At 40.0% G+C, this 65128-nt stretch overlaps 2 protein-coding genes and 1 long non-coding RNA gene across 3 annotated transcripts; 2 read left to right on the top strand and 1 right to left on the bottom strand.

The window, feature by feature from the left end:
- The first annotated feature begins 3500 nt into the window (after positions 1–3500).
- Positions 3501–13126, top strand: LOC122752924. Its single transcript, XR_006356226.1, has 3 exons — positions 3501–3629; positions 8120–8238; positions 13067–13126. It is a non-coding gene; the product is annotated as an uncharacterized LOC122752924 (long non-coding RNA).
- A 16288-nt stretch (positions 13127–29414) lies between these two features.
- On the top strand, positions 29415–56428 carry BTNL2 (butyrophilin like 2). The gene is made up of 8 exons (XM_043999923.1): positions 29415–29633; positions 30826–30946; positions 39134–39154; positions 41161–41505; positions 43288–43566; positions 46871–46978; positions 50385–50432; positions 55631–56428. The coding sequence occupies exons 1-8, from the start codon at positions 29559–29561 to the stop codon at positions 56158–56160; spliced, it is 1527 nt and encodes a 508-aa protein (XP_043855858.1). The 5' UTR covers positions 29415–29558; the 3' UTR covers positions 56161–56428.
- Positions 56429–62909: 6481 nt separating this feature from the next.
- On the bottom strand, positions 62910–63527 carry LOC122725966 (60S ribosomal protein L34-like). The gene has a single exon (XM_043963340.1). The coding sequence runs from the start codon at positions 63262–63264 to the stop codon at positions 62911–62913; it is 354 nt and encodes a 117-aa protein (XP_043819275.1). The 5' UTR covers positions 63265–63527; the 3' UTR covers position 62910.
- Between the last annotated feature and the right edge of the window lie 1601 nt (positions 63528–65128).

Raw genomic sequence — 65128 nt, forward strand, 5'->3', positions numbered from 1 at the left:
TGGGTTTGCGGAACAGTCACAGCCAGTAATGCATAAAGCAAAAGAAGTTTTTAATGTCCTGTTCAGCTCCAACCAATGAAGGTATAACACCTAAGTGACTAAGGTGTGTGTGAGTTTGCTCACTGCCTTTCAATATTCCCTCCTGGAATGTTGCAATAGTTTTCTAATTAGTCTCCATTCATCCAGCTTCTCTTCTTCTCTAATTCATCCTTCACAGAGCTACTAAATTTATATTATAATCTGTATAATTTTTACCATGCTCCTCCCCTCTTCAAGAAGCTTCCGTGGCTCCCTATTACCTTTAGGGTAAAACATGAACTCCTTTGTTTGGTATTTAAGGCCCTGAACAGGCTGGCTCCAACACTTCTTTCCATGCTGAATACACATTACCTTACTTTTACATACCAGCCAAACTGACCATATTCAGCATTCTATCTTCCATCTCTGTGACTTTGACCCATGCCTAAAATGTTTGTTCTCCTCACCTCCCTCTCCTGCAATTATTAGAAACTCTGAAGCCTCAGCCCAACAGGACTGGCTCAAGTCAATGTTTAGTGCTTACCAGTACCTGAAGTTGCTTTTGGTTTATCTTGTATAACCTTGCATTTGTTTATTTATGTACATGAATATGTAATGAAAGAGAGATTAAGAAAAGCAGATGAAACAGTAAGCACTATTCTTCACCTCACCTCTACCCTAGAAGAAGCTACATCCCAGCACCCCTCACCCAAGAGCCTTATGAGTAGCAGTGCCCCTCAGGCCACCAGTCCTTCCTCCAGCTGAACCCTGGGGTGGGAAGGGGAGGATATCCAATTCACACATCCCAGCAGCTGCCTCTTCCCCCAAAGTAGCCCTTTATCTCCCTAGCAATCATCACCATTGAAGTCCTAGAAAAGAAGGATCTTGCCACAACCAACCTTAACACAGAAATGATTCCATATCAACAACTGAAGGTTACTGAATACTGGAGTGCTTTGCCATTCCCTTCTCCAGCTCATTTTACAGAGGAGGAAACTGAGGCAAACAGAGTTAAGTGACTTGCCCAGAGTGAATGTTTTCCCCTCAAAGATACAACCACTTGGGTACCACAACCTGCTCATCTGTTCTGTGACCAGTTTCTTTCCTGGTGAGATCAAGGTCAGCTGATTCAAGAATGCAAAAGAAGAAGAGGCTGGAGTCCTGTCCACAGGCCAAATCCAGAATGGTGACTGGACCTTCCAGACCCTTGTGATGCTGGAAATAACCCCCCAAAGTGAATATGTCTTTACTTGTCATGTGGACCACATCAACTTGCAGAGCCCTGTCACCGTAGATTGGAGTAAGAGTCAATTCCCCAAGTCCTGGTCCCCACGCTCCTTAGTTATGGAAGACTATAGACCTTTAGAGTGAATATTCTGTCCCTATTTCCGGAAAACTCACACATCCACTCCCCTCTCTCCAACATAAACCCTGAGCTCCTGGGAGATCTCTATTCCAGGGCAGAGCTCCTGAAGAATCCTGGTCCTCTCCTTTTCTTTTCTTTTTTTTATTTTAACAATTGGTTTTTGTTTTGTTTTTGTTTTTTAGTGAGGCAATTGGGGTTAAGTAACTTGCCCAGGGTCACACAGCTAGTAAGTGTTAAGTGTCTGAGGCCAGATTTGAACTCAGGTCCTCCTGACTCCAGGGCCGGTGTTCTATCCACTGTGCCACCTAGCTGCCCCTTTTTTTATTTTAAAATTATTTTTTTTTGGTCCTTTCCTTTTCAAGAGATGTAAAAGAGTCCAGTTATTTTCTTGATTAGCCTTCAATCACAGGAACTGATCCCTTTTCAGGGGTTCTGGATTGAACCTTTAGAGTCCCTGTGCAGAGAAGCTAGTATCTGAAATCAGCAGGTTAAAAATCCTCCCCTAATTCCTGATTCTAAAAAGGGTCCTTTCTATATCCCTACTTCCCTCCCAGAAGCTCCCTCAATCCTTTCCAAACCTCCTGCCACAGGACAGGCTCCAAGACTGTTAGCAGAGACCCTAAGGTAGAGTAGATGGATGTGGACTGACCTCAAGCTCTTTCCCCAGGAGCACAGTCTGAATCTGCCTGGACTAAGATGTCGACTGGAGTTGGGGATTTGGTGCTTGGACTGATTTTACCTAGAGTGGGATTTGTCATCTGCCTCATAAATTTGAAAGTTAAAGGAAGGGGGCTACAGCTCACCATTTGGGAGAAGCAATTATTTTATTATTATTATTATTTTTTTTTTAGTGAGGCATTTGGGGTTAAGTGTCTTGCCCAGGGTCACACAGCTAGTAAGTGTTAAGTGTCTGAGGCCGGATTTGAACTCAGGTACTCCTGAATCCAGGGCCGGTGCTTTATCCACTGCGCCACCTAGCTGCCCCAGAGAAGAGATTCTTAAATAAGGTTCTAGACTCTGGGCTCTGATTGTAGCTTCCTTCTGTGTTGATCCCAGGGAGGGAACTAAACCGATGAAGTCAAACTTCAGGCCTTAAGGAACTATTAAAACCTGACCTCCCAGAACCACCCCAGAAGAACCAGGCACCTGAGAAAGAAAGAGAGAAGAGGCTCTTCCTATCTCTTTTCAAGCTCCTTGCAGCCATCAATGGCCTCCTTTCCAAGAGTTCTGTGGAGCCACAGAATCCAGACACTCCTAGATCTCTCCTAATGCCAAATCCAGTCTTTTCTCCCCACTAGATTACATTACACTTCTGGTATAGATGTATTCCTGTCTGACCTTAGAAAAAGAAATGAACAATTTCCAGCTCCTCCCCTTTTCACTGAGGCCTCCTAGAGAAGTTTCTCTTGATCCACGGCCTAATGTCTCTTCCTTTTCTTTCCCCCTATTTTCTTGCCCTCCTTCTTTCCTTTCTAGCATTTCAATAATAATGAAGATGAGGATGAAGCTGATGCCTTAGTTTCTCCATCATGATTTATATTTACAGGGATGCTGAAAACCTGGGAAGCTTGCTGCTACCCACATATACATAAAGGCAAGAATTTGAGATAAAGGTTTTAGACAGAGGGCAAGGAATTAAAGGTGACTTTTGTGGTTCCTGTTGTTCTTGTCTCCCCCAACATTATTTTTCATGGGAGACCCAAAGGACTTTGGAGTGGCTGAGGGAAAATACTGGAAAATACAGACAGCTTCTATTGGGTTTCTTTTTCCTGGACTAAAAATAGTTTTGGGGCCATGGGGGTCAAATAGAAGTTACTAGGTCTTTTTAACCCTAAATAAGATGAATGCATGTGAAAAGAATTCAGATCCCATTAGCAGAAGGAAGTAGGAGAGGATTCTGGGAAGATGGAGTAGGTCAGAAAAATTTCAGCTCATCAAATTTCCTCCACAAAAAAAGACAGAACATCACTTCAGAGTACCAGAAATAAACTAGGGGTAAAGCAGATGTCCTCCTAAGACAATCTGAGAAGACCCCAGGAAAGAACCGACCTCCTGAGGCCAAGGTTCAGTCTGAATGAAGTGCAAACACCTGGAGGCTGACTGCAAAATCAACAAACAACAAACCCTGGAGGCAGCTGGGTAGAGAGGCAGCCTCAGCCTTAAAAACTTTCATCTCGCTGACAGTATTGGGGTCTGAAGGTTGAGTAGAAGAAGATTCATTTGATCCTTACAACAACCTTATGTGGTAGGTGCTATTATTCTTATTTTGTAGTTGAGGAAACTGAGAAAGACAAAAGCACCGAGGAAAAAGTTGGAATGCCAAAGTAGGTAACAAGTAAACTTGTCTGTCTAGAATAGAGAAGATAGCAAGGGAAGCAATGTGAAATAAGTTTGGGTAGACTGGAACGAGGTTGTAAAGGATTTTAAATACTTAGCTGAGTAATTTGGATTTTGCTTTAGAGACAATGGAGAATGCTTTCAGAAGCTTAACAAATGGCAGGAAAGAATCCAATTAGGAGATTGTTCTAATAGGTGAGCAGTGTTGGCACAGTGGATAAAGCACTGGATTCAGGAGGACCTGAGTTCAAATTTCACCTCAGACACTTGACACTTACTAGCTGTGTGACCTTGGACAAGTCACTTAACCCTCATTGCCCAGCAAAAAATAAAAACAAAAACAAAAAAACACACACACACAAATAGGTGAGGATCTGAACTAATGTTATTGTGACTGTCATGTGAGTGGAAAGCAGAAAATAGACCGAAGAGATATTTTGTGTGTAGAACTGACAAAATGTGGCAACCTGTTAGATATGGAATGGAGGTGAGAAAGAGGAAGAATTAAAATTGACCCCAAAGTTTCAAAGTAAGCAAGTAAGTGAGTAAGAAGGAAATGAGAAATTTTAGAGGCAATACAGGCTTAGGAGAAAAGATTTAGTCTTATTTTGAACATGTTGAATTTAAGTTGTATATGACATATCCCATTAGGTAGTTAAATAATATTGGATGGAGCACAAGAAAGAGATGAGGGCTGAATATATAAATTTGGGGTTCATCTGCTTTGTTGTTGCTGTTGTGTCATTCGGTTATATCTGACTTTAAGTCCATGGGGTTTTCTTGGCAAAGTTACTGGAGTAGTTTTCCATTTCCTCCCTTAGCGTGTTCCCATACTACAGATGAAGAACTAAAAAGAACAGAAGTAAGGTGATTTGCCCAGGGTCACATAGCTAGTAAGTGTCTGAGGCTGGATTTGAACTCATATATTCCTGACTTTAGACATATCTGCTTAAAAGTAATAATTAAACTTCTGGGAAACTTAAGAGATCTTTAAGAGAGATCAGGCATAGATGAAGAACATAGAACATAGAACCTAGAACATAGTGTTAAGGGCTAAAATTCTAGCTAGTCTGTCTAAAATATCTAATGAATGGTCGCCAATAAATTATAAGTTTTAGCAAGAGTTAGACGTTAAGCATTTATTAAGGAGAATAAGAATTTGGCAAAGAGAGAGAGAAAGGCCTATATTCATCTATCATCTATCTATCTATTAAAGGGAGAGCAAATTTCTCGCTCCCTTCTCCACCAAGCGTCCTCAGTCAGAGTGCCAGGTTCTTCCTTCTTCCTCCCACTAGCAAATGTCACTTCCTGACGCCAAAGAAAAGACGCATGTTTTTGCCCTCAAAGACCTTCACCTCATGGGTGGAGCTCTTCTACAGTAAGTCTCCAGCAGGTGGCATCATTCCAATCGTTACAGTAGCCTCAAAGTATATCCATAATTAGGAAATGGGATATGGATGATGATCTAGGAAAAGAAATTGAGAAGGAGCTTTGACTGATCTGACTGATGGGAGACAAACCTAGAAAGAAAAGTTTCATGAAAACCCAGGTAGGAGAGAATATTTAGGAGGAAAGAGTGGTCAACAATACCAAAAGCTTCAGAGATGTAAACTGAGCCATTAGACTTGCCAATTAAGAGACCCTTAGTAATCTTGGAGAGAACAGTTTTGATTTGAAACAATAAGTGGGAAATAAGGAAGCATATATAAATGTGTTGTTCAGTCATTCTCAGTCATTCCAACTCTGTGACTCCATTTGGGGTTTTCTTGCCAAAGATACTGGAGTGATTTGCCATTTCCTTCTCCAGCTCATTTTATAGACAAGGAAACTTAGACAAACAGGATTGAGTGACTTACCCAGGGTCACACAGTTAACAAGTGTCTGAAACCACATTTGAATTCAGATCTTAATGACTCCAGACATAGGCAACACTATATAGAAATTTGACTGTGAAATAGAAGATATATAGATGAAAATATATGTATAGGTATATAGACACACACACACACACACACACATATATATATATATATACATACATATACACACACAAATGAAACAACATCTTTGGCAGCTGCAGGGTCATAAAAGGTGTGGAGGTAGGGTTTGTTTGTTTGTTTGTTTTTTAAGAATGAGGGAGATATGAGTATATTTGTAGACAGCATGGAAAGGGCCACCAAATTAGGAGACATTGAATATGAGCTAGGGATGAGGATGATTGTGAAGGCAAGCTCCTGAAGGGAAGTGAGCAAAGAGTAGAGTCAAGGGCAAAAGTACATAAGGTGATCTTCATAAGGAGGAAGCCTTCTTGAGAGACTGACACAAGGAAGGAGAGAATGAGACACAATGATGGAAAATAGGGAAGAATATGGAACTCATAACTATGGTATCCATATATTCAGTAGCTTTGAGGTGAATTTTTCCACAGAGAAGGAAAGCAGGGAAAGGTGTCTGAAGGTTATGAGAGAAGAGAAGGGTTAGAATAGCAGATGTGAGGCATGAGCTAGAAAGTCAGTCATGGGATAAAATAGAAAGATTGCCTTGTGGTATTGAGGGGTCAAAATTAGAGAACAAGTTTACATTTGTTCTTGACCCAGTCAGCACATTTGTGTCGTCTTCAGTGGCATTCAGCTACCATGGAATAGGAGCAGGGAAAGTATAGGATAAGGTTTTGTCTGGGCATGAGTGCTGCTAGGACAGGGGGCAAGAGGTTGAAGAGCAGGTGGCAGCATGTTGTTGAGTTAGTTAACTATAGGGTTAGGAAAGTGGAGGAAAATGAGGACAGGGCAAGGGTTGCAAGTTGCATTCCTATTGCCTCATTCAACCAACTGCATTTCTCGTGTCAGACAAGAGATCTCTGGGTTTTAAAAATGTGGAGCTACAGAGATTGGCAGGGAAGGCAAAAAGAGAAGGTATTTTTAGCCCTAGATAATTGTACTGGGAACTAGTTGAAGTTCCCATCCAAATAGCCCTTGCATGGCTTGGGCCACCAGGAGCAGAAAAGGAGATCCTACAAGATATTCCTGAAAGTCATAGTAATTGGCTGTCAGAGCAGCCTCCACACTACCACAAGCTACCCATATACAGCAAGGATGCTATTATTATAGGAAGAAAGGACAGAAGATTACCAGTAGCAGCAAGACCACTCTGGAACTCAAACAGAAGACCTGAGTTTGAACAGAAGCTGTCATTCATTTAAAAAACATTTATTAAGAATTTACAGTGGGGCAGCTAGGTGGCGCAGTGGATAGAGCACTGGCCCTGGAGTCAGGAGTACCTGGGTTCAAATCCGGCCTCAGACACTTAACACTTACTAGCTGTGTGACCCTAGGCAAGTCACTTAACCCCAATTGCCTCACCAAAAAACAAAACCAAAAAAAAGAATTTACCATGTAAAAGTCACATGAGAAAGACAACTAAGAAGCAGGGCCTGACCCATGGAGCTTAGATTCTACTGGAAGGAAGCATGAGAGAGAGAGAGAGAGAGAGAGAAAGTAATATACACACAGAAAAAGAGAGATAAATCAATTCAAAACATAGATGAAGTAAATAGGAAGTGATTTGAGGTAAGAGAATATTAACAGCTAGAGAGTGGGGGACATAGACCTCTTTTGAGCTAAGCCTTGATCCCAGGCAGCAGAGATAAGGAGGGAGTATGTTCCAGGACCTGGGCAAAGGCATGGAAGAAGGAAATAAAATATTCTCTATAGGGAATAGCAATATTAGTCAAGCGTGGCTTAAACATAGAGTGCATGGGGATGATTTATATGGAATTAGTCTGTACAGATAGGTTGAAGGCAGATTTTGAAGGGCTTTAAATATCAGGGTAGTTTGTACTTTATCCTAGAAGCATTAACAGTGTTCATGAGGAGGAGAGTGACCCTAAACCTGTGCTTTAGGAATATCTATTTGACACCTGTGTGGATTGGAGAAGAGAGAGAAATATGGGTTGGAGAAGGAAGAAACTGAATTTCTGGGAGACATTAGGTGGGAGATATTGTTTCTGAACCAAGGTGGCAACCACGTGAACAGAGAGAAGGGAATTGATGCAAAAGATATGGCACTTAACTGGGTATAGGAAGTTTTGCTCTATCACTTACTAGGTGTATAACCTTGAGGAGACATTCCAACTTTATGAGACTCCATTTCCAACAAACTCAATGAGTTGTCGTGAGATTATAACAGGTCTGAAATTGCTTTGGAAGCCATATATCATGATATAAATGTGAACTTGTATCTCATAATCATCATCATCATAGTCTGTGCTGTCAAGGTTATTGTTGGGGGCTCTTAGGTTTGTGCTATGGGAAGTCCATTTCTGTACCAACATCTGTCATCTGGAACTGTCCATATGAAAGGAACCACCTGACCAGAGGCCATCTTCTCCTCTCTCTTCAGGGTCAGAAGTACCCACTTTGGACCAGTTCTGGCTTCCTTAAATCTTGATCCAGGGAAAATGTTAAATAAAGCTGATATCATCATGGTCTCTCTTCTACTGCTGATCACACAGCCCAAAGGTAGGAGCTTCTTTCCCACTTTTTATTCTTCCATTTATTCTTTGTGGACATACAAGTCCTGAATTGTGTATTTTAAACTTTACAAAGTAACTTGACACACCTTCCTTCCTCATACTAAGAGAGTACTTAGTCCAACTTTAGAAGACAAGAAAAATAAATTGTGAAGTTGCTGCCAAAGTAACTCCTGGCAAGGAATGAAAGAGCAAAGATTGAAAAGAGATCCTAAGAGATGAACTTGGAGGTTTCAGTAGCTGCCTTGCATTGAAGATAATGTCCACTCTTCAAAGAGTGGGCTAATTCAATAATAATAATAATAAATAATGATAACATTTATATAATGCTTACTATGTGCCAGGCACTGTGATGAGGGCTTTATAATTATTGTGTCATTTGATCTTCATAACAACCCTGAAGTTAAGTGTTACTATTATCCCCATTTTACAGATGAGGAAACTGAGACAAACAGAGGTTAAGTGACTTACCCAGCATCACACAGCTAGTGCTGAAATCAGATTTAAATTCAGTTCTTCCTGACTCCAAGTCTGGAGCTCTATCTACTGTGCCACTTGGCTGCCACCTTTACACAGTTATGAAAAGGAAACAATATTACTTATATCACCAATCTCACAAGGTTATTTGGAAGAAAAATGCCTTTATAAACATGAAAGCACTATGTGAATATGAGTATAAGAAGGAGTATCCCATGAGATTCTCCCTAAAGCTTGCTCAGTGTCACCCTTCTTGGTTCTGACCAACAACGTGAGAGCTTTAGGGTCAGCTTCATAGGGTTGCTCTCATTATTTAAATTATTATCCCTCTTACCCAAGGGACTTGGGGTTCGTGGATAGCTTTCAGGGCATCTGAAATTGAATCTTTGTTTCAATATATTTGATAATTTATAATCTTATATATTTTATTTTTTTTTATTTAAAAATATCATTTTGAGAAAAGGTCCAGAGCCTTCTGATTACACTGACTACCAAGGAGATCTATGACGCAGAAAAGGTTTAGAATCCCTGCTCTAACATACTTACCAGTGACCTCAACATCAGATCACTCTTTTATCTCCCTTGGTGCCTTCTGGAACTAGGTTTGTGTACTTCAAAAAGAACTTTACTAGAAACTAGGGGACATAAAGTAATCAATCAATCAATTAACAAGCATTTATTAAGAAATGCCTACTGGGTACCAGGCAATTATCTAGGTGCTGAGAATACAGAGACAATAAATAAGACAATTTCTACTTGCATGGAGCTCACATTCTTAGTGGGGTTAAAGAAAAATAAACCTACCAATTTTATTTTTTTAATTTTAATTATTTTATTTTCCTCAATTACATGTAAAAACAATTGTTGACATCCATTTTTTAAACTTTGAGTTCCAAATTTTCTCCTGTTCTCTCCCCCTCCCTTTGAGAAGGCAATCAATTCAGTATAGGTTATACATGTGTAGTCAAGTAAAACATTTCCATATTAGTCTTGTTGTGAAAGAAAACAGAAAAAAAAAAACCTCAATAAAATAAAGCTTAAAAAATTCTTCAATCTGTATTCAGACACCATCAGATTTTTTTTTTGGAGATAGCTAGCATTTTTCATCATAAGTCCTTCAGAGTTGTCTGGGATCATTGTATTGCTGAAAATAGCTAAGTCATTTTTAGGAGGTTATCGATTTCTGTTTTACCCTCTGGTTCTAGAATATCAGGGAAATTTTCCTCAATAATTTCTTGAAAGATGACATCTAGGCTCTTTTTTTTTAATCATGTCTTTCAGGTGGTCCAATAATTTTTTTTTTTTTTTGGCAAGGCAATTGGGGCTAAGTGACTTGCCCAGGGTCACACAGGCAGTAAGTGTCAAGTGTCTGAGGCCAGATCTGAACTCAGGTACTCCTGAATCCAGGGCTGGTGCTTTATCCACTGTGCCACCTAGCTACCCCAGTCCAATAATTTTTAAATGACCTCTCCTGGCTCTATTTTCTAGGTCAGTTATTTTTCCAGTGAGATATTTCACGTTGTCTTCTATTTTTTCATTCTTTTGGTTTTGTTTTATTTTTTCTTGATTTCTCATAAGTTCATTAGCTTTCATTTGCTCAATTCTAATTTTTATGGAATTATTTTCTTCAGTTAGCTTTTGTACTTTCTTTTCCATTTGGGCAATTCTACTCTTTAAGGAGTATTTTTTTTCTTCAGTGGATTTTTGTGCCTCTTTTTTCATTTGGCCCAATCCTGATTTTAAGGCATTCTTCTCCTGATTGGCTTTTTGTACCTCTTTTACCATTTGTACTAGTCTGTTTTTCAAGTGTTACTTTCTTCAGTAATTTTTTGTGTCTTCTTTGCCAAACTGTTTTCTTACATCACTCACATTTCTCTTCCCATTATTTCCTCTACCTCTCTTACTTTATTTTCCAAGTCTTTTTTGAGCCCTTCCATGGCCTGAGATCAATTCATGTTTTTCTTGGAGGCTTTGGATGTAGGAACTTTGACTAAGTATCTTCTTCTGAGGATGTGTTTTGATCTTCCTTGTCACCATAGAAACTTTCTATGGTCAGAATTTTTCTGTTGTTTGCTCATTTTCCCAACCTACTTCTTGACTTTTAACTCTTTGTGAAAGTAGGGCTCTGCTTCCAGAGTGAAGAGCACACTGTCCCAAACTTCATGAGATTTGTGAAGCTGTTTTCAGGTATACTTCTAGGGACCTATAGGTTTTCAGTTCTTCCAAGGTTCTATGATCTAAGGAGAGGTGTGTTTACTATTCTCCTGGCCTGTGCTCTGGTCTGTAAGCAACCACAAGCCCTCTTTTCTTCTCTGGAACTATGAGGAGGGTCCCTGTTCCACTCTGGCCACAAGCTCTGGTGTGCTAGTGCTCCTCCCTGTCCTGGGACTGCTACCCAGGACCACAAGCTACAAGCAAAGCAACAGAGTCCTACCTCAGTGCCAGCAATGAGACCTCTGTAATCTCCTTCTGACCAGTTGTGCAACCCCCTTACCATCTGTGGGCTGGGAGTTCCAGAAGAAGCCACTGCCACTGCTAATCTAGTGGTTCCCAAGACCTGCTCCTGGTCTGCAGGGGCCTGGTCTGTGCTGGCACTGCTTGTGCTGCATTGTGTCCCACTTTCAACCCACTACAGAAGATCTTTTCTGCCCTTCTAAGTTGTCTTTGGCTAGTCAGGCAATTGAGGTTAGGTGATTTGCCCAGGGTCACATAGCTACTAAGTGTCAAGTGTCTGAGGCCGGATTTGAACTCAGGACCTCCTGAATCCAGGGCTGGTGCTCTATCCACTGTGCCACCTAGCTGTCCCTAGCAAACATTTATCTTTTAAAACTGTTATTGATATGTTGGTAATCTATTTTGTTTTGTTTTTAATTTTCACTGATATTTCTTATTTTTATATCACCTAAATTTCCAAAAATATCTCCCTATTCCCTCCCAGAGAGCTATCCCTTATAACAACAACAACAACAACAAAATACAAAATGAAAAAGAAGCAGTTCAATAAAACTAACACATCACCCACGTTGGACTGATGCAAGGCTCCACAATCAAAGCTCTGTATCTCTGAAAAGAAGGACACATTCTTATATGTCTTCTTTGGGGCCAACCAGGGCCATAATTTCACAGTGTTGTCTTGATTTAAAAATTTTTTTTAATTTCCATTTCCATTGTGCTGGTCATTATATAAATTGTTTTACTGTCTTTGAATCAATTCATATAATGCTACCTTGATTCTCTACTATTCTTCATATTGACCATTTCTAACAAAACAATAATATTGCATTGATGTGCCATAATTTATCCAGCCATTCCTCAATGGGCATCTATGTTGTTTCAAGTTCTTTTTTTTTTTTGTTTTTGGTGAGGCAATTGGGGTTAAGTGACTTGCCCAGGGTCACACAGCTAATAAGTGTTAAGTGTCTGAGGCAGGATTTGAACCCAGGTACTCCTGACTCCAGGGCCGGCGCTCTATCCACTGTGCCACCTAGCTGTCCCTCAAGTTCTTGCTAATAACCTTCTGCCTCTTAGAATCTTTTTTGTCTTTCAAGATGCTACTCAAGCACCATCTTCTATGTGAAGCCTTTCCTGAAACTTTCAACCACTAACCACCTTACTCTCAAACTACATTATATTTAACTATATTATATTTGTCTGTAATTTTATCTTTATTCAATATGTGCTTAAATATATTGTTATCTCTTCTGTTAGAATTGCAATAAATCTTTAGAAGTAAGGGTTATTGTATTTGTCCTTATTACCTAGCTCAGTATCTGGTATGTAGTAGGTGCTTAATAAATGTTTATTGATTGATATGTTGTGTATATGAGGCCTTTCATGTTGCTATTGATCTCCTTGGGGTATATGCCTTGCAGTGGGATTTGTGGGTCAAAAGCAAAGACCTTTCAGTTCCTTCTTAGCATGGTTCCAAATTTCAGCAAACATTTATTAAACACCTATAGTTTGCTAGGTGCTTGAGGAGATAAAAAGATGAGCATGATAAAGTCTCTGCCTTTAAGAAGTTTAAAATATAGCAATTAAGATGATATACTCAAATAACTGTAATACTAAGAGATTAATGAAAGATATGAAGATAACACAAATGTTAAGTACTGTCATGAGAGTTATTGGTTTAGTGACTCTTCCAAGCTTTTCAGCTCCCACAAATCCCCTGTCCACATAAGCCCGATCCCATACAGATGCATTTTAGCTTCTGGGAAGTTGTTCCTTATTCTTGAAGAGAACCAATGACATCAGGAGGGTGATGTGTTGACTTGCAAGTGAATTGGATTTAAGTGAGGCAGAGCTGTACAAGTAGTCATCAGCCTCACCCTTTCTTCCAGGGTCATCTGAGTCCAGTGGCGAGATCAGCATTACTGGAGATGACCCCAATATGCAGGAGGTAATATCATGTAAGGAAATAGGGTTTTTTTAGTAGTTTTTTAAAAAAACTTTATTATGCATTTATTATATGCAAGGCACTGTAGGGTTTGAGTTTTAGCTCTGACATTCTATGTGACTGCAACTCTCTAAACCTCTCTGATCCTCAGTTTCCCCATCTGTGGAAATAACATATTGCTTCTGTTATTTAACACATTGCCTGCCTCACTAATTTTGAAGAAAGACATTGCTTAGCACAATTTCAGTAAGAGTCATTGTTGATACTTTCCCTTCCCAGGTTGATTCCTGGGTAGGTGCTAATGAATTGGTAGTGGGGTTGGAGGAAGAAAGGGTGATAAAATATTTCCTTTGGAGACTTGGCTAAATAGTAAACAGGAAGTCAGGTACAACCTCCATATTGTTGTTTGTCCTTCATTCTCCAGGAGGACTATGATATTGGGGTGATGTCATGACTTGCAGTGAATTGGATTTAAGTGAGGGAGGGCTGTGCAAAGTCACCAATCTCACTCTCTTCTTTAGAATCATCTGGGTCCAGTGGCAAGATATATCAGGACTACTGGAGATGACCCTGGATGTTCAAGGCGATTGTAGTTAAGTGACTTGCCAAGGATTACACAGCTAGTAAGTGTTTGGGGTCAAATTTGAACTCAGGTCCCCCCAACTTCAGGGCCAGTGCTCTATCCCTCGTGCCACCTACCCACCCCACATCCTCCCTGATGTTGCTTTTGGATCCACAGAGAAGGAGAAAGCAGACCTAGAGCTCCCTGCACAGTCCACAAGAAAGGTCCCCAAGGGTGCCAAAGCCATCCAGATCAAAGAGATGGTACTAGACTCACCTCCCATATATAGTTCATGGGGATCTTGGGGTTTTTGTTTCAGAGCCATCCCCACTGGCGATGATATCTTCTTGGAAGATTTTGCTCACCATGGGGATCTTCCTGTTAATTGAAGCTATGGCTTTCACATGGAACAAGTACTATAGAAAAGATCATTTGATTTGGACAAAAAAAGTTGACGTGAGGAGAGCTGGGTGACTGGCAGAGAAATGGCTGGGAAATGGTATAGAATGTGGAATGTTGTGAGAACTCGGCTCACTTTGAGCCTCTCTTCTCTCACATTTAAATTTTTTTATTTTGAATTTGAATATCAAATAAAATCAATCTTTCCATATACACTGTATATTGCTTATACAGAATATATGAAAACATGTGTATTCCTTATACTTATGTATATATACTTTGTGGACATGAAACAAATTATGAGTATTATGTAGTCTCAGTGTGTCTGTCTACTTCATCAATAAAATGGGATTGGAAGAGAATAAGTTTTTATTAAGTGCCTATTCCTCAGGCACGGTGCCAGACACTATGCTCTGCACTTTATAAATATTACATCATTTGAGCCTCACAACAACCCTGGAAGGGAGGTGCTATTAGGAAACTGAGTCAAGCAGAAGTTAAGCCACTTATTTAGGGTCACATAGCTAGTAAGTGTCTGAGGCTGGGTTTCACCAAATAATTCCTGTGAAACATTTTCAAGTAGAGTCTAAGTTCTGTGAGGATGGAAACTACATCTTCAGAGTCTTGTAAAGCATCATCCAATCCAATAAATAATAATTTAGTGAATAAAAGTGAAAACATTGTGTCATGAGTTGAGTGAGGTGTTCTCCACCCTTCATCTCAGTTAATTGTAATTACACAAGGCCTAGTCAGCTCTATTGAGTGATTCAATCAATTAGGTGTAAACAAGTCTTTAATCAAATTGGGAGGAGTAAAGTCCTTTCATCATTAGTTGAAATCAGAGGGCCACACAGGACATGTACTGGGACTAGTCCAAGGAGCCTGACACACTCTTCGAGTATGGATGAAACAGTCCAGTGGGCCAGAGAGCTGGCTTCCCACTGGAGCGTTCCATCTGTGAAGTGGTCAAGCTTTGGGAGCATCTAGCCTCTAGAGCACCTTGAGAAGGGAGGCCCTGCTGATGGGGGTGGGCAGTGATGGAAATGGGACCCTGTGCTTTTTGCCAGTTAGCAAATATTGCAAAATGGAAAAGTCTGTACCCATCCTGTGATTCCCACCCAGCAGATACATACCACTCTGCTTCCCTGCACCCTTCACCCAGCTGATAAGAGCTCACCCAACATTCCAAAGTCTGTGAAAGAGAATATCCGAGACATTGCACAGTTTGAGAAGTGATATTGAGCAGGACACTGGAGGGAACATACCACGTGTGCACTGCGGGGCTTTGCAGTCAAGCCCCGGACCTGCCCATGCCCTGTTTCTCTTTCCTTATGTCCTAAGTTTACCTTATGATGATCAACTCTCAAAAAATATACCCGCTTCCTCAGCACCCATTTTTCTGGGGTTTTAAACCTGAAATGCCCCCAAAACACGCAGAGGAGGAGAATTCTGAGAAAAAGTGAAGAATTCCTAAGAGAATGGGAGGAAGGAATCCCACAGACTCTCGAGAAATATGGCAACCGTGACCCCCTGCTATTGCTACTCCATTGCTCTGGCCACATACTCGGTATGTTCCTCTAATAAACACTGTCAAGATGAACAGTGTCCTAGACACTCTCCCACAACAAGGGGACCCAAGGTCTCTGTCCATTGGAGTGGGGGAAGAAGCCCTGAAGGGTGTGTTCTAATAGGGAAGATTGGTTATAAGAGAGGACAATCAGTTCTCCAAGTTTTGAGAGGACTGAACAAGATAAAAAATAATTTAAAAGAAGGTAGGAGAGATTGTGAGATGTACAGAACTATTTTACCAACAAAAAGGATGAAACATAACAAATAAGGAAAGGTGTGACATTTTAATGTCTATAAATCTTCAAGAAGACAATAGATCTTTCCTAGATTTGGGGTGAAGAACCTTTTATTCTGGAGGATAGGGCTTGAGGAGGCTGTGAGAATTAATTATGAACCATGCACACATAAATAGCAACCTTATTTGGTCACATTTAGCAGGAAAAAAATTTAAATCAACAATCAGTAAACATTCATTAATCACTAACTGTTCCAGACATTAAACTATACCCAGGAAATAGAGAGAAAAAGCAAGAATAGTTGCTGGCTTAAAATACAAGATACTAAACTGAGTAAGGCAGCCTTAGAGGGAAAGGTGCTAGCAGTTGGAGTACCTAAGAAACACATTTCTAAAAATTAAGAAGAATTATTAATTGAACACAGCTTTATTAAGAACAACCAATAATTTTTTCTTTTTCTTTTTCTTTTTTTTAGTGAGACAATTGGGGTTAAGTGACTTGCCCAGGGTCACACAGCTAGTAAGTGTTAAGTGTCTGAGGCCAGATCTGAACCCAGGTACTCCTGACTCCAGGGCCAGTGCTCTATCCACTGCGCCACCTAGCTGCCCCTAATAATTATTTTTAATATATTGGCCAGTTAAAGGAGAGAGGTTTGGGGAAATTTAGGAAAGAGTGGAAAGCGATTTAAAAAAAAGACAGGTTAAGAGCATATTCAATCGAAAAGGATGCTTACAAAATGCTAGAGTGAATATGCCAGGGAGAGATCTCCTCTCCTAACAACTAGTGATAGTAGAAGTATTTCTAATTTTTATAAAGAGGGAAAAGAACAAGTTACCTAGGTGTAGGCCACTGGGACCCAACCCAGTTTGCCAGGCCTGTTCACATAAAGATCCAGGCCTGCTGGGAAGAGTCCCTCATCCCAGAATGATAAAGGAGGTCATAGAGGACAAGTCCAGGTGCTTGAAGTGAGAAGAATTTCAGTGTCCATGGCCAAGAGGGCCAAGACCGGCCATGAGAATGTGGAAGACTGGTATAGAAAGATATACAAGGGCAGGGGGCAGCTAGGTGGTGCAGTAGATAGAGAACCGGCCCTGGATTCAGGAGGACCTGAGTTCAAATCCGGCCTCAGACACTTAACACATACTAGCTGTGTGACCCTGGGCAAGTCACTTAACCCCAATTGCCTAAATTTTAAAAAAAAGAGAGAGATAAAAGAGGATGCCTGAATTAGCATAGGTTGTAGGAGTGAGTAAGATCTCATTGCTCTGTTGCCCACTACCAAGTTCTGGGACACAGAACAAGAGCAGAGAGGTGCAGTTCCAAACATGGGCCCTAGCTCTGTCCTGAGTAAGGGACAATTTCTGGAAGCAAACCATAGCTTAACAACTCAGAGCCCAAGAGTACAGCAGGGCTTATTTCTAGTCTTCAGCCCAGTATGGAAACCTATAGTGGACTAATCAGGGCAGGTGTCCTAGACCAAAAGAGGCTGCTGTTCAGTTATTCTGAATATGCACAGGCTCCAGTGACCAAGTCCAGCACCAATCTAAGTTCATGGTCCCTCCAGATAAATTGATGCCAGGAAGAAAGTTAGGAAGAAAGGATTTTTTTTTTCAGGGCAATGAAGCGTAAGTGACTTGCTCAGGGTCACACAGCTAGTAAGTGTCAAGTGTCTGAGGTCGGATTTGAACTCAGGTCCTCCTGAATCCAGGGCTGGTGCTTTAGCCACTGTGCCACCTAGCTGCCCCCCTTAAGAATACCTTTTCCTTCTTTTTTTTTTTTATGAATACGTTTTCAAAAAACTGTTACGAACCCCCCCAGCCCAGGGTAATTTAATACAGTACTTATAATATTCTTTTTGATTTATCCATGAAATGGTTACAATTAAAACTTTTGTTTCCCAAAGTACCAAATTAAAATTTACATTATATAATAATAAAACATAAAATTTTATTCTACCTATAAAAATTAGCATTTTATGAAGCATTATATAAGAATTAAAAGAAGTAATCTATTTTGTTGATTATAAATAACATTTTTGATGAAATAAGTTGCAACTTTTTCTCTCCATTCTACAAATGTGCAGTGCTACTGGGAGATTCCTTGTCCTTCTCTGTTTACTTTTTTTTTTTTTTGGTGAGGCAACTGGGGTTAAATGACTTGCCCAGGGTCACACAGCTAGTAGGTGTTAAGCATCTGAGGTCGGATTTGAACTCAGATCCTCCTGAAACCAGGCTGGTGCTCTATCCACTGCGCCACCTAGCTGCCCCTGTCTGTCTACTTCTAGAGGTTTCCAGAAGCAGTTCCAGGCAATTAGAATAAACTTGCATATACAGTTGTGCCTTAATGGGACTTGCAGGGCTAGTGACACACTTAGAGAGAAATTGGGGTGTGTTATCAAGCTTCCAGAACTCTGAGCAGCACTCGTTCAAATAGGGAACACAATGCTGGGTTGCCTGGAGAAAAGAGGATCCTAGATTTTAGAGTCAATGCTGGTGATAGAGACCTATTCAAATATGAAAGGGACAGAATATGTCCCTGACTCTTGAATGGATTTTTTTTTTTCCTGAATGGATTATTATATGAGACCAGAGGGTGGTAGGACCTGAGAGGCATGAGAGAGGTGATAGAGTTGGAGCAAACTTGTCTGGCACTGCATTTCAGCTATAAAACAGAGAAAAACTGTGCCCCTTCCATGACAGGAATGCCCTAATTCGCTTCCTTCTTCAATACTTAGATCGAGACTGACAGAAAAAAAGTGTCTAGCAGTGCCACCTTCTGGGAAATTTGTAGAAGTGCAGGTGGAGCCTCAAGGAAGATCCGCTTGCAGACTAACTTGGGGGAGGGGGAGAATCAACAACTCCGAGTGCCTGAAGTTCCTTGGGTTCTCAGGCTAAAGGTGGCTCACTGACTGTTGTGCTTGCTTTCCATCAGCTTTGATTTCAATTTGTCATAGATGGAAAAGGAAGCTTTTCTTGGTTGAATTTCATAAATTATGTGCTTATAAGGAGAGTTGTGATACATTACACAGTACCATATAGCAGGCTCCTTGTTTGCAATACCAGTGCCTGAGGAAAGAGCAGGGGTGAGGCTGGGGCCGGGGGTGAAGAGACCTCAGGAAGAAACCTCGGATCTCAGGACACAAGGCCAGGTAGCAGCCAAGACCTGAGATACCAGGAGACCATTGCTTAAGGAGGCTGCTGCCAGGGGAGGGAACAGAGTGGTGCTGGACCAGGGAGGAACTCATTTTAAATGTAGGAAACTACGGATCTCATCTTCTTCAGTAAAAATAGCTAGTAAGGGGCAGCTAGGTGGCGCAGTGGATAAAGCACCGGCCCTGGATTCGGGAGTATCTGAGTTCAAATTTGACCTCAGACACTAGCTGTGTGACCCTGGGCAAGTCACTTAACCCCCATTGCCCTGCCAAAAAAAAAAAAAAAGCTAGTAGTTGCTCTGTAGTTGCTCCACAAGTGGCTTTCATGTAAGCTATTAGTCGTTGTTAAATAGTGGGAAGAGCAACTCATCCCCAGAGGTCTGTCCCATGTCTATATGGCACAGCCAACAAATCCTAGATCCCCTCAATTCTTGGCTAGAGAACAGAGACACAATAGTCAAAGAACACTGTGGGGGTGAAAGTAAAGACACCCAGGGGCAAAGCCCTGATCACCCTGTCCTAATTACACCATGTAGTAAGGTTCACAGATGTTCTGGATGGGGATAATAACAAGAAGGGAAATTCTGTAAACTATGCTTGGGTGTTTTGTTTCTTGTGAAAATACTGAGGTGAGAGAAGCATTTCTCTATCACTTACTTTACATGAGTCTTTGAGCTACATGGAGAAAGGGAAGAGTAACCAGCAATCAGGTACTTTAGGAAAGAACGGTCAGCTTTCCTGGATTGCAATGACTGGGTTTTGTGACTGGAAAGCAATTGAATGGGGGGTGGGGATTGTATCAGGGGTATGGTAATAAAGGTTTAACAATCACCTTTCTAAAAACCCAGGAAACACTTTTAAATTTAATCTGCATTATTAACAGTTTCTTTATCATTTTCTTAGGTCTAGATAATTAAGACAAAAATAAATCAAACCCTTATTGTGGTCTTTGCCTATTTCCCAGATATAATTACTCACACTGAAAATTTAACGATTGGAGCTGGTTTGGGCTGGCTCCAGCACACCCTCTGGATGGCATAGGATGGAATGTAAGGAGGTGTCAATGGTCAGTCAGATGGGTAAGAGCAGAGTGGCAGAAATATAGAAAAAGAAGCTGAGAAACTTTGTCATGAGGAAGACAGTACACTAGACTCCATTCTGCAATAACTATGGCTATGATCAATGATGTAATCATTTATTAAGCACCTACTATGTACCCGGCACTGACAAAGAAAGAAAATATCCCTATCCTCCAGGAGTTTACATTCTAATAAAGAGGAAATAAGCACATATGGATAAAATACAAATAAACACAGTGTGGTTAAATTGAAGGGAGTTTGGGAAGAAAGGCACTAGTAGTGTGTGTGGGGGGGGGGGGGGGTAGAATCACCAAAGGCTTCATATGGAAAGTAGTACATGAGAGGAGACTTGAAGAAAGAAGAGGATTCTATAGGGGTAGAGCTGAGAAGGGAACGCATTCCAGGCATGAAGGAAAGCCAGTAAAAGGTGTGGAGGTCGGAGATAAGAGTGTCTGTCTCCTGTGAGAAACAGAGAAAAGGCAGTACCCCTCAGGCTACCAGTCCTTCTTCCAAGTGGACCCTGGGGTGAGGAGAAAAGGAAATCCAATGGACACAAGCTCAACAGCGTCTCTTCCTGCAAAGTAACCCTTTATCTCTTTAGCAATCATAACCACAGAAGTCCTAGAAAAGAATGATCTTACCAATACCAACCTTACTACTGAGAAATGATTCAACATCAAAAATTGATAGTTTTATCCATTGAAATGACACTTTAAAAAGATATATTTGCCCAACAGTCTTGGGTCCCCTCCTATGTACTCCAACCAAACTGGACATTTTACTATTCAAAACCACTAGGAATTGTAAGTCTCACTGCAACTTTGTGAGTCTCTTATGAACTGTCTATTTTCCTATTTGATTTGATCACTTAACCTGATACTTTGCACAAAGTAAGTGCTTTTTTTAGACACTAATTCATTGATTTATCCATTCATTTATTTCTTTATTGGGAGGGGGGTCAGCCAAAAAAAATAGAAGCTCCTTATTACCAAGGACCATTTTATTTCCTTTTTTTTTTTATTTATTTTTTGGGGTGAGACAGTTGGGGTTAAGTGACTTGCCCAGGGTCACCCAGCTAGTGAGTGTTAATTGTCTGAGGCTGGATTTGAACTCAGGTCCTCCTGACTCTAGGGCCAGCACTCTATTCACTGAGCCACCTAGCTGCCCCTCCTTTTTTTTTTTTAATCCCCAGAATTTAGTACAGTGCTAAAGCAAATAGTGCTCTTCTCATAAATGTCTGCTGAATGGCTTAATCAGGAATCTCTTCTACTAGAAGTTGAGTCAGCTGGTGGATATATACCCTTATCACCAGAAAGATAAGGTAAGGCATTATTTACAACAGTAAAATGGGGAAGAAAATCTGGATGAGTTTCTGCTGTTCCAACGCTGATTCTTGGAGCTGGGGTGTCAAAGGTTCTAGCCAATCGGTCACAGGAATACAGGTGATAGTGGAATTCCACCTTGGCCTCTATGCTTAACCAGGGGTTGGGATTTTTCTCTTTGTTGAAGTGTCTTCACCTCCTCCTGTTTGGAGCATTTTCATGTAGACTAATAATGAGTCTGGGCCCAGGGCTGTGCTGGAGCCAGCTTCTCCCTCTCAGGGTCAGTGGTTAAGTTTTCAGTGAGCTACAAGTTGAAGAGTCAGCAGATATAATTAAAAATGCTTATTGGATGACATATATAAGTGTGATTTTGAAACTGATGTTAGAATAGGTCACTTGGCAACCCTGTTAATGGCCATGTGCCATCAAGAAAATTTTTTTTTTTGGTGGGGCAACAGGGGTTAAGTGACTTTCCCAGGGACACACAGCTAGTAAGTGTCAAGTGTCTGAGGCTGGATTTGAACTCAGGTCTTCCTGAATCCAGGGCCAGTGCTTTATCCACTGTGCCACCTAGCTACCCCCAAGAAAAAATTTCAATATAAATTGATGGATTTTTTAAATGAAAGTGATATAATGTAGGAGGACTGTATTTGACTATACAAAGACTCAACCCAATCAATGTCTGAATGAAATTCAGGTCTATAAGCCCTAGTTTAAGACATAGCCCTTTGTGCAATTTGGAAACATTGCATGATTCACAATCACCTATACTGTAAAATAATTAGTGATGAGCTACAGATAGGTTTTCAAGTTATTACAAGAGTTGTAAGCTTAAAAAAAAAAAAGCAGCCCCTTAAAAGGAAGTTTCTTTGTAAAACTGTATGACAATATAGGGGAAGAGGACAGGAAAACTATATTCTTTCTTTTCTTTTTTTCTTTTCTTTTTTTTTCCGAGGCAATGAGGGTTAAGTGACTTGGTCAGGGTCACACAGTTAGTAAGTGTCAAGTTTCTGAGTTCAGATTTGAACTCAGGTCCTCCTGAATCCAGGGCTGGTGCTTTATCTATTGTGTCACCTAGCTGTCTCTTAACTATATTATTTCAAAGAACATGGACTTTTTTATGCCAAGGAATTTTGAAGAGTGCTTGAACTAAGAAATTACCATTTTCTTGGTTATAATAATAAAGATTGTAAATATAATCATAAAAATGCACATTTATTTTATAATAAAAAATAACCATAATTATAATAAAATATATTATAATAAAAATAACTTTCAAAATAAATAAATGGAATTTTCAATGTGGGCATTTATGCTTTGGATGTTGGCAAACATAAATCATGGTCTGATTTATTGCTTTGTTCATTTCTGGACTTAAGAAAATTATGAAGAAAAAAGTTTATAATGCAGATTAAGCTTAAAAGTGTATCTTGTGTACATTCCCTCCCACCCAAAGAGGTGGTTGTTAAACATTTGAATACAAGATAATATACAGGACAAATCAGTGGTAACATTCAGGGGGCCAGCTAGGTGGTGCACTGGATAGAGCACTGGTCCTAGAGTCAGGAGGACCTTAGTTCAAATCTCACCTCAGACACTTATGTGACCCTCAACAAGTCACTTAACCCCAATAGCCATCTCCAGTTGTCCTGATATGTATCTTGCCACTGCACCCAAATGGTTCTGAAGGAGAGAGTGAGGTTGGTGACCTTGCACAGCCCTCCCTTAGTTAAATCCAATTCACTGCAAGTCATGACATCATGCCAATGTCATAGTCCTCTTCAAGAATGGACAGGGGGCAGCTAGGTGGCACAGTGGATAAAGCACCGGCCTTGGATTCAGGAGGATCTGAGTTCAAATCCGGCCTCAGACACTTGACACTTACTAGCTGGGTGACCCTGGGCAAGTCACTTAACCCTCATTGCCCTGCTTTAAAAAAAAAAAAATGAAGGACAAACAACATTCAGGATTCAGGGGAAGGGGAATCATATCCAAAATAACTAATAAACGCTTACAACAAATGAAAGTTGATCTATCAAGGTGTACTGAAGGCTTCAAGAGTTATAATTCAAAAACTTTCCTCCCAAAAGTTAAAGTACAACTTAAATAATTGAAGAAATAATTAGAGTTCATGGCTGGAAAATATCTACATAATAAAAATGATTCATTTTTAAATTAATATTGTAAATTTAAATAAATCTAAATTAATTTGTAGCTTTAGTGCTGTAGCAATCAAAGAGGGGATACTTTATAAAGTTAGAGCAAATAATATCAAAACACAATTGGAGAAACAAGAGAATCAATAATCTCCTAATTGCCAAATCTGATATCCTTTTCTCAGTCTCATCGTTCTTAAACTCTGTGTAGTATTTTGCTACTTTTTTTGTTTGTTTGTTTTGTTTGTTTTTTTGTTTTTTGCTGAGGCAATTGGGGTTAAGTGACTTGCCCAGAGTCACACAGCTAGTAAGTATTAAGTGTCTGAGGCCGGATTTGAACTCAGGTCCTCCTGAATCCAGGGCCAGTGCTCTATCCACTGAGCCACCTAGCTGCCCCATATTTTGCTACTTTTGACCAAGCTCTTCTCTCTGGTTTTTGTGACATTACCCTCTCTTTTGGTTCTATCCCTACCTGTCTCCTCTGCATTTATCCCAAGGCTCTGTCCTTGAGCTTCTTTTTTTCTCTCCACCCTCTCTATTTTAGTGACCGCTTCAGTTCTCATGGGTTTAATCACCCAGCCCTAGTCTGTCTCCTGAGCTCCAGTCCTAGCATCATAAACTGCTTATTGGACATTCCAACCTGGATATTCCATAGGCATCCTAAGAGATGAGAGAGCTCAAGCAACAGGTGGTACAGTGAATAAAGCATTGAACTTGGAGTCAAGAAGACCTGAGTTCAGATCCTACCTCAGATACTTATTGTGTGACCTTGGGCAAGTCACTTCACTTCTCTCTGCTTCAGTCTTCTCATCTGTAAAATGGGGATAATAGCACCTACCTTATGGGCTTATTGTGGGGATCAACAATAAGATACATATAAAGCCCTTTGCAAACTTTTTAAATAAGCTTTTTTTGAAGTGTTTCTTTGTTGGAAGAGAACAATAAATGCCTATTGATTGATTATTTGATTTAACATTCACCTTTTACCTAAACTAGTGTTAGATTTCAAAATACTTTCAAATGAGACATACTTGAATATGACTCTGAGGGGTGCTTTTTCACCTTTCTCCTTCCTTATACAGAGATGCAAGCACAAAATATATGTCTTACCGGCCTACAATGGAAATATTACTGAATTCGGTCCAAAGTCTCTGTTACTCAGGATCAACTTTCATTTCTGATTGAGCTGTGGGCACACCCAGTGGGAAGTCATACTGTTCATGTTAAAACCTAGAAGAGTGCTACGGGGCAAGCTAGTTCTGCCCTGACTACTATTGACCTTATTATTTAACCTTGGCTTTTACACCCCTACTGAATCCAGGACTCTGGGAAGAAAACCTTTGGTGCTCTCCTCCTCCCCTTCTGGCTGCTCCACCCTCTGTGCTCCAAGTAGAAGATCTCTGTGTCAATGGACTGACAGGTTGAACAGAAGCTCCAGGACAGAACCTGTGAGTGCTTTGTTTTCTTTAAGTTTGCAATAGGGATGTTAATCTATGAGCTGAGTATGGGGCTATGGAGTGGGCATAGGCTTGGGGAGCTGGGAATATAGTTAACTTTTGCCTTGCACCCTCAAGAAAGTACCTGGTCTTCTGCTAATAATAATTTATTCATCCATTTAACTCAGTGAAACATCCTATAGTTTAAGGAGCATTGGACCTGGAATTAGTCTTACCACTCAGCCTCAATGAGCCTCAGTTTTCTCATCTGTAAAATGAGGAAAACAATACACTAAAGAGGCACTCTGGAATGATGGAAAGCATTCTTGACTTGAAGTATATTCAATGCAATCTTGTAATTGTTATCTCCATGAAATCTTAGCGTTTCTTCTTTTTTTTTTCTCTACTCACATGAACACCAACCTAGTTCAGGCTCTAATAACCTCTTATCTGTACTATTGTAATAGCATTGTAATGGGTTACAGGCATGGAGTACATTTCTCTAAAATCATAGAGGCAGGAGATGAAATGCCACATAGAGCAAACATCAGGGAGACCAGTTTGCCTCATCTTCTTTGGCTGGAACATAGAGTGCATGTGTAATCAGGCAGAAACAAGATTGCCAAGGATTTTAAAATACCACAAAGAGGGATTTGAACTTTATCCCAGAAGTAGTTGGGAGTCACTGAAGATCCTTGATCAGAGATGTGCTTTCAAAACTTTAATTTGACAGTTGTGTGAAGGAGTATGGGTTCTAGCCAAGGCTGTTACCCAGTTGGGGAGTTAACAAAAGCCAGGAGAAGAACCCACACTGAGATTAAATCTGACCCTTTGACTGACATTTTGTTCAGTGCTCATTCAAGATCTGTTGGCCCAGACAACTAACTGATTTAGGGTTAGTCCTGTGAAGGGAGAGTGGGCAGGAATTAGTGTCTCCATTTGACAAATAAGGAAACTAAAGTCCAGTAAGATGAAATGATGGTCTAAGGGTCACACACTGAGTTAATGATGGAGACAAGACCATGAGTCAGGTCCCCTAACTCCCAATCCCAACTCCTTTTCCAACATTATGGAAATGTAACCAAGGTAGCTCCTGGGAGTTTGTGAAAGAAAAGATGGTGAAATGTTCCATACACCTAGCATATATTCAATGACACCAAATGGAGCCAATTTTATCCAATTTAGCAAGTAAGTATTAAGTTCCTACTACTGCTTACATGAAAAGTATGTGATGGAGGCCTGGCCTTGGAGTTAGAAAGATGCAGTTTCAATTTCTGCTTCAGATACATACTCATTGTGCCCCTAGCCCTCTCACTGTGTTCAGGTGACTGTTTATGACTACAAATTATAGATGACTTGCCCATCTGCATTGATGGAGGGAGTTTCCATACCCAGAGTTTCCATATGGATGAAACCATGGGTCCAAACCCCATATCCAATCCAAGCCCTCCCCAACAAAATGTGGAAGGCACTATACTAGATACAAAGAGAAGACAAAAATTTCCTACCTGACAGAAACTTACATTCTACTGGCAGATGTGAGGGAGAGTTCATGATTTAAACAGATTAATAAAGGCAATATTATTTGAGGAAGGAAAAAACCATAATGACAAGGGTGATCAGGAAACAAACATTTATTGAATATACCATCCACTGTGCTAAGAACTTGACCAATATGTCTCTTTTGATCCTTACAACAATGTTAACTGGTAGGTACTTATTATTCTTATTTTAGAGTTGAGGAAATGGAGGCAAAAGGTAGAATGCCAAATGAAGTAACAACAAGTAAACTAATCTATCTAGAATAGAAAATGGCAAGGGAAGCAATAGGAAATAAGTTTGAAAGGGTAGAATGGAAACAGGCTATGAAGGATTTTAAATACTTAATTGAGTAATATCTATTTTGCTTTAGATACACTGGAGAGTTCCTGAAAATTGTTGAGCTGGAGAGTGACGGGTAGCATGTAGATTATTTCAGCATCTGTGCAGAGGAGAGACTGGGGAGAAAAACAAATGATAGAAGAAAATCCAATTAGGAGATTGTTACAATAGTACAGGTAAGCAGTGTGAGGGTCTGAACTAGTATGATTACCAAGTATTGGGTGTAGAATTGACAAAAAGTTTCAACTTGTTGGATATGGAATGGAGGTGAGAAAGAGGAAGAATTAAGGTTGACCCCAAAGTTTCAAAACTGAGTAACAAGAAAGAAATGGGAAATTTTAGAGGAAGTACAAGTTTAGGAGAAAAGATTTAGTGTTATTTTGAACACGTTGAGTTTGAATTGTCTATGACATATCCCAGTAGAAATAAATATACAGGAGGCAGTTGTTATATGGGATTGGAATACAAGAGAGAGGTAGGGGCTGGATATATAAATTTGGAGTTCATCTACTTCATTGCTGATGCGTGATTCAGTTATGTACAACTAATGTTGGACATGGGGTTTTCTTGGCAAAGTTACTGGAGAAGTTGGCCATTTCCTCCTTTAGTGTGTTCCCATTTTACAGATGAGAAACTAAGAAAAATAGAAGTTAAGTGAGCTATGTGGTACAGTGGATAGAGCACCAGCCCTGGAGTCAGGAGTACCTGAGTTCAAATCCGGCCTCAGACATTTAACACTTACTAGCTGTGTGACCCTGGGCAAGTCACTTAACCCCAATTGCCTCACTAAAAAAAAAAAAAAAGAAGAAGAAGTTAAGTGACTTGCCCAGGGTCACATATCTAGTAAGTGTCTGAGGCTGAATTTGAACTCATATATTCCTGACTCCAAACATATCTGCTTAAAAGTAATAATTAAACTTCTGGAAACTTAAGAGATCTTCAAGAGAGATCAGGCATAGACAGATGAAGGGAGGGCCTAGAACATAGCCTCAAAGTATATCCATAATTAAGAAATGGGATATAGATAATGATCTAGGAAAAGAAATTAAGAAGGAGCTTTGACTGATCTGTCTGATGGGAGACAAACCTAGAAAGAAGAGCTTCATGAAAACCCAGGTAGGAGAGAATATTTAAGAGGAAAGGGCGGTCAACAATACTGAAAGCTGCTTCAGAGATATCAAGAAAGATAAAGACTGAGCCATTAGATCTGTCAATTAAGAGTCTTAGTAATCTTGGAGAGAACAGTTTTGGGTTGGGTGGTGGGAGCCACTTGAAAGAGTAAACGGGAAGTAAGGAAGTAGACATAAATGTGTTGTTGTTCAATTGTTTTCAGTCATGTCCAATTCTTTATGACTGCATAGTACTAAAGTGATTTGCCATCTCCTTCTCCAGCTCATTTTACAGACAAGGAAATGGAGGCAAACAGGATTGAGTGACTTGCCCAGGGTCACACAGTTAACAAGTGTCTGAGGACACATTTGAACTCAGGTCTTTCTGATTCCAGGCTCAGTGCTCTATCCACTGGGCCACCTAGCTGCTGCTCAGATATAAGTATGAGGAGCACTATATAGAAATTTGACTATGAAATGGATATATATATAATATACACACATATACATATATACATGTATTTATATGTATATACATGCATATATATTCACAAATGAAACAGTATCTTTGGCTATGGCAGGGTCATAAAAAGGTGTGGGTAGTGGCGGTGGTGGTAGGGTTTTTTTTAAGAATGAGGGAGATATGAGTATATTTGTAGACAGCATAGAAAGGTCAATAAATTAGGGACACTGAAGATGAGATAGGGATGAGGATGATTGTGAAGGCAAGCTCCTGAAGGGAAGTGAGTCAAAGAAAGGAAGGATAGAGTCAAGGGCAAAAGTAAATAAAGTGATCATGAGAGACTGACACAAAGAAGGAGAGAATAAGACACGATAACAGAAAATAGGGAAGAATATGGAACTCATAACTATGGTATCCATATATTCAGTAGCTTTATGGTGAATTACTCCATAGAGAAGGAAAGCAGGGAAAGGTGTCTGAAGGTTATGAGAGAAGAGAAAGTTTAGAATAGCAGATGTGAGGAATAAGCTAGAAAGTCAGTCATGGAATAAAATAGAAAGATTGCCTTGCAGTATTGAGGAGAGAGTCAAAATTGAAAAACAAGTTTATAGTTGTTCTTGACCCAGTCAGCACATTTGTGTCTTATACTGATAATGATACTGATATCATTCAGCTACCATGGAGTGGGTGCAGGGAAGGTATAGGATAAGATTTTGTCTGGGCATGAGTACTGCTAGGACAAGGGGCAAGAGGTTGAAGAGCAGGTAGCAGCATGTTGTTGAGTTAGTTAACTATAGTGTTAGGAAAGTGGAGGAAAATGAGGACAGGGCAAGGGTTGCAAGTTGCATTCCTATTGCCTCATTCAACCAACTGCATTTCTCGTGTCAGACAAGAGATCTCTGGGTTTTTAAAATGTGAAGCTACAGAGATTGGCAGGGAAGGCAAAAAGAGAAGGTATTTTTAGTCCTAGATAATTGTACTGGGCCACCAGGAGCAGAGGAGATCCTATAAGATATACCTGAAAATCCCCAGACCACCAGAAATTGCCCACATTCAACAAGAATGCCGTTATTATGGGGGAAAAGGACGGAAAATTACCAGTAACAGAAAGATCACTGGAGCTTAAATCAAAAGACCTGAGTTTGAATGTAAGCTGACATTCATTTTTTTAAAAAAGCATTCATTGAGAATTTACTATGTAAAAGTCACATGAGAAAGACAACCAGGAAGCAGGGCCTGACCTCATAGAGCTTAGATTCTACTAGATGGATGGATGGACAGACAGACGGATGGATGGATAGATGGATAGATGGATAATGTATACTTATGTATGTATGTGTATATGTATGTATACATATATAGTTATAAGTATAGGTATATGTACACACCAAAAAAGGGAGATAAATCAATTCAAAACATAGCTGAAGTAAATAGGAAGTGATTTGAGGTGGAGGAGAATATTAACAGCTAGAGGGTGGGGGAAGTAGACCTCTTGTTGGAGGTAGCACTTGAGCTAAGCCTTGAAAGAAGACAGGGATCCTAGGGAGCATAGATAAGGAGGGAGTGTGTTCCAGGACCTGGGCAAAGGCATAGAGGAAGGAAATAAAATGATCTCTATAGGGAATAGCAATATTAATCATGTATGGCTTAAACATAGAATGCATGAGGATGATTTATATGGAATTAGTCTGTACAGATAGGTTGAAGTCAGATTTTGAAGGGCTTTAAATATCAGAATAGTGTGTACTTTATCCTAGAAGCACTAACAGGACTCTTGAGGAGTGGAGTGACCTTTAGGAACATCTGACACCTGTGCAGGTTGAAGAAGAGAGAGAAATATGGATTGGAGAAGGGACAAACAATTCCTGGGAGACATTAAGTAAGAGATTGTTTCTGAACTAGGGTGGTAACCAAGTGAACAAACAGAAGGAAATTGATGCAAAAGATATGGCACCTAACTGGATATAGAGAATTTTGCTCTGTCACTTACTAGGTGTATAACCTTGAGGAAGATACTCCATTTTTCTGAGACTCCATTTCCAACAAACTCAAGGATTGTTGTGAGATTATACAAAATAACAGGTCTGGAATTACTTTGGAAGCCATATATCATGATATAAATGTGAACTTGTATCTCATAATCATAATCATCCTAGTCTGTGATGTCATCGTTATTGTTGGTGGCTCTTGGGTTTGTGCTATGGGAAGTCCATTCCTGTACCAACATCTGTCATCTGGAACTGTCCATATGAAAGGAACCGCCTGACCAGGCCATCTTCTCCATTCTCTCTCTCTCTCTCTCTCTCTCTCTCTCTCTCTCTCTCTCTCTCTCTCTCTCAGGTCAGAATCACCATCTTTAGACCAGTTTTGGCCTTCTCGAGTCTTGATCCAGGGAAAATGTTGAATGATGCTGATAGCATCATAACCATTCTATTGCTGCTGCTGAACATGATGCCCAAAGGTACGAGCTTCTTCTTCTTTTTTTTTGGGGGGGGTGAGACAACTGGGGTTAAGTGACTTATCTAGGGTCACACAGCTAGTAAGTGTTAAGTGTCTGAGGCCAGATTTGAATTCAGGTCCTCTTGACTCCAGGGCAGGTGCTCTATCCACTGTGCCACCTAGCTGCCCCAAGGTATAAGCTTCTTTCAAATTTTTTATTCTTCCATTTATTCCTTCTTGGTAGAACTACAAGTCCTGGATCTTGAGTTCTAAACTTCAAAAAGTAATTTAACATGCCCTCCTTCCTCAAACCAAGAGAGTACTTAGTCTAAGTCTAGAAGACAAGAAAAATAATTTGTGAAATTGCTTCCAAAGTAACTCCTGGCACGGAATGAAAGAGCAAAGATTAAAAGAGATCCTAAGAGATGAACTTGGAAGTTTCAGTAGCTGCCTTATATTGAAGATAATGTCCATTCTTCAAAGAGTAAGCTAATTCAGTAGTAGTGGTGGTGGTGGTGGTGGTGGTGGTAGTAGTAGTAGTAGTAGTAGTAGTAGTAGTAGTAGTAGTAGTAGTAGTAAAGCTAACATTTGTATATTGCTTACTATGTGCCAGGCACTGTGATGAGGGATTTATAACTATTATGTCATTTGATCCTCATTGCAACCCTGGGAGGTAAGTGTTACTATTATCCCCATTTTACAAATGAGGAAATGGAGACAGAGGTTAAATGACTTACCTAGGGTCATACAGCTAGTTAATATCCAAAATCGGATTTGAACACAGTTCTTCTGACTCCAAGCATAGGGTTCTATCCACTGCACAACCTGGCTACCACCCTTACAGAATTACGTTATCTGTGAAAGGGAAATAATATTACTTATACACCAATCTCACAAGGTTATTTGGAAGAAAAATGTCTTTATAAACATGAAAGCATTATGTGAATATGAGTATAAGAAGGAATATCCCATGAGACTTTCCCTAAAGCTTGCTTGGTGTTGCCCTTCTTGGTTCTGACCAACAATGTGAGAGCTTTAGGGTCAGCTTCATGGGGTTGCTCTCATTATATAAATTATATTCTCTCTTTCCCAAGGATTCTTAACTTGGAGTCTATGGATAGTTTTCAGGAGGTCTGAAATTGCATCTTTATTTCAATATAATTGATAATTTGTAATCTTATGTATTTAATTTTATGCATTTAAAATATAATGTTGCTAACAATTGCAGAGGCTTCTAATTACACTCACTGCCAAGGAGATCTATGACACAGAAAAGGTTTAGAATCCCTGCTCTAATATTTTTACCAGTGGCCTCAACATTTGATCACCCTTTCATCTTATTTGGTGCTTTCTGAAAAAAAAAGTACTTTACTGGAAACTAAGGGACATAAAGTAATCAATCAAACAATCAATTAACAAGCATTTATTAAGAAATGCCTACTATGTACCAGGCAATTATCTTAGTGCTGAGAATACAGAGACAATGAATAAAACAATTCCTGCTTCCATAGAGCTTACATTCTTAGTGTCAAGAAGTCTAATAGAAGAGGCTAAGACATGGATACAAATCAATGGAATATAAAATAGAACTTGAAAGTACATGAAAGACATTAAAATTAAATAAAATTAGACTGTAAAGAAGGGAGCAATCACAGCTAGCTAAGAGAACCAGAGAAGGATTCCTGGAGGATATGGCATTTGAACTGGGTCTTGAAGGAGAAGTAAGATAGAAAATGGCAGAATATGGGAAAAGAGAACAAGGAGAGAAACTTCCTGGCCCTGTGATTGCACTGATAAAGAGAAGTCCTAGATGAGGAAATTCTCTCTACTGATGCTGGTGGATACTCTTAGAGAGTTGCCTAGAGCACTGAAAAGCTAAGTGTATCCAGGAATACACAACCAGTGTACTTCAGGAATGAGGAAACTGAGACAGCCTTGAATCTGGGTCTTCCCAACTCTAAGTGCCCTCAGTATCTACTATGCCACATTGCCTCTGACATTTGAAAAATAGGGAGTGATAGCATGAGTCAATGAAGAGGCAATTCCTGCCTTTCCAAGCTAATCTTCATTGGGGAGGATGGAAATCTGTGGTGAAGAAAAGAAAGATAAAACCCATTACAAGTATTGGTAGTCATCCAAAACAGATTTCTGCATTAGCCATATCCCTCCCTCCAGAAAGAGAAAAAGAGAAAAAAAAATGTACTCTGAGTTCATTAGTTATCTCTTTGGAGGTGGATAATGTGTTTCATTGTGAGTCCTTTGGAATTGTGGTGGGTCATTGTGTTGATCAGAGTAAGTCTCTCTCTCTCTCTCTCTCTTTTTTTTTTTTTTTTTTTTTTTGGTGAGGGAATAGGGGTTAAGTCACTTGCCCAGGGTCACACAGCTAGTAAGAGTCAAGTGTCTGAGACCAGATTAGAATTCAGGTCCTCTTGATTCCAGAGCTGGTGCTCTATGCACTGTGCTACCTAGATGGCCCATTACAAAGTCTTTCAATGTTGCTGTTATTGTATAAATAATTCTCCTGGTCTATTCCCCAAATAATTCTCCAAAGTCTATTTACTTTGCATCAGTTCATAGATGTCTTCCCAGACTTTTCTAAAAGTATCCCCTTTCTCATTTCTTATAACAAAATGGTATTCCATCACATTCATGTACCAAAACTTGTTCAGCCAGTCCCTAATTAATGGGCACCCCCTCACCTTTTGTTACCCCAAAAAAGCTACTATAAATATTTTTTTATATATTGGTCCTTTTTTGTCTTTCTTTGATCTTTTTTGGATATAGACCTATAGCTGTATTGCTAGATCAAAAGGCATTCAAAATTTTTATTTTTTTTTTCCACATGAATTATTTATTTATTTATTTTTACTTTGAATAGAATTTTATTTTCCAAAATATATGTAAAAACAAATTTTAACATCAATTTTTTAAAACTTTGTGTTCCAACTTCTCTTCCTCCCTCCATTCCCACCCCCCACCGACAAGAACTCAAGCAATTCAAAATAAGTTATACATGAGTAGTCATGGAAAAATTCCCGTATTAGCTAGTTGTGAGAGAAAACAGTAAAAAAAAAAACCCAAAACTTCCAATTAAGGAATTGTCAAAGAGGAAAAGAAAAAAAAATTTTTTTAATGTGTTTCCATCTGTTTTCAGATACTATCAGTTCTTTCTCTGCAGATGGGCTGCAATCTTCATAAGTCCTTCAGGGTTATATTGGATCATTGTCTTGCTGAAAATAAACACATGCTTCCCAGCAGATCATCCCCCACTATTGTTGTTATTTTGTATACAGTACATTTCACTCTGCTTCAGTTCATGTAGGTCTTTCCAGGTTTTTCTGATAGTATCCTGTTCATCATAACCTGTATATAGTACCTTAAACTTGACAGAGAATTTTCTTCATATGAGCCAAGATGGCAGAGGAATGACATTAAACGCACAGAGCTCCTGATACGATCACCCCCAAAATAGCAATAAAAGTACCCTTGGAGCAGAAAAACACACAAAAATACAGGCTGAGAGTTTTCTCCAGCTATAGATAGATTTCAGGGGGCTGTGTTGGGCCACGAATAAAGCCTAACCCCGCAATCAGGCTGACACACCAAACACCCGCCCAAGGAATTTGCCCCAGTGCCTCTGAATCGGCTGCAGCACTGGCGTCTTCTGGAACATAGCGTGTGGTAGGGTTGAACGGCTGGCCCGGGGGAGGGGTAAGTGCAGGGGTAGCAGTGGACTGGGGGGGGGAGGATTCTACTGTCCCACCCCAGCAGGGAACCAGGAAGAAATCCTGAGCGGCAGGAGGCCCAGGTTGGGGAGAGGAGCCAGGAAGCTGGCTCATTGAAGCTAAAAACCACACCACAGAAAGCTTTGCTCATTGTTGCTTAGTAAGTAGGCTTGAGGTTATTTCCAGACCAGAGAACAAGCCAGGTGAGATTAAAACCTGCCCCCCCTCAACCCAAAACACTTGGGACCCTCTGAAGCTGGGAACTGCAGCTGAGCCGAGAAGCAGCCCCCCTACCCCACCCCCCAGTGGAGAGTTTAAAATCAAATAAAAGCGAGGCCAGGCAGGCTGAGAAGAAGCTCAATCATCCCCCGAACCACACTGTAGCTCTAACATTGTGTCCTGGAAGCAGCGCCACACTTTAAGAAGGAGTTAAAAGCCAAGAAATAGTAAGCAAAGATGAGTAGGCAGAGAAAGCAGAGGACCATCAAAAATTTCTTTGGGGGTAAGGTAGACCATGATACAACCTCAGAAGAAGAAGATAATAATAGGGTCAAAGCTCCAACATCCAAAGCTTCCAAGAAAAGTATGAACTGGTCTCAGGCCATGGAAGTTCCCAAAAGGGTCTTTGAAGAGAAAGTAGGAGAAATAGAAAAAAGATGTAGAGAAAGGGAAGAAAGAATGGAAAGAGAAATGAGGCATTCGAAATTTAATAGCACTGGGGACATAGGTCCAAATCATTTTCTGGAATGGTTGAATAAGTTCACAGCTCCCCTAATAGTGCATTAGTGTGCCTATATTCCAACATGCCCTCTAGCATTTTAGACAAGTCACTCACAATAGAGAAGCAGTGTGTTCTAATGGAAAGAGCTCCAAATTTGGAGTTAAAGTCACTGGGTTCAAATTCTGGCTCTCCCTCTTAACGTGTTAAGTGTTAACTTCAGCAAGCTGCTTCACCTCTAAGTTACAGTATCCTTATCCATAAAATAATCAGGTTAAGACTTTAAGTTCTAATATCCTATGAGTCTAAATTCCCATTGTGGTGAAAGAAAAGTAGTGAATTATAACTCTCCCTGGTTCCATTTAGGCCTTCATTTCTGAAGTTAGATGGAACTGAGGGTGGGAATAATTAATATTAATAAAAGGAAGGTGATATTACCTACCCTCTGCTTTAAAGGATAAATGACATTTCCTCTAGTGGAGACCCAGAGAAAAGGCATTACAGATAAAGGGAATAGTATGCCCAAATGAGGACTCAATCTCTTCCTTTCAGAGCTTATCCTACTGTAGCTGGAGGGAGGAAGGGTAGCAGCATATAAAACTCATTAAGATCTGGGTTCCACTATTGATGTTGCTACTTACTAGCCATGTGACCTTGGGCTCTTCCCTATGTGCCAGAATCCTTGGATACTTTATTTGTCCTTAGGTTTGGTTTAGAGCATGTGCTGGGAGAAGGAAGAAAAAGAATGGGGTTTGCAAGGAAAAGCTTTTACAGTAGAGGGGAAAATAGGTGGGAGGTAGGCAATGCCTGAACTTTACTCTCATCAGAAATGGTTCAAAAAGTTCAAAGACTATACACATACACTATAGAAATATATTTTACCCACCAAGGAAGTAGGGTGGGGTAAGAGGAAAAGATAAAAAGGAGGGCATATTAAAGGAGGCAGTGGTCAGAAGCAAAACAGACTTTTGAGGAAGAACAGAGTAAAAAGAGAGAGAAGAATAAATTTTTTAAAATATAGGATCCAGGGGCAGCTAGGTGGCGCAGTGGCCCTGGAGTCAGGAGGACCTGAGTTCAAATCCAGCCTCAGACACTTGACACTTACTAGCTGTGTGACCCTGGGCAAGTCACTTAACCCCAATTGCCTCACCAAAAAAAAAAAGGATCCAGGGAAATATGTAGTAATTATAACTGTGAATGTAAATAGGATGAAATCACCCATAAAATAGAAGCAGATACCAGAATGGATTAGAAACCAGAATCCAGCAATATATTATTTATAAGAGATACATTTGAAATAGAAAGACGCAGAATTAAAATAAAGGGCTAGAGCATAATTTATTATGCTTCAGCTCAAGTTAAAAACAAAAAAGACAGGGTTAATAGACCTGATCTCAGATAAAATGAAAAATGGAAACAGAGCTAATTAAAAGAAATAATCAGGAAAACTCCATTCTGCTAAAAGGTACCATACTCTTTGACCCAGAAATATAACTACTAGATCTATACCCAAAAAAGATCAAAGAAAAAGGAAAATGAATATATGTGTGTGGGGTATAAAATATTTGTTGCAATTCTTTTTGTGCTGGCAAAGAATTGGAAATTGAGGGCATGCTCATCAGTTGGGAATAGCTGAAAATATTGTGGCATATGATAGTAACAAGGTTATGCTATAAGAAATGACAAGGGAGATGGTTTCAGAAAAACAAGAGAAGACCTATATGAACTGTTGCAGAGTGAAATGAGCAGAACCAGGAGAACATTGTATACAGTGACAGCAATATTGTAACAATAATCAACTGAAAGACTTAGCTACTCTCTGGTCAATACAATATTCCAAGACAATTCCGAAAGACTCAAAATACAAAATGCTTTCCACCTATAGAGAGAAAATTGATGAACTCTGAGTACAAATTCAAGTTTTATTTTCTTGCTTTTTTTGGTTACAAGGTTAATATGGAAATATGTTTTGCATGATTTCAAATGTATAAGGTAGGCCAAAAGTCACAAAGGGGTTTCAATATTTAATAACTCTTTTATTTTTTGTTTTTAATTTATAATACCATAGCATTATATGCATATAGAGAATGAATTTACATAACATGTAAAAAATCAAATATTGTAAATGGGAAAAAAAGAAAAAAAGAATTTTCAAAAAGTTCTTAAAACACCATGACTTTTGGCCCACCCTGAATAATTGATATATTGCTTGCCTTCTCAGTAAGGGAGGAAGGAATTGTAAAGCAGAAGAGAATTTGGAACTCCAATTTTTTTTAAGTTATAATAAATTTAGAAAATAAAACTTAGGTAGGACAACTAGGAGTTTCCTGGTATTATTATATTATAGTCACTAGTAGTTAAAAAGTATTAAAATCGTCATACTACATCTCATATTGGTTTTATTTGTCTTTCATTTTTGCAATTAACTGAATAGCAACAAACAGGTAGTAGAAAGGACCCTTTTCTTAGAATCAGAAGACCTGGATTTCATCTCATTTGTGTCACTTGTTAGCACTTAGCTCAGTAGCTGGCATATAGTTAAGTGCTTGATAATAAATGCTAGTTGACTGTGTAGCCTTGAACAAGTTCCTTAAAGTCCCTGAATTACAGTTTCCTTAGGTATAAAAATAAAGGGGTTTAATTACAATCTTTAAAGTCCCTTCTACCTCCAGAATTCTCTGAGTCTATTCCAAATGGTAAACTATATATGAAAGCTTTTGTGATTTTAGTATAAAGTATGCTTATGACACATGCTTATTAATCATATTATGTTAATAATTTTAGTGGAAATAATTTGGAAGTAAAGATAATGACAGAGTTCTAAAGTAACATGAGCTTGAAGCTGAATTGGCAAGACAATAGGATCATGAAATGATGCGGGGCAGGGGGAAGACAAAGGAGGGAGGAAGCAAGGAATTGGAACAGCTAGGTGGCACAGTAGATACAGTGCTGGGCCTGGATTCAGGAAGACTTACCTTCCTGAGTTCAAATCTGGTTTCAGATATTTATTAGTTGTGTGACTGTGAGCAAGTCATTTAACCCTGTTTGCTTCAGTTTCCTCATTAGTAAAATGAGCTGGAGAAGGAAGTGGCAAAGCATTCCAGTATCTTTGCCAAGAAAACCCCCAATGGTGTCATGAAGAGTCTAAAATGACTGAACAACAACAGTAACAACAAGAAGAAAGGAATCCCTTCAGAATCCTTATTGCTACTACAAATGTAGCCATACGGTCTCTAACATGTATATAATTCTATTTTTGGACAACCCAGGAAAAAAAAGAAGACTGGGATGGGGGGAGGATGCAGGAGGGTGGTTTACAATAAGGAGGCAAGAATGTTGTCTTCATATATGTGAAAGGTTGTCATGAAGAAGAATCAGACAGACCTGTTTTGTTTGGATCCAGACAGCAGAGGCAGGACAGATGGGTCAGAAAAAGTAGGATGAAAGATCTCAGCTCACTCTAAGTCTGGGCGGGGGGGGGGGGGGCGCAGAAATGAATCTCCCTAATAATTAGAGCTATTTAACATTAGGAGTGCTCCTTGGCTGAGAAATGAGCTCCAAAAAGACCATCAGAAGAAATCTCTGTAGGGTATGAGAAATTGGCCAAAATGATTTTCATTGTCCCTTTCAACATAGACTTTATGGTACTTCCTTAGGAATTGAGTAAGTCTGTAAAGAAGCCTTTGTTGTACACCCCAGGGGCAACTTCTATTCTTTTCTTCACACATAAGGACTTTGATATTTTTTTTTCTCTGTATTTTTTCAGAGAAACTGCATATGGAGCTTGGTAAGTTCAGTTTGTCCTTCCACATTGCCTAATTCCACACTCCAACTTCCTCCAAATCCAAGGTTGTATATATTCAAGATAGCCTCTCTCTGGGCTGACCCTGATTCAAATTAGGTTCCGTTGTATGTCTGTAATGGACATTTCTAATTTCTCCAGATATTGATCATCACTATTCAGGGAATCCTAACCATTGTCCTCATTGCAGAGACAGGGGCTCTGGAGATAAAGGGGAGTGGCACTGAACAGCCATCCAGGATACTCTTACATTTATAGTATTTCCTGTAGTCCCAGAACATGCATGAAGGCCATTGTTGTCCTTGCTGGCCTTCCTTCTGAACAGCATCCACTTGTGACATCTAAAAAGTTCTATAGACATGCTTTCTGGGTAATTTAATCATTTTATTAATAATGCCAACATTTTTAATAAAAGGTCAGTGACACTCTCAAATGCCAAAGACAATCATGGAGGTAGGCTCATGGCTTATATGCCCTTGGAAGAGGGGTGTTCTTGAGGGTGTCAATCCATTCTGATTGGTTAACAATTAATGAGAGGTGTACTTTACAAAGAGAAGTGAGCTAACTCCAATGAGGGGCTGAGAGTGGCATCATGTCACTCTTGGAAAGACTTTCCCTATTGCCCAGCCTTGGGCAATCTAGACAAAGAAACTATATTCCCCACCCAAGCCTGAGCTAGTTGTGTGGAGTAGCAATACCCAGAATGAGGAGAATGTTAATCCTATCTTCCATCAGCCCTGTCCTTGAAAAATTGGATAAGGAAATAGGACAGGGGAAAAAAAGCTTGGGGTCTCCCCAATTTTAATAATTGGCTATTAATAGGTGAGAGAAATAATAATTTCTTTCACACTTTAAGAAGAACGTCCCTGGTCTTGCTATATACTTTGATCTTACATCTTATATTAAACCTCTCCTCTGAGGGGAGGCAGCTGTGACCTTCTGAGATGCATCCTGCATACAGACACAAGCCTCCAAAGCTAGAATAACTTCAGTATAGACAATTCGACAATAGGCTTAACTACCCTCCCCCTCCATCCTCACCATGGACCTTCCTGATAATAACTATTTTCCCATCACAGACGTTCTTAATCTTGAGTCTGAGAATTTGTTTCTAAAATGTTTTAGAACTCTATTTCAATATTATTGGTTTCCTCTATAAAATATAAATTTTGTTTTATGCATTTAAAAACAATATTCTTAGAATGGGGTCTATAGGCTTCACCAGACTGTCCAGAGAGTCTATGACACATAAAAGGTCAAGAACCCTGGACCTGTCAGTCCCCAGTCACTGCCCTTGCCTCCAAATTTCTTTTCTTGTTACCTATTTCCTACTTGTCATAAGTTTAGAGTTATCTGCAAGGTCCTTTTTACTGTCTTTTCTCCTGAATGCCACTTTTACTTTTTCTATTATCCTCTGGGTTGAAGGGCACATATATTGAAGGGGAGGTTGGAGGTTGGAGGGGAGTCCTTGATGCTGGGGCAAAGGTATGACTAAAAGTACTCCCTAAGTGCTAATCACAGTCTTGTGGGGCACCTTTACCCCTCACCCTTCTCCAGCTCTACACAGATGAGTTTAAGTGCCTTTGAGGGAACAATTATTAACTTCTTAGTATCATAAATTTTGTTATCTCTGATCTTGTGCTCGGGATTAGTATTCCTTTGTGCTGTATTTGCTGGCCAACTAACTGGCTGAGCTTAGAGAAATTAGTTTTTGATTGAATTGGTAAATACTTACGTGGTAACAAAGGTTGTTAGTTAACTGTCAAATTATCAGAAGGGAGTTTGGATGGTTATCCATAGCCTCCAGGACTCCAAACCAGTAACTGGTTTGCCTTTCTTTGTCTCCCCAGTGCTTAAGCCTGGCATATAGTAGGAAGCTAATAAATGCTTATTGACTAACTGGGTATCCTTTCCTAGAAACAGTCCTGCTGATAACACTGCCGATGTTTCTCTGATTCTCTTTAGCCTATGTTTTCTGTTTCACCAAACAGCTAAATTAAAAGTCATTGGCCCCATCCATCCCATTGTGGCCAGGCTTGGGGAAGATGTCACCTTGATATGTCATCTTTCCCCTGAGACAAGTGCAGAACACATTAAGGTAAAATGGTTCCAGGCCCAGTTGACTCCTCCTCTCTACATGGATCAAGATAAAGTTGATATGACCAGAAAGACAATAAGAGAAAACAAAATGACATCACTGGTGACATATGCAATCAACCAAAGGAGAGGGGCCCTGAAAATATTCCACGTGGATACATCAGATAATGGACAATATTGGTGTCGTTTTGAACAAAATGGCATCTACCAGGAAGCCAGTTTGGAGCTGAAAGTAGCAGGTGAGGAGCAGTGGCTTAGGGTTTTGAACTGTCTGCAAGTGATAGGAATTCCTGTGCCCGTGTGTGTGTGTGTGTGTGTGTGTGTGTGTGTGTGTGTGTGTGTGTGTGTGTGTGTGTGTGTGTTAGCCAGAAGGAAAGGAGGGGAGGTGGTGTTATTTCTGGGTTCTTATAAGATCTAGAATTTCCCTTTGGCTCTGGCACTTTTCATAGTGTTCACAATTTTCCTCCATGGCCCAGTGATGTCCCTTCAGTGTTAATGATGGACTCTTTTATCAGTTCTCCTGAGATAACAAGCAAATTTGGAGACTCCATTCTGAGTCTTTCACTCAACTGACTTACTATAAACTCTGTTTTTCATTTTATGTCATGAACCCTTAGAGAAAGTGTGAACCTAAGTACACAGAGAATATCGGTGCTCAATATAAGCCTACATTACCTACAAGAAAAAAAAAAAGAAAGGAAAAAAGAAGAAAAAAATGGCCAATAACTTCACTTAAGTGGGAGAAAGGAATATACCTTACAAACTTTCTTTCTCCCACTGAAAAGACTTCAGGAAGACAGTTGGGTACCCAGTCTGGCAGTGACCATTGAGCTCAAAGAAAGGGCCATCAAATGCTTGTTGATCCAATTTATGGTACATTGGGGCGGGGCAATAGGGGTTAAGTGACTTGCCCAAGGTCACACAGCTAGTGTCAAGTGTCTGAGGCTAGATTTGAACTCAGGTCCTACTGAATCCAGGGCTGGTGCTTTATCCGCTGTGCCACCTAGCTGCCTCCTTGCTTATTCAATTTTACTGCTTCTCCAATCCATGAATTCCAGGACTGGAGCAGCTGCTAAATAGTAGAAGAGAAATCTTCTGTAGGTTGGTGCTGGGCTTTCTGGCCCTTACAACAGGAAACACTAATGGAGGCTTTTCTCCCATTTGTCATTAGAAGCATCTAGGTGACTTACTAGTTGCATGATCCTTAACCCTGTTTGCCTCAGTTTCCTCATCTGTAAAATGAACTAGAAAAGAAAATGGCAAGCTACTCTAGTATCTTTGCCAAAGAAAACCCCAAATGGGGTCATGAAGAGTCAGACACAATGGAAATGACTGAAGAACAACAAGGTGGCACAGTGGATATAGTGCCAAGCCTGAGGTCAAAAAGACTTCAATTCTAATCTAGTCTCAGACCCTTACTAACTATGTAACCCTGATCAAAACACTTAGCCTCTGTTGATCTTAGTTTCATCTGTGAAAGGGAGATGAAAACAGCACCTAACTCTCATGGTTGTTGTGAGACCAAATAAGATAATATTTGTCAAGCACTTAGCACAGTGCCTGGCACTGTGTAAGTGATACATAAGTGTTAGCTGCTGTCGTTGTTGTTGTGGTTATGTGTTGCTAAAGTGAAGAAGCAGGCTCACTGAATTCTACGTTACCAGAAGATATGTATTTCACAAGAGTTTGCTCCTTGAAAATTTTCCCTTGATATGCATTTCCTTTAATGCCCTTGTCTTTATGCCCTCCACTTGTGAGCTACCAAGGTTTGATTCTAATGGACAAAACAATAATAACAAAAATAGAATTGAGTTGCCATTTTCTCTTTTCACTACTTAGTGGAACCTAAAAAACATCCCTTATACCCCTCCAACCAATAGGGGTTTCAATCTCCCAATTGGACTATGGAGAAGGATTATTTTGACTTCACCCTAACATTGAGTCCCCTTTTCTTCCCAGCCCACCCTTCCACCCCACCCCAAAGACTTCAAGTACTCTTACTCTTGGCTTCTCTCTTTCAGGCATGGGCTCAACCCCTCAGATCTACCTGAAGAGAAATGAAGATGGAAGAGTTCAGCTGATGTGCACTTCAGAGGGGTGGTTCCCACAGCCCCTGGTATGGTGGAGAGGGATTGGTGAAGAGAATTTGTCTGCCCTCTCTGAGGTGCAGATACAAGGTACAAATGGTCTATTCCATGTGGAGGCATCTGTGGTGGTCAGAAATGACTCCGTGGGGAATGTAACCTGTTCCATCTACAACCCTTTACTTGGCCAGGAGGTGTCTGCTTTCTACATTTCAGGTTAGTTCTCTCCGTCCCACCCTCCCTACTCCCTTCCTATTGATAAATTCAGTTAGAGATTATTTCTCAGTAGGACTTTTCCTTAGATTTCTTCCCTCTTGTTGCTCATGGCTATCTCCACCCACACTCTGATCACCTTTTCCAAACAGCCCAGTCAAGCCCCTCCTTCAAATTTTCCCTTCATACTTCCTCATCTAGAGGCATAGCTAGCTATTTTTGACTTAGATTTACACCTCTCCCTGAGCTTATTCTGTTTTACATCTTTCTTCGTATATGGAATTGTCCTCTGGATCAGGAGTTGATTCAGGAGGAGTTTTGCCACCTCTCCAGGACTTTCCTCAAAATAGTTGCCCATTTCTTCTATCCTATGAATTATACTATTTCTTGCTTTCTCACCTATACTTTTTTCACCTATACCTTTTAAAAAATTAACACCATGGGGGCAGCTAGGTGGCGCAGTGGATAAAGCACCAGCCCTGGATTCAGGAGGACCTGAATTCAAATCCAGTCTCAGACACCTGACACTTACTAGCTGTGTGACCCTGGACAAGTCACTTAACCCTCATTGCCCCAGAAAAAAAAGAAAAAAGAAAAAAAATTAACACCATACTGTTATTTTTACATCTCCCCATGTTGCTTTTATTCATTCAGCAAACATTTCCCTTTTAAAACTTTTTATATATTGGTATACTGTTTTGCTTTGTTTTTAATTTTCACTGATATTTTTTATTTTTATATCACCTAAATTTCCAAAAATATCTCCCTACTCCCTCCCAGAGAGCTATCCCTTATAACAAATATATATATATTTAAAGGAAAAAGAAGCAGTTCAGTAAAACTAACATATCACCCAAGTTGGACATATGCAATGCTTCCCAACCAAAGCCCTGTGTCTCTGAAAAGAAGGGTACTTCTCATGTGTATTCTTTGCAAACAAGCAGGGCCACAATTTCACACTGTTGCCTGGATTTTAAAAAATTATTTTTATTTCCATTTCCATTGTGCTGATCATTATGTAAATTGTTTTACTGTCTTTGCATCAATTCATATAATGCTACCTGTATTCTCTGTATTCTTCATATTGACCATTTCTCACAAAACAGTAATATTCCATTGATTTGCCATAATTTATCTAGCCATTCCTCAATCACTAGAAGTCCACATTGTTTCAAGTTCTTGTTAATAACCTTCTGCCTCTTAGAATCTTTCTTCTTTCAAAATGTTACTCAAGTACCATCTTCTCTGTGAAAGATTATTTTGTTTCTATCCTCAGTGCTTAGATCAGTTCCTAATATATAATAGATGCTTAATAAATTTATTGATTGATAAGTTGGTGTATATGGGACCTTTCTTGTTACTATTGACCTTTTGGGGGATTTGTCCATTGCAGTGCAATTCCTGGGTCAAAAGCAAAGACCTTTCTGTTCTTTCTTAGTATGGTTCTAAATTTCAGCATTTATTAAACTTATTAGTAAGTTATTAATAATTACTTAATTTATTATTATTAAATTTATTATAGTGTGTTAGGTGCTTGAGGAGATAAATAGGTGAGCAAGGTAAAGTCTCTGCCCTTGAGAAGTTTAAAATCTAATGAATAAGATGATATTACTCAAATAACTGTAATAACAAGTAGATTGATGAGAGATATGAAGATATGACAAATGTTAAGTTCTGTTGATGTAGGATGGTAGATAGCTGATCAGATTGATCATGAGACATCCCAAAAGAATTACAAGACTCAGTGACTCAGTTTCCTAAGTTTTATTGAAAGACTGTGATGACCACAGGGTAAATACCAGAAAAATGGGAAAGGCACCTCAAACAGAAAAGGAAAGATGGTTATATTTATAATCAGAAAATAATTGATCATCTCTTCATTATCATAATCTCTACCTTAGGGAGGTACAGCAGAGGGCTTATCCTAATTTGGAGTTCCTGGGGGCTTAAATCAACCCCCAAGGCGGGTACCTTTTGTTTTGGGGGTTTACTTGTCATAAGGTGAATCTAAGGACAAATTTGGCCCTTTCTGCGCATGTTCCCAAGGACATGCTTAAACTTGTCAATCTCAGAGGGTCTCTGTGTTTATGGTATCTCTTTACTTAGATCTGGTTTCTAGGTATCTTGTCATCTAATTTAAACCTTTCAATTACTGATGACCAGTTAGGGTCTCTGTGTCCTGTCACCTTAGGCTTATGTTGTAAGTGTTAGTTGATGGTAACCTGAATCTCCAGGTAACAACTTAATAAGCATCCAAACTCTGGTTTGTTTATTAGGTGGCATCGACAGGGGCCTAGATTTGAGACCTATCTATTAATCTCCTTTCAGGGCTGGGGTCTTCAGGTTATCTATTAGCCCCTCAGGTCTTAGGTTTGTCTGCTCCTCCATCACTGTCATGAGAGTTATCAGGTTTAGTGACTCTTCCAAGCTTTTCAGCTCCCACAAATCCCCCATCCATATAAGCCCCAGCCCCATACAGATGTACTTTAGTTTCTGGGAGGTTGTTGTTGTTTGTCCCTCATTCTTGAAGAAGACCAATGGCATTAGGAGGGTGGCATCTTGTCTTGACTTGCAAGTGAATTGTATTTAAGTGAGGCAAAACTGTACAAAGTCACTAGCCTCACCCTCTCCCCCAGGGTCATTTGAGTCTAGTGACAAGACATAAATCAGGATGACCGGAGATGACCCCATATGCAGGAAAATAGTTTTTAAAAACCCTTTATTAAGTATCTATTATGTGCAAGGCACTGTAGGGTTTGAGTTATAGCTCTGATACTCTATGTGACTGCAACTCTCTGAACTTCTCTGATCCTCAGTTTCCCTATCTGTGGAAAGGTGGAAGTAGCATATTGCTTCTGTCCTTACATTGCCTGCCTCACAGATTTGTTGTGAGGAAAGGAATTCCTTAGCACACTGTCAGTAAGAGTTGTTGTTAGTACTTCCACCTCCCAAATTGACTCCTGGGTAAGTGCTCATGAGCTGATAGAGGGGTTGGAGGGAAAAAGGATGATGAGATATTTCCTTTGGAGATTTTACTGAATAGTAAACAGGGAGGGGCAGCTAGGTGGCACAGTGGATAAAGCACTGGCCTTGGATTCAGGAGGACCTTAATAGTAAACAGAGAAGTCAGGTGCAACTTCCCTGATGCTGCTTTTAGATCCACAGAGAAGGAGGAAGCAGACCTAGAGCTCCCTGGATGGTCCATAAGGAATATACCCAAGGGTGCCTTAGCCATCCAGATCAAGAAGATGGCACTAGACTCATTTCACATGCATAGTTAATGGGGATCTTGGGGTTCTTCTTTCAGAGTCACCACCACTGAGGATGATCTCTTCTTGGAAGACCCTGCTCATCCTCGGGATCCTCCCTTTAGTTGCTGGTATGGCTTTCATATGGAAGAAGTACTATAGAAAAGGTAATTTGATTTCGAAAAACAATGTTGATGTAAGGAGAGCTGGGAAATGGTGTAGTATGTGGAATGTTGCACGATCTCATCTCACTTTGAGCCTTGGAATCTGTGTGTGTGTGTGTGTGTGTGTGTGTGTGTGTGTGTGTGTGTTTCTGTCTCTCCTCTCCTTTCTTACACTTATTTTTTTATTTTGAATTTTAATATCATATAAAATGAATCTTTTAATATACATTGTATATTATATATGAAATATATTAAAATGTTTATATACATTATACACAATATGCATATACTTTGTATACATGAAAGAAAATGTGAATCTCTATTATGTAGTCTCAGTATGTCTCTTTGTCTCCCTCTTTCCCTCTTCTAGCTTCCTCTTCTCTCCTTATCTATCTCTCTCCCATGTCCTTTCTTCTATCCCTATCTTCTTTTCTCCTCCTGTCTTCTTCTTTTCATCTATCTTCTATTCTTCTTTCTCTCTTCCTTTATCTTTCCTTTTCTTCTCATCCCCATTTTCCTCTTTCCCTATCTCTCTCTCTCTCTTTTTTACTATAGCCCACTCCCCTCCCCATTTTCTCCTGAGCACCAGATCAGGAAGCATCCAATAACTGATGGTTGAAGTGAAAGTGGGAGTAGCAAGGACAGCAAAGGTCAAAGCTCTGAAGTTTCAGGATGACAAGGATCACAAGTCCCAAAGCAGTAATTTGATCATTATATCCTAGACCTGCAGTTAGAGTTGAGAGAAGAAAGCAGCTGGTCTTACATTCCTGGGACATAGTATGGAGCATTGTGCTTATTTTTGGTAACAATATTTAACTATTAGAGGTAGGGGGGCATAGTGGATAAAGAGTCCATCTCACAGATAGCAAGATATGAGTTCAAGTTCTACCTTTGATTCATACTGACTGTGTGACTTTGGGCTTCAACTTCTCAGTGCCCTGAGCAACTCCCTATAACTTCAAAATTTCAACACTTACCAGTCTGCATAAATAGAAGGAACTTCCTCATCAAGCTCTCCCTATACTGATACTATTACAACTCTGAGCAGAAAAAATGAAAGCATTTCTTTAATAGTTCAAAACTTCTATGATATCATCAGTATAGATACTCCCTCTGCAGATAGTGATGGCAAAAGCTTTTGCTCCACTGACATAGCCTTAGAAATCCCAGATCATTCCCATTTTATAACAAGACTAAACAGGAGAAGAACAGTAATACCTCCTAATTATATATGATGTTATACAGGAATGTGCTAATCAATGTTTAGCAACTGACTCTCTAAAAGCAATAATGTACATAGGATAAACTCAAGTTCAATTTTATTATTATTACTTTCTCTATCACTTTTTTTGCAAGACAATGAGGGTTAAATGACTTGCCCAGGGTCACACAGCTAGTAAGTGTCAAGTGTCTGAGGCTGGATTTGAAATCAGGTCCTCCTGAGTCTAATCTGGCTGAGCCAATGAAAGACAAGCCTGCTTTGGTCTCAAATCAGATTTGGTAGGATCCCCTCCTGAGAGCTCTCTGGACTAGTCTGAGATCTAGAGTTTAGTTTTCTCTCATCAATTTATCCCAGTCTCCCAGTGTCCAAAGGGGTGTTTATTTCAGTGTCACTCTGTCTAGAAGAGAAGACTCTCTCACTGTAAGGCAGGAGCCAATAAATACAATATTTGAAGGCAGTGTGATATTATGGCAGTGGTTCAGGGAAGCAGGGAAACCAGTAGTTGCTAACATTTTAAAGATGTTTTTAATTGGGCAAAGTACATTATACATATATGTGTGTATATGTGTGTGGGTGTACAATAGATACATATATGTATATGTGTGTGTGTGTATTTATATAGACATATATCTCTATCTCTATATATCCCAACTTGTTCTCAGAACATCCCTGAGAGGGAAGTACTACTAGTTTTCCCAATTTACAGAAGTAGATATTGAGAGAGAAGCTAAGTGACTTGCCCAGGGTCACATAGCTGGTAAGGGTCTGAAGCAGGATTGGAATTCGTCTTTCTGATTCCAGGTGCGTCATTTTATCCATTATGCAGACCAATCAGAATACATAAATTCTAGCCCAGTTTTTGTTAAAAAAACATAGTTGAATGACTTTGGGCAAGGAGCTTCAGAGCCTCCTTCTTTCTTTCTTTCTTTCTTTCTTTCTTTCTTTCTTTCTTTCTTTCTTTCTTTCTTTCTTTCTTTCTTTCTTTTTTGGTAGGGCAATGAGGGTTAAGTGACTTACCCAGGGTCACACAGCTAGTGTCAAGTGTCTGAAGTTAGAATTGAACTCAGGTCCTCCTGAATCCAGGGCCAGTGCTTTATAAACTGTGCCACCTAGCTGCCCCCACCTGTTTCTTCTCTAATAAAATATGGGAAATAATATCTCCCCTATTGGGGCTTCTCCTAAATGTTACACAGCTTGAATAAGCAGAGCTGCAAGAGGAAATCTTCTCACTTCTAAGAAATTATGCTCCACCCCCTCCATCACCTCTTACTACACATCTATCTGGAAATACCCTTTCAAACCAAACTTTTTCCCCATCTAAATATCATAGTCCCTCCAAAGCAGAAAAAGAGGGACACACACATACACACACACACACACACATGCATGCATGCACACACACAATCAGGAGACCAATACCATTTCTTCCATCTTCCTCTTGACATTCAAACTCAGTTTTCTTCTGAATCCCACTCTTTGGCTTTCTCCATCAAACCTTTTGGCACGGGCATGCCCCTGGTTAGCTATTCTGTGGGAGGGATAAAAGTTCAAGAACCTACCTGTACCACCACCCCACCCAGTAAAAAATTTGTAGACCTGAAAAACTGGATAAAATTTTTGTTGTTCAGTCATTTCAGTCACACCTGCCTCTTCATGACCCCATTTGGTGTTTTCTTGGCAAAGATACTGGAGTGATTTGCCATTTCCTCTCTGAGGTCACTGTGTGACCCTGGGCAAGTCACTTAACCCTCATTTCCTGGCAAAACAAAAACAAAAACAAATCTACCCTCATACACTTACTAGGTATGTAACCCTGGGCAAGTCACTTAACCCTATTTGCCTCAGTGTTCTCATCTGTCAAATGAGCTGGAGAAGGAAATAGCAAACCACTTCAGTATTTTTGCCAAGAAAACCCCAAACAGAGTCATGACAACAACAACAAGAGATATACATACTAGCCTGAAGTCCTGAGCCTTAACCTGTAGACAGACAGCTAACAGTCTGTCTCTAGACTGCAGATATGCTCTGTTCCTTAGGGAAACTGCTTCCCATGAGGCCAGAAAGGGACCTACATTGGGTTCAGTGCCCACTTCCATCTCATCCCCAATTTGAACAGAATTCCCTCAAGAGCTCAGACAGATTCAGTTTGACAAACTCAACTAACTTCCCTGTTCTTCTTTCTTATAGATGCTAATAACCCGAATCCTCATCTAGTTCTAACGATCTCTGCAGGTGGTGAGTGAACTCTCTTTCTCAGGTTATGCTTGACTAAGTCAACTCATTGCCTTTATTTCCTGCTCACCAGGGACTAGGAAAAACTACTTCATCAATAAAAGGGGATTGGAAGGGAATGTGGAAGGGAATGAGCATTTATTAAGTACCAGTAACTATGCTCAGCACTTTACAAATATTATCTTATTTGATCCTCACAACAACCTTGGAAGGAAGGCGCTATTATTATTTCCATGTTACAGTTCAGGAAACTGAGTCAGGAAGCAGTTAAGCCACTTATTTAGGGTCACATTGCTAGTATGACTCTGAGGCTGGGTTTGAATTCAAGTCATTTATTAATTTATAGTAGGGGGCAGCTAGGTGGCGCAGTGGATAAAGCACCGGCCCTGGATTCAGGAGTACCTGAGTTCAAATTCAGCCTCAGACACTTCACACTTACTAGCTGTGTGACCCTGGGCAAGTCACTTAACCCCCATTGCCCCGCCCAAAAAAAAAAATTATAGTGGCATGGTACAATTAAGAGAAAGGTTTCAAAGATCTCCAGTTAATAAACAACCCTGAACACTGATAATCAGTGAGTTCATGGTCAAGGTGGGGAGAGTCATTCTAAGTTCAACTTTTCTTTGTTTTAGGTATGCTGTGTATTCTTTTACATATGGGATGAAATGGTATATCATCATATGCATTCTGTGATCCTGAAAGGAAAGTGCTATTGACTTCTATTGCCTATTTGTAAGAGATTAGTTAAAGAAATAGACTTAACAAAGAAAAATTCAACTTAGAATGACTCCCTTCACCTTAACCATGAACTCATTGAGTTAAAGTTTTAAAAGTCTATATAATAAGCTCTAGAGGCTTGACAACATTTTAATACAAGTTAAAACACAGTCTTAAAATAAGAATCTCTACAAAAATAAGCCCATACTATTGAGTTCAAAATGTAGTTGCAATAGCACAAAAAAGAAACCCTTATGTAACATTTGAACTGACTTTTTTTTAATTAAAATTTTTTAGTCTAGAACATTTTTTATTTCAATATCTAAAATCCCCAAATCACATATTATACATATTATATTATACAATATGTCCCTATTTATGACAATAATACATTTGATTACATGAATATGAAAAAAACTTTTGCAAATGTTCCTCCTTTTTTAAAAATATGCTTATCAAAAATAAGACTTCTAAAATCAATTTACACTTGCCATGGCAACCAATTTGCCAGGGAAATGCTTTATAGAATTTGATCAAATAATCAGTTGGAAAAAAACAAACAATTTAGAATATGGTAGCACAATACTTCCAGAGTTAACAATGTATTATGATATTGAAACCATCTTGCATGGTTTCAAAATTGGAGAGATAGATGAATAGAACAAAATACACATAGAAGAATAAGAGACAATGAAATTCAATGGTCTACATGTGCTGGTACCAGTTTTACGTGGGAGCAATGTATCGCATTGTGCTCACCAGTCTGTAAGGGCCTAAAATTATAGCTGTGATGTCTAAAATCTAATGAGTGGTTGCCTTAAATTAGAAGCTTTAGCAAGAGTTTAGACTTTTAAGTATTTATTAAAGTACATTAGAAGTTAGTGACTAGGGGGCAGCTAGGTGGCGTAGTGGATAGAATACCGGCCCTGGAGTCAGGAGTACCTGAGTTCAAATTCAGCCTCAGACACTTAACACTTAACTAGCTATGTGACCCTGGGCAAGTCACTTAACCCCAATTGCCTCACTAAAAAAAAAAAAAAAGAAGAAGTTAGTGAATAGAGAGGTCAAAAGCAAACTTCATCTAACTATCTCTAAGAGAGCCCAGCATCTGTCCTCTTGCCAAGCCCAAGTCAGAAACTGAAAAGGCTGAGATCCTTTCCCTTCTCATCTTTCCCTTCTCCCATCACACTACATATGTTGAAGTTATTGACAAAAATATTAAAAAACAGGTCAGGAACAGATACCTAGGGCACTCGACTACAGACTTCCTGCCACATTGATGCTGAGCCATGAAGAACTACTCCTTGAGTCCAGTTATACAACAAGTTCTGAGATCATCTGATTCTATTACTGTCTAATTCATATTATTCTGTTTTCCCCATAAGATACTTTATCAAAAACTGTGAAAATCTAGGTAAACTATATCCACAGCATTCCCTTCATCTTCTAGTTTACTAATACTGTCCAACACTGAAAAGTAGTTAGTCTGGCATGAATTGTATGTGATGAAACAATGCTGTCTCTTTACAATCACTGCTTTCCTTTCTAGATGCTGGACAATCATTCCTCTAATCATTATTTCTTAGAATTTCCCCAGGAATCAAAGTCAAGCTCACTGGGGCAGGTTATGTGCTCTTCCTTCCTTCCTTCCTTCCTTTCTTCCCTTCATCTTTTCCTCCTTCCTTTCTTCTTTTTGAAAACTAAGATATTTGCCTTTCTCTTATCTTTGGATAACTCTCTTGCTGCCCATAATCTTTCAAGATCACTGGCAATGACTAAGTAATCACATTTGCTAGTCCTCTTAGGACTTCAGCATATAATTCATATGGGCTGGGTGACTTGAATTCCCTCAGAGCAGTTGGGTGCTCTCTTACTCCCTCTACTTGTTTATTTAGGGTTTCAGTCTTCTGTTTAGTAATTTTGCTTCTGTCATTTTCATTATAAAGATCAGTTTCCTTTGCAGAGAAAGCAGACACAAACTCAGAGTTGAGTAGCTCTACTTTCTCTTTGTTGTCAGTTATCAAAGACCCTCCTTCCCCAAACAAAGGTTCTCTCTCTTCTTTGATCCTCCTTTCCTCCTCTCTCCCCCAATGCATTTTTGGGGGGTGGGGCAATGAGGGTTAAGTGACTTTCCCAGAGTCACACAGCTAGTAAGTGTCAAGTGTCTGAGGCTGGATTTGAACTCAGGTCCTCCTGAATCTGGGGCCAGTTCTCTATCCACTGTGCCACCTAACTGCCCCCCCCCAATGCATTTTTTAAATAATCAATTTTTCTGTTATCTTTAGCTCCCTCACCAGCCTCAGCTCATTCTGAGATTTAGCATTCCTGACACTATTTTTACAGGGCTCTGCCTCACTATTATATTCATCTTCTGTTCACTGAATTTGTTCCTGTTTTCTGTGCATTTCTTTCTTTTGGGGGGGCAATGGGGGTTAAGTGACTTTCCCAGGGTCACACAGTAAATGACAAATGTCTGAGATCAAATTTGAACTCAGGTCCTCCTGAATACAGGGCCAGTGCTTTATTCACTGTGCCTCCTATCTGCCCCCTATACATTTCTTTTCAAAAATCTAAGTTGGTTGGTGAATTCTCTTTGGATCCACATAGTTCTCTTCAGAAAAATCTCATTCTTTTCCTCATTGGATTTGTTTCCCTTTGTGTCTTCAAAATTTTATTCTTGAGCATGTCTCATCCCTCCTAGGCTGACTTCCTCAGAAGCATGTTAATCTTAAGTTAGATCCTACCAGGCTTTCCCCTGAAACCACTGAAATCTACTTTCCCAAAATCTAGGGTACCTGTCAGATAGCGCAGCTTTCCCTTTGGCTGGAATGGTTAGCTCCCCTCAAGTTTCCCCAAATTTCTCCTCCAGTAACCACTTCTTCCTCCCTGGGAACAAAAATCAGAAGAAATTCCTCCTTTAGAAGGAAGCATTGGGGCATTTAGGTGGCACAGTGGATAAAGCACCGTCCCTGGATTCAGGAGGACCTGAGTTCAAATCTGGCCTCAGACACTTGACACTTAATAGCTGTGTGGCCCTGGGCAAGTCACTTAACCCCCATTGCCCCACAAAAAAAAAAAAAAGAAGAAGAAGAAGAAGGAAGCATAGCTACATATCCTGGGCCAGAAGAATCTCTTTTTTTAAACCTGCTCTAAGTTTCTCTCTCTCTCCAAGTATCCAAAATTATTATGTAATGCTAACATGGCACAGGAATGCATCCCATCTATTGCATTCTGGTACCACATGTAGTATCAATGAACAATCTGATCCAACACTCCAATTGATAACTTCAACTTTTTCTATGATTTCAACAAAAAGATGCCCTCTCCCCCCCCCCCCCAGAATGAAAATAGTCTTAGAGGATCATGTTCTCCAGGCTTGACTTTTATCACTTTACATCATTCTTTTTTTTAAGATGTAATTTTTTCCCATCTACCTTCACAAATGCCCTCCCCTCTACTTTGCATCATTCTTTGCCACAAATGTGTTTCTCCCAAGACATCTAAGGACAACTGAGGCAAGGAGAATTAACTCAGTACAGCAAAGCTCACATTTAATAATGGCACACTTTTTGGTAGAAGGCTCAAACTCTCTATTACATTTGTCCATGTCATTTGTTATAAAGGAATAGAGACAAGGCCTGTGCTTTCACTGGAGTAGAAAACCTTCAAAAAAATCAACTTCTCTGTAATTTATAACCTTAGATTTGCCTGGCACACCAGGAAGATAAGTTACTTGCCTAGGGTCACACCAACAGTGTTTATTAGGGTCAGGACATGACTCTAAGTCATACTGGCTCGAACATCAGACCTCTATCCACTATGTAACACTGCTTCTAGTTTAAATAAACCCTACATGTATGTGAAAGAATTTGTTTTACACTTTCACTGTGCTGAACACTACGATTAAAATGAAGGATACAAATGAGAAAACAGAGTCCTTGCCTTCAAGGACATCTAATGAGGGAAGATAACATACACACACACACAGAAGGATAGCCAAGGAGGACCATTGGGGAATACCTTCAGAGGGGAGAACAAGACCCTAAAGGTAGAAGTTCATAGATGGATTAAAGCACTCATTATGGGCACCACATATGTATCTTCTAGGTAACTCAAAGAGTATTCAGATGCAAACCTGCTTCCTGTGCTGATAAAGGAAGAGTAAATCCAAGATTTATGGGTTCATTATTTTTTTTTAACTTTTTTTTGCAGGGTAATGAGGGTTAAGTGACTTGCCCAGGGTCACACTGCTAGTAAATGTCAAGTGTCTGAGGTCAGACTTGAACTCAAGTCCTTCTGAATCTGAGGCCAGTGCTTTATCCACTGCACCACCTAGCTGCCCCATATGGGTTCATTATTAATGCCATATTTCCATCTTGTCTTTCTTTCTCTTGCTAGGGCATTAATATTTTTAATCCCAATTTATTCCCCAAATACCAAAGTTTTCTTAATCTCTGAGACTGACTACACCTCTCTCTTTGTAGTGAATGGTACTCTGGACTCAAAAACAGCACATCCTGAACTCATCCTTTCTGACAAAGGGAGATGTGTGACTCGTGGAAACATAGGACAGAAGCTGCCTGACAACCCAGAGAGATTTAAGTTCCTACCAAGTGTGTTGGGCCCAGAGAAAATCACTTCTGGAAGACATTACTGGGAAGTTGAGGTTGGGCATGGGTCTGGGTGGTTCCTGGGCATCTGCAGAGAAGATGTGAGTAGGAATGGAGGTATTCCAATGACACCTGAGAATGGTTACTGGGTCATGGGCTGCTATGGAAAACAGTACTGGGCCATCACATCACCACCTACCCTTCTCTCCCTCAGGAGGTCCCCCCACAAGATTGGTGTTTTACTAGACTATCACCGTGGGTACCTTTCCTTTCAAAATGTGATGGATGGGTCCCACCTCCACACATTCCACACTACTTCCTTCTCTGGTACCCTACGTCCCTTCTTCCTCTTATGGTCCCCTAGTTTTAAAGATTCTTCAGGAATGTTACGTAGATTGGGGTAAGCCAAGAGAACCACTGGAAAAACGACCATGGCCTATTTTTGAGGAATTCTATGACTCCACGGACATCACCATTGGCTACCGGGGACCAAGATTCACACAGCTGCCAGCTTTCTCATCTCCTACACCAACACCTCAACAGTATATGGGAGGGGGGGCAGCTAGGTGGTACAGTGGATAGAGCACCGGCCCTGGAGTCAGGAGTACCTGAGTTCAAATCCAGCCTCAGACACTTAATACTGTTAAAATATTTTTGATGACTAACTTAATTTGGGGGGACTAAAGCTGACTGGAGGACTAATCTGGGGACTTTTGCCTATTTGGCTATCTGACTTCGTTAATTTAATGTGGGCCGTTTATAAAGTTCCACCACACTGCTCCACTCTGATAGACTAAAGATTAAGAAGCCTCTTAACCAAATAATCAAAGCAGAGTTTATTTATGAGATACTGTTGAAAATTAAGATTACACGGAAATAAAGTGTACAACCTGACTGCTTTCCTGCGGTCTCTTTCCACTGTGTCTCTTTCCCAAGGGCCTTAGCCGCCTCCAGCCTCAGGGCACGTTACACTTTCCCTGGTTTGTAATAAGGCCCGTAACCTTGTCAGCCCTCCTAGTTACTGTTTGTCTAGTCTCCCCACCCCCTCTCCTTTCTAATCTTGTCAGCCGCTCTCTTGACCTCTTCTCAGCCCCGTGTCTCCTTGTCCGAACTGAACTCAACTCCGTCCTTGTCCGCGCTGATATAAAGAGCACTTGTGGATTGTACATATATAACCTGGTTGCTGTCTTTTGGAGGGGGGAGGAAAGGGATGGAGGGAGGGAGGGAGAAAATTTTGGAACTCTAAATCTTGTGAAAATGAATGTTGAAAACTACCCTTACATGTAAGTGGAAAAAATAAAATAAATCTTTGTTGCAAGAAAAATAAAAATAAAAAAATAAATAAGAATGAACAAGGGAAGGTGTAAAATTTTCATGTCTATAGATTTCCAAGAAGACAATAGATCTTTCCTAGACTTGGGGTGAAGAACCTTTTATTCTGGGGGATAGGATTTGGGGAGACTGAGACTTAATTAGGAGCCATATACATGTGTCAACCAGGTGGAACCAGCCTCTAACCTGTGAATAGCCGGAGCCCAACGGAGCAGGCTAGAGATAAGAGTCAAGAATCAAATTGAAGTTTTATTTTTAAAATGAGGGAAATGGCTTGCAGGCAAGGAGAAGCTATAGACACATGTTCCTGCCCCACCCCTATTGGGGAGGCCCAAGGCAATGTAGGGAGATCTCAATACTTATACTAGTGGCTGACCAATGAGCTTTAGCCCTGACAATGAGGGAGCAGCAAGCACATGACAAGTTTGATTCACTGCAGGATTTTCCACCTTTGTCTGGTGTTTGTCTTTGATCAGAGAACACCTGGTGAATTGTGTGACTGACTAGTCCATAGAGTGAGATTATCAAGAGGGTGATTACAAAGGATTGTTGTCCTGCCAAGCTCAGAGCACAGCTTGTTAGCTGGGTCTCAGCTCTGGAAAACAGGGTATCCTAATATTTTGTCACGTGTAAATAGCAACTTTAGCCATATTTAGCAGACAAAATTATTAAATAAACAATCAGCGAGCATTCATTAATCACTAACTGGTCCAGACATTAGACTAGACACAGGAAATAGAGAGAAAAAGCAAGAATAGTCTCTAGCCTCAAATATAAGATACTAAACAGAATAGATGTAAGGTAGCCTTAGAGGGGAAGGCACTAGCACCCGGAGTGCAAAAGAAACACATTCCCAAAAATAAAAAAGAATTATTAATTGAATATAATGTTATTAAGCACAAGCAATGTTTAATATATTGACCAGATAAAGGGGAGAGGCTTGGGGAAAGAAGGGAAATTTTGGAAAGAGTGGAAAGGGATAAAAAGAATACAGGGTAAGAGGGGATTGACAAGGATGCTCACAAAATACTAGAGTGAATATGCCAGGAAGAGATCTCCTCTCCTAACAGCTAGTGATAGTAGAAGTATTACTAATTTTTATAAAGAGGGAAAAGAACAAATTACCTAGGTGTAGGCCACTGGGACCCAAACCCAGTTTGCCAGGCCTGCTCACATAAAGATCCAGGCCTGTCAGGCAGAGTCCCTCATCCCAGAATGAAAAAGAGGTTCAGGGCCATAGGACAAGGGCTTTGGCTTCAAGATTGGCACCAAAGGGACTCAACCAAAGAGTATGGATATTATTTGACTATAACTGTGGAGAACATTGGAGCACAGACTATATTTCTATAGCAGCTCATGTTATTTTTAAAAGTTTTTTTTTCATAAATATCATGTCACTATCTCAGCTTATTCTCTCATAGCATACTATGAGGTCGACAGATTGAATATTTCTCACCTCAATTTTTTTTTTACATATATGGTATTTTATTTTTTCCATTACATGTAAAGATAGCTCTCAACTTTTGTTTATACAAGCTTTACAATTTCAGATTTTTCTCCCTCCCTCTCCTCCCTCCCCCCTCCCCTAGACAGCAGGTAATCTGATATAGGTTATATCTATATATCTATATAGATATAGATATAGATATAGATATACACATATATATATACACATAATAACATTAATCCTATTTCTGCATTAGTCATGTTATAAGAGAAAAAATCAGAGCAATGATGAAAAACCTCAAAATAGAAAAAACAACAGCACCAAAAACAAAAGAAATAGTATGGTTCATTCAGCATCTATACTCCGCAGTTCTTTTTTTTTTTTTTCCCTTGGATTTGGAGATCCTCTTCTATCATGAGTTCCCTGGAACTCTTCTGTACCATTGCATTGGTGAGAAGAATATAGTCCATCACAGTAGATCAACACTCAATATTGATGATACCGTGTACAATGTTCTTCTGGTTCTGCTCATCTCACTCATCATCAGCTCGCGCATGACCCTCCAGGTTTCTCTGAACTCCTCCTGCTCATCATTTCTTACAGCACAATAGTATTCCATTGTATTCATATGCCACAACTTGTCCAGCCATTCCTCAATTGATGGGCACCCCCTCAACTTCCAATTCCTTGCTACCACGTAAAGAGCAGCTATAAATATTTTTGTACATGTGGGTCCCTTTCCCCCTTCCATGATTTCTTTGGGGAAAGACCTAAAAGTGGTATTGCTGGGTCAAAGGGTATGCACAGCTTTATTGCCCTTTGGGCATAATTCCATATTGCTCTCCAGAATGGTTGGATCAGTTCACAGCTCCACCAACAATGAATTAGTGTTCCAATTTTCCCACAGCTTCTCCAACATTTATTATTTTCCTTTTTTGTCATTTTAGCCAATCTGATAGGTGTCAGGTGGTACCTCAGAGTTGTTTTAATTTACATCTCTCTAATCATTAGAGATGTAGAGAATTTTTTCATATTCTCACCTCAATTTTAAAGCCCGTAAACTTACTAGTTAAATGAGTTATCAAACATGCAGATTACACAAAGTTGAAGAAAAGGTTAAGATGTTGGGTCTCAAGGTTAGAACTACACAAGCTGGATTAATAAGCCACTCTAACGTGATTGCATTTAAGAGAGAAATACAAAATTGTGGGCTTGTATTTTTAAAGAGGATCTTTATAAATATAAGTCAACAAACATTTATTAAGCAGCTACTATGTGTTGGGCACAGTGATAAGTGCATATAAGTAAAATATGTTTATGTAAGTATATAAGTATATAGTACATAGGTACTATATCACATACTATACATTATATGTATAACATGTAAGTACATATAAATATATAAGTATATATGACATTTATGTTTGATATTTATAAATATATAACATTTATACATATATTTGTTTAAGTATAATGTATATGTTTGTAGTGGGTACAAAAATGTTTTGAGGATTTTAATGAACTTCAAATGCAATTTGAATAAATAATAAATAATTCGATTAAGTAAAAAACGTATTAAGCATCTCCTCTGTGCCAGGCACTATGCTAAATATTGGGGAAACAAATATGAAAAAGAGAGAATCCTAGCCCTCAAGGCCTTATAATTAAATGGGGGAAGACAACACACAAAAGGAAGATGAAAAGTGAGGAAGGGAAGAGGAGAGAAACAGGGAGCAAACATGATCTTGACTGAAGAAAAATCAAAAATATATCTAATTAAAAAGAGATAAACAGGGAAACTATATTTTTACTAAAAGGTAACATAGGCAGTTAATTAACATCAATACTAAACACATATGCACTAGAAGGCATTGCCTCTTAAAGGAAAAGTTAAATCAGTCACAGGAAGGAATAGACAGTAAAACTGTCTGTGGGGGAACTCAATTTGTGTCCTCAGACATAGCTATATTTAACTAAAAAAAAAAAACAAATAGAAATGAAGGAACTGAATAGAACTTTAGAATGTTAGATGTGATATACCTCTGGAAAATATTGAATATGAAGAGAAAGGAATAAATCCTTATCTCATATTTGCATGGCATGGCGGTTGGTTCTATTTGGCCCACCTATATGCCAATAAAACTGGCAAATCTAATTAAATGGATAAATATTTACAAAACATATAAATTTCCTTGATTAATAGAACAGGAAAGAAAGTACTTAAATAATCTTAGTTAGAAGACTATGACATCAGGGTGAGGTCATGATTTGCACTGAATTGGATTTAAGTGAGGGAGGACTGTGAAAGGTCACCATCCTCACTCTCTCCTCCAGAGCCATCTGGGTCCAGTGGCAAGATATACATCAGGATGACTGGAGATGGCCCCTGGATATTCTAAGTCAATTGGGGTTAAGTGACTTGCCCAGGGTCACACAGCTAGTAAGTGTCTGTCTTCCTGACTCCAGTAAGTTTCTGAGGTCAAATTTGAACTCAGGTCCTCCCAACTTCAGGACCAGTGCTCTATGCACTGTGCCACCTAATTGCCCCATTCTCCCAGAATATATTTACCTCCCAGGGAAAAAGTAATCAGGAAGTGGTGATTTAAGAGAAAGTGAAAATTGCTCACCTGAATCTTAGAGAGCCTTCTTTCTGAAAGGCAATGGCATTAAGTGAATCACCTTGAACTTAGCCCTGGGTGGGTCACAGACTGAATTCAGGAGGTAGAGGAAAACTGAACTTGCCAAGCTCTTCTGTGAGTTTTTCAGAAAGAGAAAGGAATCAGATAAATATAAGCTCCAAAGAAAGAATGGGTCTTTGCTCCTTACATAACAGATGAGTGCTTCTTTCCTGGATCCAAGAAATCTGCTTGAAGTCACCAGTCTTCCCTGCTCTACAACTCAGACATGATGCTGCCCTTTCTGGAGCCTGGAGTTCTGTCTTGCCCCTATTTCATTTTTGTCTCCTCTCCCTCCCCTTTCCTGGTCCACAACTTCTCACGCCAATCTCCTGCTCATCTCCCTGCTTTTTCCTACTTCTCCATTACCTCTGGCTTCATGTTCCTCCTTCATTGCCTGGAGCAATCTCTTTAATTTCTTCCTTCCTTTCAGAATGAAAAACATACTGATGCGAAGGAGTATTCCCAACACAGGAAGGATCCCAATTAGGGCTTTCTTCCAGGGAGAAGTCCTGGGGAAGAAGGGCTCTAATAGAGAGACCCACAGAGACCAGGTCAGATACACACCACACATAAGTCATTTTCCTTCCTCTATGGTTCCTCCCCCACCTCTCCCCTAACTCTAATGGTTCTCCTAAAGCCTGGGAGCTGACCTGGTATGTTGATGGCTGACATATTCTCCTGACCCAGGAGGGTGTTGTAGATGAAGCAGGATACATTCTCCACAGAACTGTGTCGGACCACAATTGTTGCCTTCACATGGAAGAAACCATCTCCATCTTGGGCCTGGGTCTCAGAGAGGGAGGGTAACTTCCCTCCCTTATTGTCTCTGCACTGCACCTGGGGCTGTGGGAGCCATCTATCTGTTGTGGATGCCAGCAGTATCCCTCCATCCTCATACCCTGCCAAGCAGAGATGAGGAGCAGATCCTAGACCTGGAGAAGGAAGCCCATGGACCTGAGAGTCCTCAGGAGGAGAAATCACCTTGGCTGCAGGCTTAATAATCTTTCTTTATCAAAGAAAAGGCCTTGGAGAAAACTAGAAACGAGCTGAGACTGTACTCCATTAGACTGTGAGCTCCTGGAGAACAGAGAAAGTCTTTTGCCTTTCTTGGTATCCCCAGGACTTTACACTGTGCCTGGCAAATAGTAGGTACTTCCCAACTGCTAGTGGTCTAACTGACTGTGTTCCCAACTAAACAGAAAGGAAAACAGGAACCTGTAACAGGGAAGGGATTTCCCAGAGTCAAGAGGACCTGAGTTCAAATCTCACCTTGGACACCTGCTAACTATCTGGGCAAGACCCTGGGCAAGTCATTTAACCCCAATTGCCTTAAACATCCAGGACCATCTCCAGTCATCCTTATCTTGTCACTGGACCCAGATGGCTCTGGAGGAGTGATGTTGGTGACCTTGCACAGCCCTCCCTCACTTAAATCCAATTCAGTGCAAGTCATGACATCACCCTGATGTCATAGCTCTCTTCAAGAACAAAGAACAAACAACATTGGTTTTCTAAATTGTTCTCTAGCTCTTAAAACTTCAAGGAACTCAAATTGCCCATGGAATCCTGTGATGGTGACAAAGTGAAATTTTGTAAAGCACACTCTTACCTATGGATACAGTGTGCGTGTGTGTGTGTATTTTATTTATTTTTTTCACATTTTAATTTTCTTTATTATTAAAAAAAACATATCCTTTTTATTTACTTTTTTGACTCTGTGCCTGTGCCTTCAACACCTTCACAACAATTTTCTGCTCCTCAATCAGGAAAGCATGCTTGATCCTGTCACAGACACATTTAGCACACATGGAGCCACCATAAGCCCTGCTGACATGCTTTTTGGTCTTTAATAGCCTCATAAGAACTTTAGGTCTCACTGCACAAACACCTCGAAGTCTTCCTGGGCACACACCACAGGCTGATTTTGGTGCTTTTTCAACTTTCTTAGTATAAAGGTAAACAATTTTGTTACCTGGAGTTCGTGACAGCCGAGTTTTGTTGGAAGCTGTGTTGTAGGACAACCTACGGTGATATGTCAGATGCTGAACCATTTTTAATTTCTGTCGAGTCTCTCACCGGAAGAGAGAAGAGGACTGTGTGTCTATTTTAAACTGATACTTATTCACTACAGTTTCTTTGTATTCATTCTTCTAGCTGACCCTATTGGCCACAAAGCTTTACTAGCTGTATCTGAGGGCAGATTTGAACTCAGAAAGATGAATCTTCCTGACTTCAAGCCCAGCACTCTATCCATTGTGCCACCTTGCTGCCCCAAGACAGAATGAGGGGAATACAAATTCATTTCTCCCAAGACCCCTGAACATTTATGTGGAAGATGACATAAAGTGGTGTGGGCAGTTGTAGTCACTACCTTGCAAACAGGCACCTCAGCTGTAGCTTTCTCACTGGACTGAAGCAACAGTTAGTCCCCGAGTATTTGAGCAGTCTTTTTTATTTTGTTTTGTTTTGTTTTGTTTTTGCAGGGCAATGAGGGTTAAGTGACTTGCCCAGGGTCACACAGCTAGTAAGTGTCAAGTGTCTGAGGCCAGATTTGAACTCAGGTCCTCTTGAATCCAGGACCGGTGCTTTATCCACTGTGCCACCTAGCTGCCCCCTGAGCAGTCTTTTTTCTTGGAAGCTTTGGACGTAGGAGCCCTGATGTTGCTATCCTCTTCTGAGGGTGCACTTCAATCTTCCTTGTCACTAAAGAAACTTTCTATGGTCCTCATCTTTCTCTGTCTGCTCATCTTGCCCACCTATTTCTTGACTTTTAACTCCTTAAAGTGGGGTCCTGCTTCTAGGCTGAACTAGCCCAAGCTTCAAGGGGTCCAAGGTGATATGATTTAAGGAGTGTCAGGTTCTTCACTCACCTAGCCTGTGCTCTGGTCTGTAAATAACCCCAAGCCTACTTGCTCTTCAACCAGGAAACAAAATTTTGTTTCGCTGGGTTGATAGCGCCAACAAGGCTTTGTCCCTCCCTGACCTGGGCCTGCTACACAAGATTTCTTCATGGCTCCCAGCAGCTGGAGTAGAACAACTGAATTCTGCCTCAGCTCCAGCAGAGACCCCTGTAGTCTCCCCCAGCCAACTGCTTGACCCTCCTGAAAAGTCTTTTTCTTTTTTTTGTGGAGCAATGAGGGTTAAGTGACTTGCCCAGGGTCACACAGCTAGTAAGTGTCAAATGTCTGAGGCTGGATTTGAACTCAGATCCTCCTGAATCCAAGGCCACTGCTTTATCCACTGTGCCACCTAGCTGCCCCTCACTGGCTCACTTTCATTAACTACCTAATGCAACCTGCCAGAGGCTGCTCACCTCAAAGACCTGCTGCAGGTATGGGTATGGCCTAGAGCAAGATTTTCACTCTCTCCCCAGGATTCTCTAAGGCCAGCAAGAGCTCACTGGAACCAGTGGAACCCTGACACTTTATAAGCCCTGAACCAAACGGGAGTCACTGATCCAGATGAAGTCTGACTTTCTAACTTTAAAGTCTATGGATTTAAAAGCTATGAAGTCAGTCTCTAAAGGCAGATATTCACTTTGTTCTACTTTATGGTCGGAACTGTGGCCTTAGCTCTATTCCTTTCACTTTGTCCATCTGTTTTTCACCATATCTTTGTTTGCAAAGAGGACTAGATGAGAGTGTGTGGATGGGTGCTGTTGAAAACAACAACACAAAATCTTGAACTACTGAAAAAAAAAATGTGATTCACTGAAGTCATTGTGGATGAGAACATGGCTTCCCCTTAGCTGCAGGATGGCTGTCCTTCCACACAGTTTCTCTCCTGGGTCAGAGCAGCAGAGTAGCTAGCTGGCTCCTGTTTCTGCTCCCTGCACAGGCCTTTCCCTTTCTGACCACTTTTGGCTCATGTATATAGCAGCAGGCCTCAGTTCAGTGCCTGTGTTGGAAGGCTTTT

The sequence above is a fragment of the Dromiciops gliroides genome, chromosome 4 (assembly GCF_019393635.1).
Source record: "Dromiciops gliroides isolate mDroGli1 chromosome 4, mDroGli1.pri, whole genome shotgun sequence".
Taxonomy (NCBI): Eukaryota; Metazoa; Chordata; class Mammalia; order Microbiotheria; family Microbiotheriidae; genus Dromiciops; species Dromiciops gliroides.

Excerpts from the sequence above, each read along its gene's own strand:
- LOC122725966 (XM_043963340.1), bottom strand. The coding sequence starts at position 63,264 with ATGGTTCAGCATCTGACATATCACCGTAGGTTGTCCTACAACACAGCT.
- BTNL2 (XM_043999923.1), top strand. The coding sequence starts at position 29,559 with ATGGGGGAAAAGGACGGAAAATTACCAGTAACAGAAAGATCACTGGAG. Across the intron at positions 29,634-30,825 it reads CAAAAGACCTGAGTTTGAAT|GTCAGAATCACCATCTTTAG; the intron begins GTAAGCTGACAT and ends TCTCTCTCTCAG. Across the intron at positions 41,506-43,287 it reads TTTGGAGCTGAAAGTAGCAG|GCATGGGCTCAACCCCTCAG; the intron begins GTGAGGAGCAGT and ends TCTCTCTTTCAG.